Genomic DNA, 72,089 nt, shown 5'->3' with positions numbered 1-72,089 from the left:
TATGACTACACTAGTGCCGAAATAATTATTTAGGTGATAAAAGTAGATGGACAACCAATGCATTGAATGTATGTATTATTGATTGTTAATTTTGAAATTTATTTGAAAAATATAGTAAAGTATTTCATTTATGTTTATTTTTTTAAATATGTTTGAAACTATGAACTAAATCATTTAGTTTATTTCAATAAATACTTTAAATTGTTTAAAATTATAGTTTACATTTTTAATTGTTTAAAATTATAGTTAGACTTCAGGAATAAATATTTTAAATTATTTCATTAGACAAGTAATTAATAGAGAGTTAATCATGAAGTTCGAGATGTTCTTAAAATATTTTAATTGTTTATAAGATTTGATCTCATATTCCAAAAATGATATATTACAATGTACACAACAACAATGGATAACATATCTTCTTTAGCATACTCAACTTAGGTTTTAGTTTTAGTTTTTTTTTTCAAATACAACTATTTAATTATTATAATTATGTTTCTTAACTATTTATCTTTGCAAGACTGCTATTTGAGTTGGTTTCAAAATAAATTTAGCATTTAAACAAAATTCTACATTATTCCTAATTATTGTCATAACCAAAAGAGAATGTACAACTTTTACCGTCAATTTCATTCTATTCAACGTAAACAAAAAAATAATTACATCAGTTTTACAACTGACACAAAATACTCCTATTTTTACATCGTTCTATTTATACAACATAACTTATATATTATTTGGTCAAAATAATCAACATCAAAAATACTATTTTCCACTAGTATCTCTATTAATAGAAACTAAAAAAATATTAATACATCAATGTTTAAAAACTTAACCAGTTGAAAATTTGTTTGGAGACTTAAACAAATAGAAATATCAAAAAGTTTAAATACTAAAAGTAAATTTTGTCCACATATTAATATCTTATCATATTTTTTCCCACACATGGTGTTAGTTATTCATAGGTTAAGGCAGCATAGTTGGTTCTATTGTTGAGGCTGCTATTTTCTCCCTTTGAAATGTGATTCGCAAATTGCATGTTTACTTTTATTCATAATCCTTCTCTTTAAGGAAAACCTGTGTGCCAACCACTTCACTAAAACCTGGTGCCACTGCCAAAACTCCACCATTATAGAACCTAGTTTCGGAGACTTCAACTGTTTAAATTAAAAATTCTTTCTAAATGTTTGGTTCAATTCAAGTAACCAAAGCTTTAAACATAGTACCATTTTTTTTTTTTTTTGGTAAATGAAGGCTAATTTAGGGCATCTATAGTTCATAGAAGTATTACTTATATAATTATTCATTTTGAATATCATTTTCCCAACATTTTTTTTATAATTATATGAAAAATATTTAAGAGTTTCTTAATCGTATTTTTCATTCTAAATATTTGAATTTAAAACCTTATTTGAAAGAATTTATCGCTATCACTTGTTGAGAATTTTATAACATTTCCATGTTATCTATGCGAGCAATCACTATCTTATTTATTAAAAAATATATTAAGTACGGCTATTAAGATAATCTCAGTTCCGATTAAAAAAAAAACCTCTGTTAATATTTTTTTTTATGCATAGAAATTAAACTGTTAAAGTTTGATATTTTATATGTATACGAATTTTTTTTTATCAGAATAAAATAAATTAGATAGAGCACTTGAGAGGTACTCTAATCCTTATATAAAAAAGCATAATCTGGACAGATAGATGCAATAGCTTAGCATCATGGCTCCATCAAAACAAAAGACCATTCAAAACTAGATGATTACAATTTGGAACAATTTTGTGATCCACAAAACAAAGGGGACAAAGAGTATGCATACCTAAAACACAGATCCCTACCAAATTTTCAAACAATATAATAATAGTATACATTAATCAGACCACATTCTTCCTAATGCCAATACTTCAAACGTTTGAACATGTCCTCCACCTCATAGAAGGAGGATAAATACATCCAAATGGCCCTCTAAGAGAACAAGAAATATTAAAGTACGCTTAATACATTTCATTCTCATTGCATTTGTTAAATTGGGCAATTTCACTTCTGTCCCAAAGGAGATTGATCAACAAGTACTATTGTATTTATGATTTGTCTTGGTCCCTTCATCAATAGTGACCTGTATAAGCTTCCCTGGCACACTTAAACACACAACAGTTAATCATATCACAAAGATTTTAAGCATACATAAGGAGAAAGAAATCAATCACTATAAGAGAACATAACATAAGGACTTTTATGTTTCATCCAAATCCAAGTTGTTACCTGAGCAAGAGCAAATATCTCTACAAGATCAACTTTCCTATGTTTAAAAATTACCCATTTCCTATGTTTTCATATTTCCCCTACTATTGCTAACCACATTCCTTGCCAAAACTTATTTTGTCTACTATTAAGGACCCTAATAGTTGTGCCTTCGGGGCCACTCTAACACTCCATAATGTTTTAAACTCTTTATTCCCTTCCTCATCAAAGGAACCTTGTAATTTATTATAAGCAGACTTAACCGAAAAAACACCATTGTCATTATCCTTCCACTTCCAAGTATTAGAGCTCCCCATTCTAAGACTATGTCCGTTTAATAATAGGATAAGTTGTTCCTCCATAGCTACCTCCTAGACAAGTCTAAGCCTCCTCCATGTCCCAAACCCAAACATTCTCTCCCAATGTCCTACCTCCTCGATAACTATTTCTTTACAATATGATATTAAGTACAACCTAGAAAACTTACAACAGAGTGGTTCTTCCCCGATCCAATTATCTTCCCAAAATTTAACTTTTTTTCCCTCCTCCAACCACCCACTCTATGCAGTTGTCAAACCAGACACCTTGTGTTACACTCCCACAAACCTTTTGGATGTCTAACCACCACCTCGAAGCTGACCTAGATATAGTGGAGTCGTTAAGACTCCGCCAAGACCCATACTTTGAGTCCAGAACCTGTTTCCACAGACCATAATCCTCCACTCCCAATCTCCATTTCCATTTAGCTAAAAGCGCTGTATTGAATTTCCCAATATCTCTTATCCCCAAACCCCCAACCTCCTTTGGTTTGCAGATGTTTTCCCACCTAACCCACACTATTTTCCTATCTTCAGAGCCCTACCTCCAAAGGAAGTTTCTTGGTATTTTTATATGTTCCCTACACACGCTTTTTGGCGCTTTAAAGAATGAAAGATAGTATAGTGGTAGAGCAGATAAAACAGATTTTATAAGACAAAATCGACCAGCCATAGATAGAAGTTTGCCTTTCCAACTAGATAACCTGTTTCTAACTTTATCAATCATAGGTTGCCAGAATTTGTTATTCTTAGGGTTCCCTCCAATTGGAATTCCAAGATACACAAATGAAATTTTCATATGTTGACAATTTATAATGTTAGAGAAGTCTTTTAACAGTATTGCATCCAAGCCCAACCCCCAACTCTAGTTTTGGAGAAATTTACTCTAAGCCCAGACGCCAGTTCAAAACTTCTTAGAATAGTTTTTATAGCCCATGCATTTTGAACTTTTGCGTCACATATGAATAAAGTATCATTTGCAAACTATAGTAGCTTTACATTGGTTCCGTTAGTGCCGACTTCTATTTCACTATATAGATTTTTTCTAACAGCTTGTCTAACCAAACCTGCTAGGCCCTCCGCTACAATAAGGAATAAGAAGGGTGCCATAGGATCCCCCTACCTGAGTCCCCTTGTTGGTACAAACTCCTTAATAGGACTCTCATTGACTAGTATCGATATAGTTTATGATTCCAAACACTCTTTAATCCACCAAATCCACCTCGCACAAAACCCCAATCTACCCATCATGTAGTATAAGAAAACCCAACTTACTGAATCATAAGCCTTTTCATAATCTACCTTCACTATTGCTAGCATCTTCTTTTTAAGCTTACATTCTTCCACTACCTCGTTGGCCACCAAGATACTATCCAAAAGTCATCTTCCTTTGATAAATGCTTACGAATGAAACAATGTGATAACTTTATACATATTTCTTCTTTTTGTTGATTTGGATATATAGTTTGACTAGTAATATTAAGCATGGTCAACGTACTACTCAAAGAATTATATATATTTAAAAATAAAGTAAATTAGTTTATTTTAAAAACAACAATAAACAAGTTGTTTAACTCTTAAAAATTTACATGACATTTATTTGTTTTTAAAAATTAATATATCGAATAAATTTTAAACATTTAATTTATGATTTTTAATAGAATAAAATTAAAGCCATGCAAAATCTTCACTGAACTATATGTGAGTTATCTAATTAATATTTCTATTTTGTTTTTCATAATAATATTAAAGGAATTATAGTTAATGGTAAAGATTAACAAAATACTATTAAAATGTCATGAATTTTAAAATAATATTTTTTAGTAAGGACTAGAACAATAAAAAAGTATTTTATAAGGGCAGGTATATGTTTAAATAAATCATGTTTTTATTTTTAAAAGAAAATAATATTATTATAATAATTTATATTGTTAGAAAGAAACACAATGAGAGACGTTTTTTATGAAATTTTATACTTATAATAATATGTACTACTTTTACTATTGACTATTATTATAGTACAATATTAATCTATTTTTTTAAAAGTTAAAAGTAAGTGAACAAAACATGAGATATTACATAATATTAACGAATATTAAGGGTGAGGTAATTGTATTTTGAAAATCTAATCAATGAAGAGTGAGTTAGTTGTGAAGAAATATGGAATGCGAATAAAAACTTGCATCATAAACATACATTCCAATGGTTCTCGAGCTAACCAAGGCAAAAGCCCAGTCCCAGAAATAAAAAACAAAAAGTAATACAGTGTAATGGTGCTTCTTCTTGCACCTCCCTATTTTGCTTCCTGCACTCCCCAAACTACTTTTCATTAAAAATATAATAAAAATCTCCTCACCTTTTTACTTTAAATGTTTTTCAAATTAAATGTTTATTTCAGAAAATATTTTTGGATTCGAAAACAATTTCCAAAATGCTTATTTTGAAAAATTTTTATATTTCGAAACACTAATTAGAATATGGAAACAAATTTCGGAATAAATATTCTTAAAAGACATTTTCGAAAATACAGAACACTCATTTCGATTTTTTTTTTTTAATTTCTGAATGATTATTTCGAAAAGAATTTTCGAATCTTCTGCAATCATCATTTTGGAATATAAAAAGAAAAATCTCGGAACAAGGGTTTCGGAAACGTGTATTTGGATCCGAGAATAACTTTTGAAACACCTGTTGTAGAAACATTTTTCGGATTCCAGAATATGTTTCTGAGTTCTGAATATATTTTTTTATTTGAAAATATCTTTTTGAAACAATAACTTTAGAATAAAAAAAATTCCGAATGTTATTTTTGAATCTGGAAATGTATAAAACATAAATCTTTCTTGTAATATCGTAATCGTGAATACAAAATGCTTGCACCTCTCATTATACATCTCTATTATTATAAAATTTAGAATTAAATATATTTTTATCGAAATTAAAAATATTTTTCTTTTAAATTTTAGACTAATTTAATATTTTAATTTAGTAAAATAGTATTTAAATTGTTTACATAATTAAATTTATTTTCGATTTAATTTTATTTAAAAATATGTTTAAAAATTAAATAAATTAAAAAATTTGGTTAAAATAATTAAATTTACCTCTTTATGAAAGATAAGAAATTAAATTAATCCAAAATTTTGAAGAAAAATAATTTTAATCTTTACAAAAACATATTTAATCCTACAATTTGTAATGATTTTCAAATGATGTCAACGAGAATCTGAGCAGAAAAAATGTGATGCAGAGCACGAAGAAAGAGATAAATAAGAGGAGCGTCAATGAGATGGAGAAATGTGCAGGATTTATGTATTGGGATATGGAAGAAAAGAAAGGAAAATGGTGATTCGAAGACGAAGGATGTGAAGAGGATTTTGGAGATGTGAGGTGTGTGTGGCATGACTTGGCTAGATGCTCATGGAAGAAAAAATAAAATGGAAGAAGAAAAAGAATAAAAGTTAGGTTTTTTAATATTATTTAATTGAAGGGTAGAATAGAGATTAAACAAAATGGGTTGCAGGAAAAACAAAATGGGATGCAGGAAGTAGAAGCCCGTAAAATGATAAGCTAGTTGGACATATGTTATGGAAAGAGTTAAATGATCTAATGCACTAGAATAAGTTCAAGTAATTTGTATAAGAAAGTAAGTTTTACATTCATTTAATTTGTATAATATATGATTTTAAAACCTCTTTAAACTAATTTAATTATAATATATTAATAATATATATATCATTTACAACGACGTCTACTTATAATCTATTACGTACAAAAAGATGTTGACTTTTGTAATATTTCTTTAAAAATTATATTTAGTGATTTTATATAACATTAATGATATGTAAAACATATATACGTTTTTATTTATCTTCGTATGTTGTCAACTTTGTAATATATTTTTATGTAATAAAAAAATTCTAAATATAAACTTATCTTTTCTACATGTATATTCTTTATTTTATTAATTTTATTTCTTTAAAATTTAGTTTTTCTGAACACTATAAGTTTGGAGTTAGAGTAAATATTTTTGTAAATAAGTAATGAAATTAGTAAATTTAGATGTTAAAAGTAAAATATGTGTGACTACGAAACTAATGACTAATGAGTAAACCAATATAAAAGATTATAATGACTAATGAGTAAACCAATATAAAAGATTATGACAATATCTTTTACCTAAAACCATAAGGCAATAGGTGCCACAATTGGATTATTAAAAGTCTCTCCCTCAAGTGTAGTCTCTTCCAATTGATACATCCATCCTCGAGTAGAAACAATTCAAAGCATAGGTATTACTGCTGATCTTTACTTGTATAGTCATTTTATCACAAAGGGGGATATTCTCTCTTGAAATCATGTCTAAAAGACTTCTGACAATTTACTTTGTAACCTAGGATTCTTCATCCACATACTCGAGTCTGTCATTGAGATAAACCATAAACTTTTATACTACTATTGAGACTTTTGAAAGGGGATTCATGGAGATTTAGCACCAATGAGCCATGAGTCAACCCACATAAGAGACTATGACATCATCTCTAACCCAAAAATTTTCTCATTTATACTCAATGTAAAATTCAAATGTACATTCGAATTTTTGACATATATGTATCACTCGTTATTGCTTGAGTAGAGATGATGCTCAAACAACATCATGGTACTCAAATGTTGAGTCTTGACAATGGGGCATGGGTTCATAAACACATGATAGACCATGAAATTACGTGTTAATGTTCAAGTGATGATAAGGTCACTTAAGTACTATAAAAGATCTTAGATTTCTGAAACTTATTACAGGTGACACAACATATGTGTCACTTATAAGTTTTTTGCACATATATGATTCACTCAAACGTAGAATAAGTGTTTGAGTGAGGAAGAGATATAATCAATTTTGCTTTATGGACTTGTCTCGCTCAAACGATTTGAAATTGCTCACGTTAGAATATTTTTTCAATTGTAGAAAGAACAGTTGTTCAAGAAAAAAATGTACCTAAGTAATACTTAATTAATAATGATAGTGATCATGACTTATATGTTAGATTAATTATATATTTTTATAAATGTATGAGCTCCCTATTTGATAATGTATTAATGATTAAATATACGCATTGATATGACATATATACGGTGGTATATATTATAATGTTTTTATAACATGTTATCTTTCATGGGTGTGTTTTCCTTTGTGGAAATGTTGTCCTAAAGGAGTTTTTATTTATTTATTTATTTTTATGGTTAACTGATTATTTAATCATTTAATCACATACATATAGGAATTCAGATGGTGAGAAAATGAAAGAGATTATTGTATCATATTTTTTTATATTAGAGACAAATGACCATCATGAGATAAGAAAGGTTGGCTTTTATCACTATGTTTCTCATAAATCATATGTTAATTATCGATGAGATATGCTTAATAAATCTTTCGGAATATGTCGTGTTAAACAAATTACCACGTCACATTAAACATCTCAATTGCAAGTGATTTAGCTATAATTTTTTTATGTATGATGTATAATCATAATATGATATAATTGATATATGAAAATGTTATTTATATACATTCTCTAAGATGATTCTTCTTAAATTAACTTACCATTTACTATAGTGACACTTGGTATAGAAACAAATATCATAGCAAGTGACAGTAGATAAACTATCTAATAATAATATGATTTAATTTTACTATAATTAATATTTCTATATATATAATATTTATGAAGTATCTATATTTATAATATTTATGAAGTCTCTACGAGTGCTATTAGTGTATGTCTATTTTGCTCTTTTTAGTAAGAAAAACAGAGAAAATGAAATGTACGATTGAAGACTTTTTCTTAAACAATTTTAGAGGAAGAACGTGTACATATTCTTTTGAAAAACAAAAAGTTAACAAGGCAAATATGTAATAATGGAGAAAATGGGAGGATAACGTAATTACAAGAATAGAAGAACGGTACATAATTGAAATGAAGGTGTGTCACGGCAATCGTCAGCATCGTTGTAGTTTTGTTCACCACATACTAGGTGAGATATTGTGTTGGAAAACCATTTGAAGAATTAATGTTATGGTCCCATATTATAGAGGAGTGTCGATTTTCTCATAATGTTGGTGTGGCTGGCTAAGGATGTTAGAGGACTACTATGTAGCTAATGGGTTACGTATTCTCATAATTGATGGTTAAGGGTGAAGCATTTACTTTGATTTGATGCAAAAAAAGTTAATTTTTTTATTAAGATTTGACATGCTAGAAAATTCTATTGGTGAAAGAGAAGGATCTTCTCTACTTTCATGCATCAGGAGTTATTGTTTTACTCCCGTTATTATTGACTTTATTATTTTCAATAATAGTATGAATCTCATTACCCTCCACACTTTTACAATCTCTTCTAAACGAGGGAAATATGAAAAATGAAATTGATTTTTATGAATTTCAAATAATGTATACATAAACTTGAAAATAAAATTTTAAATTATTTTATAAAAGTTGTGGAAGAAAATTTTCACAAATTTACTCTAAGTTTTATTACAAGTTCATTGAAATAACATTATATATGTTGTATTATCTATTAAAAAAAACTTTACCATAATTATTTTTAAAAGATGTTTTCGAAGGTTGAAGAGGAAATTATATTTACATTTTTCTTGATCTTGATTTCGAGATAATGTAAGACTATTGGATTTATCACAACAAATTCGTAGTCGAGGTATAATGGAAATGAGAGTTCATCTTAAAAATTACTTTTCAATTTTTTCTAGTTGAAGACTAAGGGAATGAGGTTTCAATTTCCTTGGAGAACTAGGATTTGTGTTTGGAATCTCATTTTCATTCTCACAAACGACATTGTTAGGTTCAATGATTATATTCAATATATTTTTCCCTTTGGAGTTCAAAACTCTGTTACGATTTTGTACGTCTTAAAAGATTAAAGGAGAAAGATATATTTAAATTGTTTTTTATCTTGACTCTTATGTTATGTTTAGATGAGGTAATTTAGAAGGGTAGTTCATTTATTTGAATAATTTAAAATTCTTTAACTAAAATGACTTATTTGGATAAAGTAATTAGAAAGAAATTAGAATTTAACAAAATTTGGAAGGTATTTCAAATGAGTAAAATAGAAGAAATCCAAATACTCTAAAAAAAAGAATTTTGAAATTCCACTCCTTTTCACTCTTTTCACTTCACTCACGAAGTTTGAGCCTAGACAACTTAAACTGAAGCCATAGTCGAGACACTTTAAGCAAAAGGCACAATCGAATCGATTTAGACTGGAGGTCGAGCCGAATCGTCTCAGGTTGAAAGACATCTTAGATTGGCCTATGTAGAAGTTAAAGACAAATCGATCCAGATTGAAGTTCGAGTTGCCTCGACTAGGTCTAAAGGTCGTCTAAAGGTCCATATTAGATGTTAGTATACGTACAATGAAAATGTTGGATTATATTTTACTAAACGTAACTTTCTTGGATTAGATTCTAATGGAAATATATCTAAGTAAGAAGAAGACAACATATTTGCTTTCAAAAGAAGATGGGAGATGGATTTAGCACAAAAAGTTAGTGATGTCAATGTAAATCAAATTTAAAAAATTACTAGAAAAACTAACTATAAGGACTGCTAAACATTTCTTGAAAAACTCATTCTCTGTGAAACATGGATGAAAGAGATACAAATCAAAAGTTTTTTTAATCTTCCAAAAGTATTCTAAACCGTAGTAACTCTTGCACATGAATATGTTTGGACCAATTAAGACGTTAAATCATAGAGTGAAAAAAATATGAACTTGTCAAATAGATGACTATAACGAACTTATATAAATTTACTTCCTCCAACAAAATAAGTATTTCAAGATGTTTGAGATATTCTATAAAAGATTAAAGGCATAAATATTATTTTGAATCTCATGCATGAGAAGTGACTATGACACTGAATTTGAAATTGGAGAGCGTAAAAAAAATGAAATTTTTCACAAATTTATTTACTGAAAATACTTTAACAAATTGAGATGAAAGCAATAGCATAACTCCACATAAGAGATGAGTATAGACTTAGAATATTATTTTTTATGTGCAAAACATGGTATTGATTAGATCAATTTGTTGGGTTTATATATTTCATCATATGAGTTATGGTTATAGACATTGAGAGATTGTGGTTCGATATGATCCATCGGCTCTGAACCACTGATGGGTTATATTTTTTCATATATATGATTTATAGATATAGTCATCGAGAGATTGTTGTTATATATATATATATATATATATATATATATATATATATATATATATATATATATATATATATATATATATATATATATATATATATATATAAGTCTTGCACATAGAAGACATTTGACATCACTTTAACCCAAAATCTTAAGACAATGGTGTTATGGGTCTTTATTTTTATATAATGTTTAACTTTGTCTATTCTATCCCATATGGGACTTTTACTCACACTTATACTATTCCCAACACAATTTTAGATAAAAGTCCTTATGCAATTTGGAAAGAAAAAGAAATCAACACTTCTTATTTCTCTATTTTTTTTAGATGAATATTTTGTCTTTTGAAAAACTATATAATTAACATGACAAATTTTATTTCAAAGTTTACAATAATATATTATTGAAATAATATAAAAATTAAATATTATCAGATTGAAAACGATAATCTATATATATATATATATATATATATATATATATATATATATATATATATATATATATATATATATATATATATATATGTTTGCAAGCAAAGTGCATATATGGCTATAGAGCTACGTAAACCACTAAAACTGCATTCGTATGTTCGAAGACAGCGATTTAAAACCATAATACCGGCATTGGCTTCATTGTTAGTATTATTAATTACGATTTCATAAGTTAGCTAGTTTTTATTTTGTGATTGTTAGGATCATTAATTAAGATTTAGTTAGAGTTACTTAGTTTTATTTATTTTATGAATGTTTTCAATTTTTTTAACCGTATTTTATAAATGACTATTTTAAATAGTTTGCTTATATATATGCGCTAATTTGATTAGAAATATTTTAGAATATTGTATCATATTAATGATAGAAAAATGAAATTTAAACGTATCTAGTTAAAATTAAATAATAAAATAAGAACACTTCATTTTAAATAAAACTGAAAGAGTTTAAAATTAATTAAAAATAAAATTATAATGACTTCAATATATTTTTCATCATTTAAACTAAATTAATTTAGGAAGTATATCTAAATGTATCCATCTTTATTATTTTACATTCAACAACTTCTTTTATCAATCATTTACTATAGAATATATATAGCTATAATCTATCCATTTATAAAGGGATCAATTTTGATAATTACTCGATAATGTACACATTTCAATACTAATTTGACCTTTATTGATGTAAATTATTTTATCTTTTAAATTTTGTATCTATTTTTTTATAATTATTTTTTAAAAATATAGTTTGTATAAATTTAATACCATTTTTATTTTAATAATAATTAGAATATTTTTATTTTTTCAACCATAAGTTAAAAGAGGATGCATATGTTTTCATTGAGGTGGTTTAATCTTTTTAACTACAGTTTTTCTATCAAATTTATGTAAATAAAGGATTACGTAGTTTGATTGATGAAGTCGATGGAGACTAGTTTTCGTATTGGTAGAAGTAAATTATGAAATGATTTCACAATTTAAGCCATATTGTTGTCCATTTTGGCATCACAAATAGATGACAGCACTTCACAACCAACTAAACATTTATGTCAATCATTATATTTGATACGTGTGATACATTTTGGCCTATAATTTTAATTAATTACCATTGAAATGGTCTACGAACTCATCTAAAAGCACTAATTAGTGTTCAATTAACATTTCCTATTATTCTCTCTCTTTCTATATTCACATAATTTATTACACCAAAAATGTGGTATCTTATGCATATATAGGGTCTTCATTGATTTTCTTTTCCTTTGAACACTGCTCATGCAATAAAAGATCAAGCAAATTACAAATTTTTTTTACCATTTTACCATCGTTGCGTTTTATGGAGTACAAGAATAATAATTTTAAAACTGAAAAAGATATAAAAAAAAGACAGTGTAATGCTTTGTATAAGACAAGTATAAGGTAATATTATACTGTCTGTGTATATTAGATTGTATCAAAAACGTATACATCCATATATGTATATGTGTCCTATAGTTTATGTGAGTAAAAGTTGCGAGTCCTAGCATGTAGAACGCAAGCCAAGAAGGTGCCAAAGAAACAAAGGGAACCCCATACGATGAAAGTGTTCCTGTAGCATTCCATGCCCATGCATTTTCCATTTTCGTTCCCTCCTTTATGGTAAACAATAGCAGCCAAGTATCCAAACAAAAGGGACCCCACAGGAATGTTGGCCACCACCACATTATGGTTCACTGAGAAATTCTTGGTTCCAAAGAGTTCAGTGGTCATCGACACCGCAATTGAAGTGATTGCACCAGTACACACTCCAATTATGGCAGTGCTAACATACAGTGCAAGGTGAGTCTTGTTCAGCAGTAAGAAAAACGCCCCAGCAATTGGACCCATTAATGCCATCATAGAACCTGGTTTTGATATTGCACACTTTTTATCCCTGCATATACCCCATACCATCAAAAACAAAAATGTCAATAAAAGTAGAGGGTGATTTAATACCAGGTTCATCTTCATTGATGTAGATCAACTAACACATTTATATCTCTTATTTCAATTATGTTACAGAGTAAATGCAGTAGGCACTGGTTGGTGTTAGATGGGAATAGCTAGGAAGGTAGAAAATGAGTTATTTACCTGTAAAAGTAATCTACTATAGATGGCATGAGACGTCCAAAGAACCCAAAAGAAGAAGACAAAGACACCAACGATGAGGTTCCTGAGTAACCCCGGGATTCAGCGATTTGCCCCAAGTTATTCAGAAACACCAAACCCAGTGTTGCACCGAACAAATACACCAAGAAGTATAACCAGAAATCTAGTCTTCTCAGCATTAATTTTGCTCCTATTTCTTCTCTTACACCTACATCATGAATTTCTTCGCTTTCTTCACCCTCCTTCACCTCATTCACCTCATCCTCAGTAGCAAAATTGTAGACTCTTTGTTTTTCTGTATTTTTGTGCCATGACCCCACGATCATCATGGAAAGTGGAAGTAACAGAGGCATGAGAAGGGACAGTAGAATACCAATAAGGCTCCCCAGTGGAGATATTTTGTTTGAGACAAACTCCAAACTGCTCATCACAGCGTAGATTCCAGTGGCGATTGTTATAGCAAAGATAACATCAAATCCAACCCTACTTTGTTTAGGACTTAAGACTTCAATTTCTCTAACCACAGGAGTTGCTATTAGGCTAACTAGCAGAGGTAAAACTGAGTTTAGAAAGAGAAAGGTTATGGCCCTTTTTTTGTGTCCAGCAACATCAACAATGGTGGTGTAAACCTTAGCACTTAACCCTTGGTAACTAGTTGTTATCCCCACAGCAACTTGGCGATCAGATGGGAAGTTCCTTATGGTGATGACATAGCAGACAGTGTTAATCCAACAAATGCTGTTTCCTGCTAAAACAGTAAGAAAGAAGACATGCCAGTAGGAGAGAGAGGAGATATGGTTTGTGATGAAGAGAAATTGTACACCATAGCCAATCAACCCAAGAGTTGAACCAATCATGAGAACAAGCCAAAGGGGTAAGTAAACAGCAGCAAGGCCAGACAAAAAACCAAACAGTTTGCCAGCATCAGAGGCAAAAGCAAGGTTATTGAGCTGAAACTGGGAAATGGAAAGAAGCTGTTTCAGCTGTGATGAGTAAGCAGGGAAATTGGTGTTTGTTCCAGTTATGGATTGGAGCCAAATGATGCCCACAAGACTCAGCCATTGAAAAGCTGTTGAAGGCATGGTGAAGAAGCTGGTGAGAAAATTTGAACTGCACACTTCTTAACTCACAGTAACTAATGCTGTTGTGTTCGTCTTATATATGCTGAAAACAAAATCAAAAGAATATATGCTTAGTCATCACCTAATTAATCTCTCCAACACATTTTTTTAATCTGTCTAAAGTAATTATAAATTATATCACATAAAGAAAAACAAATATTTAATCACTTCCGATTAATAAATGTAGTTAAAGTAGTAAATTTTAATTAACGAAGTCATAAATGAAAAAATAGTAATTAGTGTGATTTTATGTTATTTAATAATTTTTAATGCAAATACACACAAAAAAAATGTTAGATAAAATTCGTAGCAACACTACTAAGGAATTAAATGGAATAATGTGGCTGTACAAGTAAAATGTGGTTTTAAATCAACCACGACCTATGCTAGAAAATATTTTGCTGGAGGAATGGGATCTGTCTTACATTAATATGAATTTAAGAGCATTTATTAATAGTTAAGATATTCTCAAGAGATTTTTAAACTAGAAAGAGTTGAAATAACAAAATATTTAAGTATTTAATTTCATACAATTTTGCAACACAAAAGTTTAATATTAAACTCAAAACTTTAGTTTTTTTATATAAATTGAAAAACTTTATAAAATAGTTATAAACTATTTTCACAGGTCCTGTATTTCAAACACCGCATGATTTTTCATGGTGCAAAAGAGAAATTTTATCATATATAATAATTTATATACCAAGTTATATAATTAACATTAATTTTTATGTTTTCTTTTTTTGAGCTCTATAGGGATTACATGTTGTATACGGTAATGTGTATATTAGAACAGAAGAGACTCAAGAAAGATTCTTTTTTTTTTCTTCTTCTTCGCTAACTTTATGATAGATAATAAATGCTGAGGGAAAAATATTGTTACAGATTTTGATTTTTGTTATTAAATTAAAAAAAATTAACCATTAATATATATTTAGTTATTTGGGCTTCTACCACGATATGATTTCATATCACAATAGAGGAGTCAGCTTCATGCTATATACACCCCCTTACTACACACTTTTTTTTTTCTTGTTCTCATTATCAAAACACACTTATTTCCTCTGCAGTCATGCTTTACTACTTACTATACACACTATTTTATGCTTTTACCCTCGCCACCTCTCGATAATATTTGTGGTATAATAAATATTAATATGTTTCAAATTAAATTAAAATAGCTTTCTCTTTCTCAATATTATCTCTTCCTTTTCTATAGAAACTTTGGTTGAAAATGTCTTCGAAAAAAATATTCTCAAAAATACTTTTTTGTTTTGTTTTGTTAATAGTATGAAAAATTAATTATTTTAGAATATTACTTATTTTCAAAAATTATAAATTAATCTCTCTGAAATAGTAATGAAAAAATGTATTAAAAACATTCAAGGAAGTATTTTTTTTTTCAAAATGCTCTATTTGCAATCTAAAATATACTTTTGTGAACATATTTTTATTTTAAAAATATCGTGACAAATCATTTTTAGAACACTCTTTCCATTTTTATATTCGGGAATTAAGAAAATAAAAGGATTCTAAAATGCAAACAGACAATGTTCTAGAAATAAATTTCAAAAAACGTTCATTAAATTCCGAAACATTAAAAGGAATAAAAAAATATTGTTTTTAGAAATACTTTCCAAAACATCCAGGGCAATTCAAGGGTTTGAAAGGAAAAACAAACTAAAAAAATTAAGACGTTTTATTTAAAATTTATTTTTTGAAATTATTTTATCCAAAATTATTTATTAAATAGTTGAGATTAATTTCCTTTTATATTTTTTTAATAGATAATTAACCTATTTCATTTAAGATTTCTCTATTCTCAACCCCTTTGGCTAGTTTACTTCTACAAGAAACATTATTAAATAATTTGAAACAAAAACAAAAGATTATTTAAATCTCTAGAATGAATTAACTATTTTCGTATTTCTCTTAGACAATATTTAAATATAATTTGATAAAAAAAAGTGTTTAGAATGTATATCATTTGAGAAATCAATATATGTGATCTTAATATGACTCTTTTCTAATCAAATTTGTACAATATTCTTTCATTGACTTAGATCATATATAGTTTTATTAAGAATAGAATCCTCTCAATTTCCCTCTCGTTATCATGACTTTGAGAATTAACTACTCTTTCTCTATTATTATTTTCATCTATATCTATATTGTTATTATGTTGTTCATTCAAAGATTACTTACTTGTATTTTCTAATTCATTTTTCTTATATATTTTTATAAATGTATTCATAGTTCCTTTTTGTGATGCAATTAAATATCAACTTTTCTCTTCTTTAAGATTTTTTAATACTCTAATTCAAATTTTCTAGTTGAAATATATATTTTGATATGAAATAAAAAATTATAATATATAAAACACTACTAATATATATATATATATATATATATATATATATATATATATATATATAATGAGTTAAAACAATAAAATCTAACCTCGTGATGGTTGTTAAGAAAATTGATCGTAGACTCATAGTATCTTAAAGTCTCAATTCTCTTTTTCTTTCTCAAGTCTCAACTTTCGTAAACCTGTAAAGTTTATTTTGAGATTCATCATTAATATAAACAATTAAAAAAGTTATTGTTCATGTCAACTAGAATCCTAAACCCCAATTCCTAAACAAAATCGGACAAAAAAAACACATCTATAATCCTAATACAAATTCAAAAACTAGAGTAAAAACAATATCAACACAAATAGAAAAAAAATATTAATCGTAAATGAGAATAAAAAGATTGGTACACAAGGGAAGTATGAGATTCAAAGAATTAAATTTGTCAAAACTCTAAAAAAGAATAACTCTAGAATAAAAGAAAAGAAGGACAAACAAGTAGTGGAACCAACAAAGCAGACGAGAAGTCATACAAAGATAAAAGACTAAAATAAAATTAAAGTTGAAATCAGAGATAAAAGAAGAAAATATGATTAAAATCCAGGTCACACAGAGATAAAAGAACAAAATTGAAGTCACATAAAGATAAAAAAAGAAAATAGAATCAAAATTGAAATCATATAAAGATAAAATAAGAAAATATGATTAAAATCCAAGTCACATAGAGATAAAAGAAAAAAATTTGAAGTCACATGGAGATGAAAAAAGAAAATAAAATCAACATTGAAATCACATAGAGATAAAAATAAAAAAATAGAATCAAAATTAAAATCACATAAAGATAAAATAAGAAAATAGAATCAAAACTAAAATCACACAGATAAAAAAAGCAAATAAAATCAATCAAAATTCAAATCATATAGAGATAAAAGAATAAGATAGAATCAAAATTGAAATCATCTATGTAAGACATAAAAACTTCTTTTTTAAAATGAAAAATCTTATAAATCAAAATGAAAACTAAACGAAATGAGAAATATTATATAATTCTAAATGAAGCAAAATCTACTAATTTTTTATAATACAAAGAAGAATTAGATGAATTTTATCAATATCCAAATTTATTGTATATAAAAGAATACAAAAAAGTAGGTTAATTTCTTGATTTCTTCCGTAGAGATCGAACTCTTCCAATTTTTTATTTCTAAAAAAGATAAAGATAAAATAAGAAAATAGAATCAAAATTAAAATGACACATAGATAAAAAAAAGCAAATAAAATCAATCAAAATTAAAATCACATAGAGATAAAAGAATAAATATAATCAAAATTGAAATCACCTCTGTAACGTGACATAAAAAACTCCTTTTTTAAAATGAAAAATCTTATATATCAAAATGAAAACTTAACAAAATGAGAAATATTATATAATTCTAAATGAAGCGAAATATACTAATTTTTTATAATACAAAGAAGAATCAGATGAATTTTATCAATATCCGAATTTATTGTATATAAAAGAATACAAAAAAGTAGGTTAATTTCTTGATTTCTTCCGCAGAAATCAAACTCTCCCAATTTTTTATTTCTAAAAAAGATAGAGATAAAATAAGAAAATATAATCAAAATTAAAATGACATATAGATAAAAAAAAGCAAATAAAGTCAATTAAAATTGAAACCACTTAGAGATAAGAGAATAAAATAAAATCAAAATTAAAATCACATCTGAATAAAAGAAGCAAATAAAATCAAAATTGATTATAAGAGAATAAAGATAATTAATTATTATATTTTTTCTGACCAAAATTATAATTTATTGAAGAAAATTAAATATTTTTAATACCAATAAAAATTAGTAAACACTAATAATTTTTTAATTGAATTTTATTTTCAAACATAAATTTATAATTAATTTGATATAAGTATATTAGTATATTTTTTTAAACGTAATTTTATAATTAATTTAATAAATATATTAGTACTAAAAGAATATTTTGAGACATTTTTCTCCAACTTAATTTTATAATTAATTTAATAAAGAAATATTAATATTAAAAAAAATTGAGATTTTTTTAAATCTAAAACAAATGTTTTACCTGTTTATACTTAAACTGGCCCTACCAAAGATTAAAATAAATCCAGAAAGAATTTCCAATATACAACGAGAATGATCCAAAAAGTATTTTTCCATAAGACTATTTTTATTTTTCATTATGGAATGCACCAGTTGAACTACTTTTTTTATTTTGACATTTAAAAAGAAAAACTCTCTAGAGCATATTTTAGTCTAAAATCTTTGGAAAGTATTTCGAAAACAAGAAAACGAATGAAAAAAAGAAAAAAAAAAAGAGAGGATAGAGGTAGGCAAATACATCATTTTTAATAGAAGAAATAAGTGTATTTAGAAAAAACAAAATTAAAAAGTAAAGTCTAAACAGAACATTTTTCATCAGAACCCAGATTTTCACCTTTAAGCAGAAAAACATATTATCTAATTAAGAGTTTGGAAATTTACCGTTAGAAAACGTGCTTTTTGAAATCTAGGAGTCTTCTCTTGCTCACCAAACATGCCTTTACGAAGTTTTGATCGATAATGGGTAATCACTCTCTCAATTCTTACAATGGTTGTACAACCATATCACATCAACATTCTTATTTATAACTTCTCACACCTCTTTATGAATTTAAAAAATAATAATATCATATTTTATGTGAGAAGTTAAATTTAATTAGATATGGTGATAATTAATAAAATTATATTTTATTGTTTATCTTATCTAACACGTTCAATTTAATCAGATATAGAGATATTATATCATATTCACACCTCCTAAAATGGATTTAAGAACAAGTGATTTCTTATTTAATCAATTTCAATTTAATAAGATAGAGTGGGATAACTAATTAAATTATCCCGCATCCTTTTAATAAATATAAAAACAAATTTAATCATATTATCTTATATAATAAAATTCGATATAATAAATATAGCAAAGATTAATCAAATAATATTTTAGTCAATTATTTCAATCATCCAACAAATTCAATTTAATTATTTGAAAAGAAATTAAATCATATTTTATGTAATTAAATTCAAATATAATAAGAGATAGTGATACTTAATTAAATAATATTTAATCAATTATCTTATTTAAAAAATTCAATTGGTTTAGATATTGGTAATAAATTTAATCATCTCTAATGGATCATTTCATCTAATCAAATTCAATTTAATCATATCTAGTGATAGTTAGTTAAATTTAGTAAATTATATACTTTAATAAAATACAATCATAATTGATTAAATTATATATAATCGATTATCTTATAATTAAATCAAGTAATATATATCTACTCTCTTGCTCTATTAAAAAAATGTTTTTAGTTTTTAAATTTTGATGCAACTAATTTGTCTTTATCTATACTTAGATATAATTTGATTCTCAAACTTAAAAAAAATAGATATAGTCCTTATAATTTATTTGCGTTAAATTTTTTTGACGTATCAAACAACATTTAAGCTGATGGATTTGATACGTCCTAACTCAAATATCAAATCTAAAACAAAAATTAACATGTGAACAAATCAATATCCTTGAATTAAAAGAGTTTATATTTATTTATTTTTAAGTTTAAAGATGAAAATGTATCAAAATTTTAAATTTAAAATAGGAGCAAATTCCAATTCTATCCTCAAATTTACAAATTATAACATTTAAAAGAGAAAAAGTATGTGATCTCCGTCTAGAAAAGGACAACAGGTTGAGACGGTCACGAATAACGCCTACCCGTTACCTGACTTGCAAAAAAAATATAAAATTCATTCATACATATCTATTTACTCGTTGGATACCAGTTTAAAAAACTACTCATGAGGTTTCAAAAAAATCTACGAATATCCATGAATATCCCATATCTACAAATATTTAAAAAAGATATAATTTTTTAAATAAAATTATAAAAGACATAAAATATAATATAAATTAAAATTTAATTTTAATTTTAATTAAATTTAACCTAATAAAATTTTAATTTAATTTAATTTAATAAAATATAAATTAAATTTTATTTTTTATAGGATGAACAATGAATACCCAACAAACACGATTAGTATAATACCTCCATATCACCTCCTCCATCCATTCAATAATCTTGTAAAAGTACATGCACTATATCATTGGCAGATAAGAGTCACTTTTTAGTTTCAAACTAATCTCAATGTGACCTCTATCTCACTTCACTCTGCAATTGCATAGTGGCATGTCAACTCTGAACAAGAAAAACATTGCAGGCAAAGTAGCCGATCTTCATCAACTTAGACAGCTCCATGCACAACTCGTCCTCCACTCCCACCACCACCGCAACCACTGGGTGGCGCTTCTCCTTACCGAATGCACGCGCCTCCTTGCACCCTCAAACTACACCTACCACATTTTTCATTTAGCAACATATCCCAATGCTCATGTCTTCACCTGCATGCTCAGATATTACTCCCAAATCTCTGCTACCACAGAAGTTACTTCTTTCTTCAAACACATACGATACTACGACATTAAGCCCGATGCATCGTTTTATCTGGTTTTGATCAAATCTGCAGGAAAGGCCAGCGCGCTACTTCACGCTCATTTACTCAAACTAGGACATTGTCGCGATCATCATGTCCGAAATGCAATTATGGTTACGTATGCTAAGTCTGGACATATTGAGGTTGCCAGGAAACTGTTCGATGAAATGCTCGACAGAACTGTTGCAGATTGGAACGTCATGATCTCTGGATATTGGAATTGCGGGAATGGAGATGAGGCCAGTAGACTTTTTCGCACGATGGGCGAGTCGGAAAGGAATGTTATTACTTGGACCGCCATGGTAACTGGACACGCAAAGATGGGGAATTTAAAGGTTGCAAGGAGATATTTTGAAAAGATGCCAGAAAGAAGTGTGGTATCATGGAATGCAATGCTATCAGGATACACTCGGAGTGGAGCAGCACAAGAGACTGTAAGATTGTTTAATGAGATGCTTAGCTCTGGTAATGAACCAGATGAAACAACTTGGGTGATTGTCCTGTCATCTTGCTCATTACTTGGTGATCCTTGTCTTGCTGAGTCAATTGTCGAAAAGTTAGGCAAAATGAAGTTTCGTTCAAATTATTTTGTCAAGACAGCTCTTCTTGATATGCATGCGAAGTGTGGTAACCTTGAGGAAGCTCAGAAGATTTTTGACCAATTGGGTCTGTGTAAGAATTCTGTCACATGGAATGTCATGATTTGCGCTTATGCAAGAGTGGGTAATTTATCTATGGCAAGAGAACTTTTTAATAAGATGCCAGAAAGGAACACTGTATCATGGAATTCGATGATTGGTGGTTATGCTCAAAATGGCGAGTCACTAAAGGCAATCGAGCTGTTCAAGGAAATGATATGGAGTAAAGATTCAAAACCAGATGAGGTGACTATGGTGATTGTTTTTTCTGCCTGTGGACACCTTGGAAGACTGGGCTTAGGGAATTGGGCTGTCAGTATCCTCAATGAAAATCATATCAAGCTTAGTATCTCTGGATATAATTCTTTGATTTTCATGTACTTAAGATGTGGAGATTTGGAAGATGCAAGAATAGTATTTCAAAAAATGGAAAACAGAGATCTAGTTTCCTATAACACGTTGATTTCCGGGCTAGCAGCACATGGGCATGGAACGGAAAGCATCAAGCTAATGTCAAAAATGAAAGAAGATGGTATTGAACCAGACCGCATAACATATATTGGGGTATTGACTGCATGCAGTCATGCAGGATTATTGGAGGAGGGTTGGGAAGTTTTTGAATCAATCAAAGTTCCTGATGTAGACCACTATGCATGTATGATTGATATGCTAGGTCGAGTAGGTAAATTAGAAGAGGCTATGAAGTTGATTCAAAGAATGCCAATGGAGCCCCATGCTGGCATTTATGGTTCTCTTTTAAATGCTACCAGCATTCACAAGCAAGTTGAACTCGGGGAACTTGCTGCAGATAAATTGTTCAAGGTTGAACCACATAATTCTGGAAATTACGTGTTGCTTTCCAACATATATGCTTTGGCTGGTAGGTGGAAAGATGTTGACAAAGTTAGGGATAACATGAGAAAACAGGGAGTGAAGAAAACAACAGCTAGGAGCTGGGTGGAGCATAGCTCGTAAGTTCATCGTTAGAAAACATACCACATGAATATCATATATTTATAATGTCTAAGAAATCTCAAGGTTAAGTTGAGGAAGGCAGGATATATATGTTGAAGTATAAAGGGAAAGTAGGGAAATTTTAATAATTATTGAAGAATTGAAGAAAATTAGAAAAGTACAAAAACGTTTTATTTATTGTTGTATTAAGTAATATCAGACAGCAATATGTGTTGCATCTATAATTCAAAAAACATTTGATAATGTAAATAGTTTTTATTTTATTGTAATAACTACAAATCTTCTATCAAAATAAATGGTTTTGATTTTGTCATTTAGACTTTCTCTCCTAGTTGTGCTCTTTGAACCTCCCCACTCTTCTGCAACTATCGTGTCTTATGAGCTGAAGATTTATCTTATTGATCAACTCAAATGAATAGTATATAGTGAGTGATGGATCCTATATTTATTGATCTTTTATTAAGTCTTAATGGCAGGGTTTAGTGAATGTACCTTGTGGTAAATGACAAAGTAAAGGTCAGTATTGAGTTATTCATGGTTAAGAAATGTTTTTGTTAAGAGGAAGTATACCAATAAAAGAGACATGTAGTAGGAAAAAAAAATTACTGTTGTATGCAATAGGAGTAAATAGGTAGCATTTGGCATCTTGTCCGGCCTGATAGGATCAATTTTCTCCTCTTGGTTAATCATGTTTACTTCACTAATCTTTATATTACCAATGTATTTACTAAAATCTTGTTTTGATCTTGCAATTAATCTTTGATTGCTTGGTCAACAGAAAAGTCTGAACACTAGCTCAACAATGTGAACATTTAAGTTATACGTGGTCAATTAAGAATTATAAGTAATGCCTTAGTAATGTGAATTAATGAATGAAGCACCATATAAGTTATACATTTGTAGATGAATTAATGAGTGAATAAAGTACAATAGAGTTGTATCACTGCAAGGAAATATCTTATTAACAACCCATTTTTTTAGTCGCTAAAAGTTGTTATTATAGTGAACAATTTAGATACCAATTATAAAATAAAAAATTATTGGTTACTAAAATAATCACTGTTATAAGTAAAAAATTATAATTGGTCTTTAAATTAGTTTATAAATTTAGCTACCAAAGTTTTAATTACCAAAGGAAATGGACCAATAAACATTAGCTACTAAGGTATTTTCTACTAAATGAATTAGTTTATAAATTAGTCTTTAATTAATGATAGTGACTATTTTAGTGATTAATTATAATTTTTTATTAATGATAGTGACTATTTTAGTAACTAACAATTTTTTATTTTGTATGTTGATATCTAAATTGGTCGCTATAGTGACTAACGACTCTTAGCTACTAAAATAGATTGTTAATGAAACATTTTTTTGTGGTGTAAATTTATGTGTAGTGGTTAAATTAACGTATGTGAGTTTTCAAAGGAGGTTATTTCCTTGACCTTGGGATTTTTAGAAGGTAATATTTTGTCAATGATTGGGATGAGGAACCATGACTAAATTTAAGAAAAAAGTTAAATCGTCTTTCATTACAACATATGTATGTGGTGTAGTTAATGGGATGCGCTTCTTGAATGTTCCAATTACAAGTTAAGCTTCAAGAATTCAGGTTTTTTACAATTATAGTGTAATTTCATTATAAAATTACCAAAATGGAATAACTTTTTAAAAAATTTGAACTTGGGCAAGTCATGCCAAGTTGGCTTGATTTCAAAAAGAAGTTGTGTCATGTTGATGCGATTTGCTAAGTCAAGATAACTTTCATGAAAAAATTGAAGTCGTCATAGCTTAAGATGACTTTTTGTGTTTTATTGAATTTGTGTGATATTGTGACGACTTTAGTTTCTTTATGAAATTTTACAAAATGCACCGAAGTCATATGATGTTGTAATGACATCATTACACTCAGTCATATGATGTCATTACACTATAGTTCCTCACACTTGTTACATTACACTCAAATATTTTGGAGCACTCATACAGACATGTTCATACTCGTCTCATTACACTTAGATGTTGAAGGCCACTCATCATGCTCACACTTGTATAATCTTAAAGATAATATCCATGTGCACTCTATAATCTTTTAAAAATTATTTCCGTTACTTATTTATATTATATATCAATATTTACCTTATTTCCTCTATAATCTTTCTTGAACGGTAAAATCTTTACTATAATAAAAATTTCCATAATATATTTCTAATATCCTCCTTGATAATTATCTGAAAGATAATCTTTTAAATAAAATAAATAATAATAAACAATTATATCTCATATAATAAATTTTTAAATAAATATTTTTAAAATAATTACTTATCACTATTTAATATCTAACAATCTCTAAAACTATCTCATAGTATCTAACAATGCTTAAGGGCATCCCATAATACCTAACAATATCTATCCTATTTTAATTATTATAATTTTCTAGGGTCTTACAACTACTTTTTTTTTCTTTGCGTAGTTATGATCAAATGGTACATTATCAATTTGAGCAAATCAAATAGATTTTAGGTTTCAAATTTGATTATTTTTGCCTCTTTTTAATATTTTTATCTTTTTTATGTTTTTTCACATTATAATATTTGATTCTAAATCGAGTGTTTAACTGCATAAATCATTTATTTACTAGGTAATATAAAAATTTATCCTCTTGATTATCTTTAATAATTAATTTTGTTTTATTTGAAAAACTTTTGTTTTCATTAAACGATGTTCATTATCTCTTAATAGTTTGACTCAAGGGCGGCGGAGCTTCTATGAAGCTGGGAGGGGCCTTGCCCCCCCCCAAATATTTTTGATTTTTTTAAAAATTATATATATGTTTTTGAAATTTTTAAGAATTTTGAATTTTTTTTAAATTATAGATAGTGTATTTTAAAAAATGAAGAAAATTAAATTATATTTTTTTTATTTCTTTTATAAAATAAAATATTTAATACTAATAAATAATAAAACATAAAATCAAATATAACAAAGAATACAAATATTTATGTTTAATTATTTTTTTATCTATATTTTTATCTAAAAATATCAAATTGTGACTAAATAATTGAGATTAAATTGAGACTAAAAATAGGGAAAGATCTTGATATTTTTGGAAATAGTAACCAAAAGACTAATTAAACAAAATATTTAATAAGATATTTTTTATTTTCTTTCTCATTGTCTTTTTAGTTTTTCACTCTTATATATTTTTTTTTGAAGAAAAAATAAAGTTATATATATATATATATATATATATATATTCATTATTTTTGCTCTTATTTCTTATTTGTTTCTTTTCTTCTCGAATAACAAGATATAACTCTCTTGTCGTACTTGATAATGAAATATTAGTTTAATAGTTATTAAAATTATTTTTTTAATCTCATGAGTATCTTGTATATTCATTTTTTATTATTATAAAAGTAAAAAATAATGTATTATGTGACTTGACTACCATATATTTCTCTTTTAATAATTATGTCTCTCAATTTTTTATTAGATTATAACAAATTATTTTTTAATATATTTTAAAAAAAAGTATATTGATGAAGAATAAAATAATAAATGTTTTTTTAAAAGTGATACAAGAAAAACTACGTGAAGATGAAAAACAACATAGATTCTACTTCTTCACATATTTTGAAACATTATACTAATGATTCAATTGTTCAGTTACATAAATTATTTTTTGAAAACATTATACTAATGATTCAATCAAAATCAAATAACCATATTACTTTGGCCCCTCCAACATTCTTGATCAAGATCCGCCACAAGTTTGACTGTATATAAAAAGTTTTTTCATATCTCTAAAGTATTTTTCATCTCATCATACTTTTAATTAATTATTTTTTTGTTACGATTTTATTCAATGATGTATTAAATCGTTTATAGGACGCATATTCGGTCATTTTATTTCTTTTTAAGTTTAATTATGCCTTTAGTCCCCATTTTCGACTCCAAATCTCAAATTGGTACATGTATTTTTCGAAATCTCAAAATGGTCCCCTTTTTAGTTTAAAAGTCTCACTTTTGCCCTTTCCGTTAAGTCTAGGCAAACGGCGTTTGTGGTTGTTGAGGTGGATTTCTGTTACTGAAACGTGTCAATTACAGGTAGAATGGTGTGGAAATCTTTATTTATTTAAGCCACCAGCATTAGAAAATGTAGAATCCCTAATTTTGTTGTCATCTTCTCCCTTCTTTTGTGATGAATCCAGCCAGTTGTGTGTCTTGTGGGTCCTGTTCAAGTTCAGATCTTAGAGAAAAGCAGAAGAGCAACGTCAATTTTTGCAATGCACGGTTGTGATTGAAGTGTTGTGGGTATGTGAAGAATGAAGCAAAGGTTGGTGGCAATGTGAAGATTGAAGCAATGGGAATATGTATTAATTCTCAAAAACATGTTCGAAAAAAAGCAATGGGAAACCAACCTCAGTAACTGGAAACTCCACGGTAGGCTTTGATGCCTGCCTCACTGTGATTTCTGTGACAACATCGGTATTTGTGAACTCCCCATCTTTGCTTAATCCATCGTACTTCACCGGAAGCTGCTCCGGATCTATGTATCTGAAAGTGCAAAGAGATAGACACATCAAAACCATAAACCAAACCAAAAAATAACAAAGATAAAGCAAAATTTGAAACTTTATGTCCTCACCTCAAAAGGATTTCCGTTGATTTAGAAGGCCCGGCAAAGACAAACTTACTCTTAGTCCTTACAGTAAGAAAATGGCTTATCATCCTATTCACTGCCAGGTACCACCATGGTATATTAATGAAAACCTGAACCAAAACAAAAACGAGGATTTAAAACAACACACGTTTGAATTTTATTAGCATGTGTATTGTATGCACGCAATCCCAATCTTTGCATTTAATCATTCAAATTCACACTGATATCAAGTCAATAACCTCAGATTGCACGCGTGATGATGATGGAGAACGAGACAGATTGCACTCCACAGCTTCCACCACAGTTTCCCCAAATTCTCCCGAGCTTTCTTTTTTAAAAACCCTAAACCTAATTTCACAATTCTGATTTTTTTGAAAAATAATTATCCCACCTTAAATTATAAAAACCCTAAACCCTAATTTAACATTTTAAATTACCCTAAACCTAATTTAATTACACCTGCCCATTCCGCGTTACTGTTTTCTTGCCAAGTCACTGTTCAATAACTGATCAACCTTGCCATGTCACTGTTCACCAAACGCCGTCAACCCAGACTTAACGGAAAGGGCAAAAGTGAGACTTTTAAACTAAAAAGGGGACCATTTTGAGATTTCAAAAAATACAGGTATCAATTTGAGATTTGGAGTTGAAAATGGGGACCAAAGGCATAATTAAACCTTCTTTTTAATATTTTTATTTGTTGCTTACCAGTGGCAGATTTTGACCAATAATTTTGGGGGAGTCAAAACAATATACTCAAAATTTATTTATTTAATTATTGTCACTAACAAAATGAAAATGAATCCATAATTTAGTATAATTGTAACTACAAAAGAAATCACACATATATAAAGGATTAATATGAACACGTTGAATTGTAACTAAAATTTTCAACTATTTATTTTTCAATGGAAATATGAACATGTTTCAAAAGAATTAATATGAAACCCCTCACCTATAATTCGTTGAACCTTAAGAAACGGTTCCTCTAATTAAACGATAGGATCATTTATATCATGATTCTTGATATATAAAGATATTGAATTTATCTTGTTTTCACGTCACGGATAGTTCTTTTTTTATCACTTTTAAAAAATAAATCTATTCTTTTATTCTTCATTAATATACCTATTTCTTTTTTAAGTTTAAGATTAAAAAATAATTTATCATAATTTAATCAAAAAATAAAAAATTAATAGTTACCAAAAGAGAAATCAATGACAACCAAGTCTCTTAAAGAACGGTTATGAAAAAACACATTATACAATCATTTTTCTCCTATATTCATAGAAGATGAATATAAGGCTCATGTGATTAAAAATAATGTTAACTATTAAACAAATATTTCAATATAAAGTGATACGAGATAATTACATTTTTTTCACGAATGAAAAAGAACAAATATGATAAATGAAAGCAAAAATAATGAATTTGTATCTAACTTTTCTTTTTTCGAAACAAAAAGAAAACATGTGAGAATATGAGATTAGTACAATTTATGGAAAAATCTAAAACTCAATGGGAAAGAAAATAAGAAATATCTTAATAAATATTTTTATTCTTTACATTTGATTTTATTTTTTATTTTTTATTAATATTAAATGTTATGCTTTATAAAAGAATAAAAAGATAACTAATTTAATTTCTATCAATTTCCAATATATGTTACATATAATTTAAAAAGTAAAAAAAATGAAAATACTTATATATATATATATATATAATATAATATAATATAACAAAAATTAAAATTTGTGGGGGACCATGGCCATCCCTACCCCCAATGAAACTATACCGTTGTTTACTTTTGTGATAAAGAATATTGCTTTTGATGTTTTTTATATAATTATTTTTATTTTTTAAGTTATTGATATAATATTATAATCGCAATTATTTGAAGATGTTTCGTTTAATATAATATAATAATTTAATATTATTGTCATCAACTTTATTTACACTATCCAAATTCAAATTCAAAAGATAAAAGATATATGTCAAAATTTGAATTATTATTAGTTTAACTAGTGAGAAACATACTTTACGCATATATGTTTTCACTCTTTTTGTGATAACAAAAGATAATAAAATTGTAATCATAAAAATGTTCCTGTGGAAAACAAATAAGATATGTCAAACACAAGTATTACCTTACCTCAATCCGTAATCTTCTTAGTAGGCTTCCTTTCGACTGCTATACGTCACTTGTGGGTATCTCGGCGTGGACCGATTTGGACCCGAAAGAGGTTACCTACGGAAAAGACTCTTACGCTTAAGTCAACCAAGAACTCTCAAAAAGTTAAATCTTATAATTAAGGGAGTAATGAATGCGTACCTTTAATTGCTGGGGTCCATATGTATTTATAGATTATTAATTATGTCTGACCACGTTATGGGTGGGCCTTAGGCCAGGTCCCTTAGTTCGATTATCGTGGGCCCTTAGGAGCCTTGCTGGTAGTGCTCTGATTTTGTCATCCCGCCTAGTTATCTTAAGTTAGCGGCTTTTTAGGCCGGTTACCCTTCAGTGGCTTAGGTCGGGTACTGTTACTCGTTCATACATGGTGATTACTTATTTGCGTCTTTAGGGGCTATGTAGACGGGTTTTGGGACTATAATCAGGTTAAGCTGGCTAGGTGTGGTACACAAGTCCCCCAGTCTTTGCCGGTATAACTATAGCGGCAAAGAAAAAGAAGTGTGTTTGGCTAGGCCGGCTAGGTGTGGTACAAAAAATAAATATAAATATTTCTTAAAATTTAATTGTGGATAATTTTTATTTATTTAATTTTAAAACATGGTTAACTTAAAAAAAGGTTAAATAAAAAATATTCATTTAAAAGGTAAAATTGAAAATATGGAGATAAAAAAAAGGAAATTTATATAAGAGTATAAATATATATATATATATATATATATATATATATATATATATATATTTTATGTAAATTTTATTAAGTGGTATATTGTAAGTTTTATTGGTATATAAGAAAAGAGATTTGATTAGAATTATAAAGAAAGTAATAAGATATTTCAAATATTTTTAATCTACTTTTTTGAAAAATTTTAACAATATTTTTTTTACTTTATCAATTTTGTTTTATTAATTTTTGCAAAATTAATAAATATTGTGATTATCATGAAATTTATTTATGTTATAATATTTTATATAATTCTTTCATTTTTATATATTCTGATTTAAAATTTATCCAATTATAATTTTTTTAAATATTTGAAATCAAAAAAATGAGAATATATATTTTTTATATTAAATATTTAATAATATTTTTTTATTGTGATTTTTACCTTTTTATAAAAATTAAATTATTGATATTAACACAATAAGAAAATTACTTTATCTCATTGTGACATTAAAATTTTATATTCGTTCAAGATGATAATAAGAATAGAGATGAAATATATATAGTCCATCCATTATAACTTTTGGATGAGCTAGTAATTTTAATTGAAGTTTTTTTTCTGTACTATTTTTTTATAGGCAAATAAATTATATTAAATAGAATATTTGAAATGCTCCAACACATAAAAAAGAAAACAAAGATAGTGAGGCTTTTTGAATGTAAACATCCTAAAGCCTCCATTTTTACGTCTGAACACCTTCCACAGCAGTTAAAAAATATTTATAGTCCATCCATTATCATAACAAAATTCTAATACGTACAAAACAAAGATTTCCCACAAAAGTGAAATTAGTTTTTGGGTTTTTATTGGTAATCCAAACTAGTGACTTCATTGGTGCTAAGGTAAATATATTCTTACATTATTACTCGCAAAACGTCCCTTTAGGTTTTGATATTGTGAAAAATAAGAACGTCTCTTCAATTTTTGATATTGTGAAAAGTAAAAGAATCTATATGCGAGTGCTCATGGTAGTGCTCATGGATTAGATCCAAATAATTGTATCAGATTTTTGATTCAAATCTATTCTTTCAATAAAATTAGTTTTGATTTTTTTAAAATCCAGATCAAAATATTTGAATTAAGATTTAAATTCAATTTAAATATTTGGATCAAGTTGAAAATTCAGAATCCATTTTTTTATAAAAGAAATTTAAATTGAATTTTCTAAAATTTGTGTCCTTAAGGACGTCACGACTCAATCTGTCCAGGTCGTCGCGCCCGCTCGACCCATCAGGGTCGTACAAGTTGTCGGGCATAATTCGTCTAAGTCGTCAAACCGGCCCAGCCCAGCCCATTCGAGTCTTCGAGCACGCTTGGCTCGTTCAAGTCATTGGGCCCGCCCAGTCCGTACGAGTCATCTGGCACAGCCCATCCGAGTCGTCGGGCCAACTCAGCTTGTCCGAGTTGTCGGGCTAACTCAGCCTGTCCAGGTAATCGGGCCCACTCGGCCTACCAAGGTTGTCGGGCCTACCTAGTGCATACAGGTCGTCGAGCACGAATTGTCTGAGTTGTCAGATCAATCTAGCATAGCCCATCCGAGTCTTCGGGCCCGCTTGGCTCGTTTGGGTCATCAGGATCACCCGACTTTTTTAGGTCGTCGACCCCGACTGACTCGTCCGGTTCGTCCGACCCACCTAATTTGTTCGTGTCTTTAGGCTCGCCCAAATTGTTTTGGTTGTGGGTCCGCTCGGCCCTTTAGGGCCATTGGTCTGCCCGATTCGTACAGGTCGTCGAGTAAGGTCCATCCGAGTGTAAATTTAGCCTAGTCTATCTTAACCTTTAGCCTAACCCAACTAAAATTTTAAATTGAAAATTTGGATTTGATATTTTGGATGATCCATATTTTAAAATCTTGATTTAGAGAATGAATATCCAATTCATAAAATATATAAGATGTATATTAGATTGAAATCCAGATCCATTCAAATAAATTCTAAATGGATTGAATTTTTAATTAAATGAATTTTAAATGGGTTGAATCAGAATAAAAATGGATCGGATAAGAAAAATTAGAGTTTTTGTCCGCCCTATATATGTAACATGTTTTAAGCGTATGTCCATTGTTTTTAACACGTCCATCCTCCTATTTCTATTATATTTTTGATGTGTTGTTTCAAATATGAGTGGCAAAAAGAGCTAGCAATGATGCCATTTTGTCTTTTGCCGTGTTTTAATACCACTTTCCAAATATAATAAAATTTCAAATCTAGATAATAAGTTTAGTTGAACTTGAAGTAAATAAATGGGTTAAATATGTTTTTGTCCTTCAAGTTTAAGTAAAATTTAGAATTAGTCATTCTTTAAAATTTTTTACCAATTTAGTCCTTCATCTTAAAAGATGTGTGAATTTAGTCTTTTTAACCAAATTTTGTTAAGTTTACACCATTTAACACATTTTTATTTCAATGTTAATTCAAATATTATCATAAAATGTGTTTCAAATGTCAAATAAAGTTAACAAATTTTGTAAGAAGGATTAAATCCACGCATTTCTAAAAATGAATGACTAAATTGGTATAAATTTCGAAGAGGAACTAATTCCAAAATTCACTAAAACTTAAGGGACCAAACACATATTTAACCCTAAATAATTTTAAAGAATTACTTATTTAATAAATGTACACGTGTTTTTTTAAAAAAGTATAGAGTAACATAGCTTTTGAAATTAATATATTTGAAAAACATGTGAAGCATTAAAAATTTGTTTATTTTTATTTTAAAATACAAATAGTGACTAAAATATAAATACTGACAATCTGACTGATTCATTTATTGTTACATACCTAAACATTCAAGAAACAGAACATTTATAGCCTAATATTGTAGATACGAAAGAGAGAGAGATGGCCACCTATTGTTCAGTAACTATGGGTAGATCTGAATGAGAGACCTTGAGCCCAAAACGGGAGTTATGTCGTAGTTTTTGAAACCAGCAGAAGAAAACAACTTAACCCATTCCTTCTGGTTTCTCTCCTTTCCCTTGACCAACACCATCATCAACATGTCAAAGAAGAATTGTGTTTTAACTGATTCTTCATCTTTCATTTCATTATCCATCACCATGTCTATGATTATCACCTTCCCTTCTTTCCCTTTCTTCCATATAGCTTCCTTGCATTTCTTCAATATCTTCACACACTCCTCGTCGCTCCAGTCATGTAATATCCACTGTTTTCTCATTCAAACTAACACTCATCAGAACAATAGTCAAAAAGAATTAAGCTGCTTACAATTATCGCCTCATGTAATATAATTAATCTCAATATATAACAATTAATCCCCAAAAAGGCAAATTTAATAGATCTAAAACCGGTTTTACCAGCATGAACATGTTACACGTAAATTAGTCATATGCTACTGCTTAGGTCCTTAATAACTGCGGAAACTAGCTACTAGGGGCCACTTGTTCAAAAACAGATGACCAAGTTGAATCTACACACCTAACATTAACTTAATGAGCTGCATTTATTAATTGGAACAAAAAGTCTCCCGATCATGACTGTACCAATCTACATCCAAAGAGAGAATTCAGCCAAAAAAGTGTTACTATTTATAATTTCATATATTATGTCAATATCCATAGTGATCTTAAACCCTTTGGTCTGCTTTGATATTAATAGTTAGAATACACTACTAGTGCTAGCTTAGTTCCGATAATCATTATTGATTATTTCATTTTCTTTGACGATGATGATATTGTTCTTTCTTTTCCATTTGATCAATTCGGTGTTTTAATTCTCCGAGGTTTAACATCATGTCAGGTATATGAAAAAAAAAGCTAATAAATGTAAGATTCTACCTTCAACAAAATGGCATCAGTTGGAGGAATTTCCTCAAACATGTCCCCTCCAACATATTTAAGGTTTTCACTTTCTTGCAAGCCAGAAACAACATGTGGAAGATCAAATACAATGCATTCCAACTGAGGGAAGGATTCAGCAATGGCCTTTCCCATGGTTCCTGTACCTCCCCCAACATCAACCAATGATTCCAATCCCATGAACACCTCTTTGCATTTCTCAATCACCACCCTAGTGATTAGTTGAGCATCACTTGCCATGCCATCATTGAATAAGATGTTAATTCTGGGATCACTTCCAGCATACTCCCAAAGCAACTTCCCATGTGCCAGTTCAAAGGGTGTAAGATTACCATTTTTGAACCAATTAGAAAAGTGATGCCATGGAGTTGTTAAAACTGGATCAAGCATGGCCTGCAAGAAAGGTGTCACACTCATTGGATTGCTCTTAAGCAGAAGTAAAGAGGCATCAGTGAGTGCATAGGTGACTTCTTGCTCATTCTCAGTGTGATTGTGTTGAGAGAAGAAGCCAGAATGAACCATGATTCGCATCAAGCGAGGGATGAAGTGAGTTTTGGAAGAGTGAATTGGGAGTGAAGAAATGAGGGTTGAGAGTGAAATGGGTTGGGCATGGCTGTGTATGATGTCTGCTATGCCTAACTCAACAACACACTTAAGGGACATGGAATTTATGAAGCTAAAAATATGATTCCATACGTGTGCATGAGCTCGCAGTAGTTTCGCAGCATCAAGGGATTCCATAATGTGCTGCCTAAACTACTCTTTCGATTTGGAGTATGGAACTTAACACTGTTTGGATTTATTTATAAGCAACGGAATATGGAAACAAGAAGACACTTTATTATAGTATATACCCTAAATTATCATGTTAAAGCTTTTGAATTAATACATTGGCATTGGTGCAAAGTTAGCCACGACGACAGTTACGAAAAAGAGTTGGTTAAAAAGACATATGACACAGACGTTGTATGTGTGTTATGACAACGGTTTTAAAGTCAACTGTGTTTATTGCTCTTTGGAATGTGGTTGGTGGTCACTTTCATATGAGGTAGACAGGATTGTTAGGTAGCAAACTACTGCACATAATTAGGAGAAATGCAGGGTACTTTATTAATATGGAGGGCTTATATATAAGTCTTTTATAACTGAATGTAAATAAATATTCACATCTATCAAGTCTAAGAACATGGAGGAACTAACTAAGTCAAGTCCCTGAAATGGACTTTTGACCATCCTATTAGTCACCCGATCATAATCTGAGTTAGTGACAGTGAAATGGACTTTCTCTTATTCAAAATAATCTCACTTTTCACTCACTTTCCCTTCTTTTTCACCCCTCAAATCTATCGTTTATATTGTGTTCTTTTTGAGAAGATGAATTTGAAAAGAATATGTTAATGGATTCGGATAAATTTGGAGGATGAATTTATGTTATTTCTTCCAAAAGATTTAGAAGTGAATGTAAATAAATTTGAGTGTGACTGGATTTGGAGATGAAATTTATATTTTGAGAGATTTAACTAATATGACACATTAAATTTTTTTTTAATAGATGAAAATGAAAAATTACTACATTGCCTTTACCGTTAAAATTAATATAAAATGATTTTTAGATTGGTTAAAATTAAATTTGGGACAAGATAATCATAAAAGTGTTGAAAAAAATTATAATTGAAATATCTAGCTTTTTCTCCACATGGAATTAACATTTCATGCATAGAGAATATGATAAAAATTCGAAAAATACCCTTAAATCCTCACTCATCATCAGCGGGATGCAAATGGACGGATAATTTCGCAAATTCGCTATAAAAAAACACATAAACAAATGATGATTACATAACACACATGCATGGAGATTGAATTAATTTAGTATATCAAAGTGTTGGGTAGAGAGAGGAATAAAAAAATTATACAATTTGCACAATAAAATAACAATAATAAGGTTGATAGAGTAAAGTTTGGCTATCCTTACAATAATTGTTTGGACCATGTGTGGATGAAAACATTTGTCAATGACGACGGTATCAATATCCCTTGAAAAAACCTTAGTGAAAAGATCCTTTTCTATATTGTGCATTTAGTGTTGATACAATTATTGTGAATTATATTTCCTTTGAATTCATAAGAAAAAAAGATAAGGTTATTAATACCTCTTTATTACTGTGTTATATATATATTATTATGAATGAATTTGTGTTACATATAATGAGAAATTCGAGTAATACATAAGAAAAATACCTACAAATATTTTATCTTAATATTTTGAGTAAATATTTTTATCTTAATGTCTTGAGTAAATATTTTATTTTAATGTTTTGGGTTGGAGGTGGAATAATAATCACTTATATTTTTTATGGCTTGTTATTATTGAATCTTCTCTTTTAAAAGTCTCGTTAGTGATTTCAAAGGCCGTGTCCTATAAGACAACGCTATGTTGCTATGTTGATTGACAAATAGAATTTGTGAAAAAAAAATGTAGTTGAATCCTCAAAAACTTTGAGAAAATTCACGCCTTACATAGTACTAAATAGGAAAATTATTTTTTGACTATTTAATTTTGACAACTTTTTTTTAATAATATGATGTATATTTTTTAAGTGATTTTTCATTTTTTTCATTTTCTGATTTTCAATATTTCAAAATCACTTAAAATATGACACCTCATGTTGTAAGAGAAAGTTGTTAAAATTTAGTAGTCAAAATATCATGTGATTGTAGATGCACACATTAGACTTCTATTTTTTAGTTTCTTTTAGTTTATATTTTTACTTTATTTTATATTTGTATTTAATTTGTAAAATAATTTTAGGGTAACGAACTTTTAATATTCTCACCAATTTTTGTTAAACAAATATTACTTCCTAAAAATAATTATTACACAAATTTTGAAGATGATTTAATCACTATAAGGAAATATTTTGTTAACAACCAATTTTACTGACAAAAAATTTAGTCACTATAGTCAATTTAGATATCAACTTACAAAATAAAAATTTATTGATTATTAAAATAATCACTATTATGAATAAAAAATTATAATTAGTTATTAAATTGGTCAGTAATTAATTAGATATCGTAATTTAAAAACTAATTCTTTTGATAGCGAAAACCTTTGTAAATAATGTTTAGTGACCAACTCCCTTTGGTAGCTAAAACTTTGATAGCTAAATTTTACCAATTTAGAGACCAATTATAATTTTTTATTCATAATAGTAATTATTTTAGTAATCAGTATTTTTTTTTATTTTTGTAAATTGATATATAAATTGGTCACTATTTTTGTCACTAAAATTGGTGTTTAATGAAACATTTTCTTTTAGCGAATTAATATTTTTTTTTTGTAAGTCATCACTTAAGCACCATTAAATATATGTTTAAGTGGTTAATTTCCACTTAAGCAAAAGTATATATCAATTTAAATGTGATAAGTTGAATCATTTGTTTCACAATATATTATTGTTTCAAATATTTTCTCTCTTGGTCATGCTAAAGCAAAATGACGATAATTGAACAAATTTCTATGACGAGGCACTCAAAGTTTTTTACTTACGCAAAATCTTACATTCATTTAGACAATGATAAATTCATAATTTTTTTTACAAAGTATTCTTGATTCAAACACAGGTATTTTCACTTAAGCAAATATTGTAACACTGATGCCACTTATAATGACAATAATATCACCTTAAGCAAACAAGAATTTCTTAATGACTTAAAGCAAAGATTTCTATGTTTAAGGGACTTTTTTTTTTTATGACTTTAGCAATGCACTAAAAGTAACACAAATCATCACTCATTCTTGTTGCATATTCTTTTCACATATATTGTGATAACATTTTTTGACTTTGATAAGTGTAATAATTTGTTTCTCATGCCTGTGTGGAAACCCTTTATTTACATTTGTGTCATGCATTTTGTGTCTATTTCATAAAAAAATTAGGTTTAATCATTTTATTTTGGAAATAGAACTGATTATGTTTTTTTTTTGTAGAAAAGTGAAAGTTTGAGGAAGATTGAAGGAAGTTTTCACGAACCCTCTCGCTTAACTAGAAGAAGTTCTCTTCCATCTAAAATAATCGCCAACTCGTCTGACAAGTCTCCTATTCGCCCAATGACACATCAACTCACTCTTCTAGTGAGAGAAATATTCACTCAACAAATATATAAAGTTTATTCTGACATGAAAATAATCTCTCACCCAATGAGAGGTTAGACTCACCCAACGATAAGCTACTCTTTAATAAATGTTTAAAAGTCGAGTTTTAGATAAAAAGAGAGAGCTTTTGGAGAGGAGAATGAGAACCAGAAACCAATGGCAAGCAGAAGTGCAAGGAGAGCTCTAAAACCACTTCCATCTTCATTCTCACCATTCTTTTTTGTCATTTTTTATGCTCCTCCTTTGTAGACATAACTAAGTTCTCTATTAATTGGGGTTAGATGTAATGTATATCAGCTTGATGTAGTTTTCTCTTTGCAATATAAATTTCTTTCACGACTCTTGTGTGTTTTTTTCTTATTGTTCATGTGCTCGATTAATTATCTATTCTATTATTATGATGTATTTAAACATTGGAAAATGCTCTTAGATAATGATCGAACAACTTAAAGGTTTGATTCTAGATAAAGATTTAAAATTTTGTCATTCTAAACACTTATTCTTAATACAAATCTTGAGTAAAAATAATTAAATGATTAATATTTTTACATTGAAGTTTAGAACTTATCTTTAGAAAATTAGAACTAATGAAGTTATGTGTGAATGTTTGGATTATGTTAGAATATATATAACAATATATAAAGGGAATTCCCCATTTTGTGTTCACATTTCAAAATATCAATTTTACCCTTTAAATATAATAATTTATTAAATTTTTAAAAATTAACCGTTACTTTTACAAGCTTTTTGTAAAATATGTTATCTTTGCTTCTCCTCTTTTTCTTTATTCATCAATGATTATTTTTTATCTGTTTTGATATATTATTCACTTTATTTTTAATAAATATAATTTTAGTTTATATATTAACTTAATAACATTACAATATTATCACATACTAATATAATATCACGCATATTAATATCGTGCATGTGTTTATGCTATTATATATATATATATATATATATATATATATATATATATATATCGCTTAAAGTCATTACATTTAATTGAGTTCATGATCCAACTCCGGTAAACCTTTGTCTCGATCAATTAACAAAAGTTTAATTTAATAGTTTTCATTGCTACATTTAGATGAAACAATATTTATATTTGTAGTCTGGATTAGTAAACATACGCTTTTATTAAATTCATGCAAATCTTTTAAGAAATGATATCTGAACTTTTCAAATTATTATTTAAAATAAAAAAAGTCTAAATAGTAACCAATTTAAAAAAAATAATGAATCACTATTGTAACTAATTTAAATAATAATATATAAACTATAAATTATAGATATCTAAAATAATCTCTATTATGAATAAAAATTATAATTTTATTCTGAATTGGTCTTTTTAAGTTAAATATACAAATTTTGGTTATCAAAGAAATTAAAATCTAAAATGATACTAATTAATTAGAAATAGAATTTAAAAACTAATTTATTTATTGGGTAAAACTTTTATAGTTAATATTATAAACCAATTCTCAAATAAATTATAATATTTTATTTATAATAGATTATAATTTTTAATTTATAAATTAATATTTAAATTAATAAATCGGTAATTATTTTTTTATCTCTTGATATTTAAAGATTTTCTTGGTAAACTTACCAATAAATCAGCACACTTCTGTGTTTAAACTTACTAATTAATTATAAAACAAATGTTGAAATTTGGTTGGGATATGAAAGCTAAATTCGATCTCATTGAAGTTCATAACTGTTTGTGGAGTAAAGGTCAACAAGATGGTTAAGTTTTTGTTTTCCTATTTATATTTGATCCACAAAGTAGTTGGTAAGTCTGTTCTCATATTTATATTTCACAATTTGCGAACAGTATCAGTAAACTTTTCCTCCCAGCTGGAATCATAAAAGTGCTGAACCTTTCGATCATTTTTCATCTTTTAGGTACGGGGTGATGGGTCCATTTATATTTATTATATATACAAAGAGATTGTATCCCGAAAACGAAAGTAAATGTTTATCCGTAAATTATATTAATATATTTATTATATTTTTATTTTGTGAATTAATATATATATATATATATATATTCAAGGAAGTATTTAAATATTTTTATATGCAACAAAGTTGTCAAGTGTTCTAATAAATGTTACACTGATATTTTTTATTAAAAATAATTTTTTAATATATTATATTATTATATATTATTGATCAATATTTTTTTAATCATAACTTTAATTATCACTAAATTTTAATATAAGTATTAGTATAACAATTATATAATAATAAATTTGGTCATAATTAAAAAATATCAAATTTATTATTTGAATAAATGATATTAATTAATTTATTCTTATATGAAAAAATAGAATAATGATATATTATTTTTAAATACTTTTTTATTTGTAAAAGTATTTATATTAACTAGTTTTAACGTTAAAAAAATCATGGATTAACAAAAAATATATATATATATATATATATATATATATATATATTAATGTTATATATTAAAAGATTATTTTATAATAAAAATATCAGTATAACATATGTACAAATGATATATTGAATCAATATTGTTCTATGATGAGAAATAATAAAAACTAAATTAAATAAAAAAAATATATAAATATTAAATAGAGATTAAGACAATGACATTTGATACTAATGTCATGTCACGTGATACTAAAAGTTACATGCGTCAACCCATAAACTTAACACATAGCAACACAAAATTTTTCAAAAGAAAAATTAAGAATCGAAAAAATTAATAAATAAAGAAATCACATATTCTGACATGTAGTTAATGCAATTAATAATTTTGTTTAAAAAGAATTAATTAAAATACTTTTTTAAAATTAGGACGTAATTAACTTTTTTTTTAAAAGATGAATCAAATTTTAAACTTTCAATCAAAATAGATATCAAGCTAGTAATTAAGCCTCACAATTTTTCATAAAGTGTATAATAGATTTAAATGTTTTTTTATGCAAAAAAGTTATAAAAAACCATACAAAGACTTAAATAAAATATTATTACTGAAGGTTAAAAATCATATATTCATAACATGGACAACAGAAATATTGGATCGATTTTGATTAAAATTATGCATTCTAAATACCAAGGAAACAGAAATTAAGAAAAAAAATAATATCTTATGAGTTTTGAGAAATTTTCTCCTCAAAAGAAGGTCCTACACGTGTATCTACAGCGAGACCAAACCTTTTTGTTCTATTAACTCTTGACCCGTGAAAAGCTTAAATCTCAGTCATGACAAAGATTAATTCTTAAAATTACTCCTTTTTCTTTCTCAAAAATAGAGTCAACGTGTATATCCTCTTGTATGTTTTTAGGAGTCTTATAGTGAGTTTTAATCTAATCACAAGAAAATAAAAAAGCTCACCCACGTAATATTTTTTTTTCTTTTTCTTTTAAAACCTCTTTCTAAGTTTGTTGCTTTTAGTAACAAATCAAATATTTTTATTAATCATATTAATAAAGGCTTAATAATTTTATTCAAATTTTTAAAATAAAAAACTAAGGATCTTTTTAAAAAATTAAATAAAATTAAAGGACAAAATTAAATATTAAGCCTATTAATAAAAATATTTATTTGCCGACTAATCTACTAACCAAGTCTTACCAATCAATTTATAGATTTCCAGATTTCATATTAATTATACTTTTGGTGTTAACAAAAAGTATAATAATATTTCACTTAAGAAAAATATTAATTAATTAAAATTAAATTCTTTAATTTAATCAATGATATTTTTTCATCTAACATATAAGAACATTCGTTAGTGTGATCCTGTATGTTTATTACTAAATCAGTAATAAATTAACTAGTTAATTTATTAATCATTTAGCAACATTCTTTATCAATCGCATAATATGAAATATATTTATACTTTAGAGCTATTAGAAGATTAATATAATATTTCCCTTCATCTTTACTACTTTGTATTAGCTATAGAATATGGTATAACTCTTAAATTCCAATAAGTTAACTCCTTTCTTCTTTTATTCATAATATCCTGGCTAAGATCATTATTTATATAAAGCTCAAAATCATTACGAAGAGTTAATGAATTATTTCTTGATTAATCATTAATCTCACGAGAATTTAATCATACCTAAGAATCATTTAATTAACATCACAAAGTGTTAGCGTTATATGTATGATATATCAAAGTATAATAAATAACTTGGTAATTTCTATGATAATATCTCAAGTATAAGGAAAATATATATTTCTTCAAAAGAATTTTCCAATTGACAATTCAAAGGTAATATTAACTAATAGAAATTATTCTCAATTCAATGGTCATATCTCTATATGTACCATTTATATGTGTAATTTCAAAAAATGAAATCTTTTAAGCTTTATCTTATAAGGATCACTACACATATTATTGATATATCCATATTAATGATGTTCTATCCTCAATACGATCAAGAACAATTTAAATTAAAATTATATAAAACTTATTAGTATAATTATTGATTTGGTCCTCTATTTTTTTTTTGAGTTTGTTTAATTTGGTCCCCGAGTTTTTTAAAGATTCAATTTGGTACTCTTATTCTTATTTTTTTTAAGTGGATCAGTTTAGTACCTATCTGTTATCTTCCAGTTAACGTTATTTGTATATTGGTGAGCTGTCATTATGCAATAAATTTTACAACTAATCTTAATATCATATTAAATACACTTGATCAAGAAAACATTAATAGAGAGACTAAAATGATGTTGACTACACCCAACAAACAAACAAACCTAATTAACAACTTAACCTAGCCCAGGTTTCTATTGCACAGTGACAAGTCACCCTGAAATATAACAGGAAGTACTAAATTAAACCACTCTTAAAAAATAAAGGTACCAAATTGAACCTTCCAAAAATTTGGGAACCAAATTGAATCAACTCAAAAAATTGAGGACAAAATCAATAATTATACCAAACTTATTTCTCACTATTATAATTTCTATTATAATAATAAATCTTTAATTTTAATCAAAGATATTATCATAGAAATTCAATAAATATGACAATGAAATAATCATAAACACAATTTTATTATTACTAAAATAACCTATTTGATCTAAGCATACCCAAATCCAACAATTACATTCTCTAGATTTGATCTACATTATTCATATATATTTATTTTCATTTTTAAGTCTTTCAATTTTTCTCTCTATTAAATCATATAATAATTTTACTCAAATTATATTACACGATTTCATGCTTAATAAATTCAAATCCTAATAGAGAAATTAGCTATTTTATTCGAGAAATTTGAACTCCATATAATCAAAATAATTTTATGAACAAACTTAAGGATATCAGTATTAATTAACTATCAATCTGGATTAAATATTTATTGTTATCAAAACTGCATTTTATTTCTTGATTTATGCAACATCATTGTATCTTATTATTCTAAAGTTCTAAATTATTTTCGTTTTCTTAAGACTACAAAACAATTTTATTCTCTTATTTGTCATTTACAATGTAATATAAAATCGTAAAAAGATCATCTACAGCTATCAAAATAATAACCAATATTACAAAGATACGACAAAATCCCATATAATCTCCACAAAGTTCGTTTGACGCAAATCTCATCTCTGGGCTAACTTCTTGCTATCCCATATATTCCTTGGGGGCTTCACCATACACTCCAAACAGTTTTTCTGTATTTCGATTTTTTTTTTTAATTTTCACTTTGCTTTTTACTTAAAAGTTTTTTTTTTCTTTCTCTAACTGACACATCCTCTAATTTTTTTTAACAGAAATCGTCATCCGGTGATATGTTATTTTATTTTATAAATATCTTCATCTGATATGTTATTTTGTTTTAAGTTTTCACTCTAAAAATTTGTTTAAATTTGTATTTATTTAAGTTCACATTTTATCTAAATTTGCATTTTGAAAAGGAAAAATTTTCTAATAAATAATTCTGTAACTTTATTTTTAAAAGTTTACATAACACATCTTATTATATATATATATATATAATATCAAAATATGTTATAAAAAAGTTTAATCGAAGGATAAAGTAAAAATTAAAAACAAAAATTTAAGATGCAAAAAAAGTGTTTGAAGGTGCGGGCTCCCTTTTTCCTTTATAGTTTGGCCCAAATCCTAATTCTTCTTTTCCATGATTAAACATTGGGGCTTCTCCCTGCACTACCGACCTTTCTTATATCCTTCCAATAATTACATTTTTGTCCTTCATTAATTTGACTTACCAACCTTGATGGTTGAAAGCAATGAAATTAAATTTACTCCATTGCTACCGATTCTTTTCTTTTTATTTTTGTGAGTGCTGCACACCCAACTTTTCTCCCGTTATGTTTTCTTCGGTCTTTGTTTCCTCCCAATATTTGTGGTGCTCTGTACTCCTTGTGGTCCTTGTGTCTTTGTGCTTCAAGCTCCCACCAGTGGTTCTAGTGATCCCTCATTCAAGCTACTTCTTCCATCCGTGCTTCAAGCTCTATAACTAGTGGTCCTATTTCATCAAAGTTCTTCAAAGCTCTTCTCTTCCAAGTTAGTATTTATATTCCCATTGTAATCAGATTCATATTGTAATCTTGTTTCTTGTCATTATAATCACTGGAGTGTTGTTTGTTATCACTAATATACATTAAAATTTATTTTTGTTACCATTGCGGATGTCGACATTTGCTTCGAAAAATTGTGTTGTGGATGTCGACATCTGTTTCTTATATTTATTTGTTTTTTTGGTATTACGGATGTCAACATCCGCTTTAGAAAATTGTGCTGCGGATGTCGACATCCGTTTTGTAATCTTTTTTTGTTTTTTTTTTGTATTACGAATGTCAATATCTGCTTCAAAAAATTGTGTTGTGGATGTCGACATCCGTTTCGTAATTTTTTTTGTTTTTTTTTGTATTACGGATGTTGACATCCGCTTTAGAAAATTGTGTTGCAGATGTCGACATTTGTTTCGTAATTTTTTTTGTTTTTTTTATTACGAATGTCGACATCTGTTTCGTAACTTTTATTTTTTTTTATACAAATATTCAACATAAATTACAGTGTTGAAATTCAAGATTATGCAGAATTTGGTTCTCTTTCTTTTATATGATATTCAAAAGAATCGTGATAATTGAAATATTATAAAATATTTATATCAGTAACATCTTTATAATATTATTTTTATAAAAAAAATATTACTAAAAAAATTTAGTAATAATTTGAAAATGTTTCTCTATTTCAAAATATTACTAAAAATTTGTAATTACATTATAAAAAATATTCTAAAAATAAAATTATTAAAAGGATTTATTAACATTTCTTAAAATGTTATATTTTCATTAACTAAATATTACTAAAAGTATATAATATTTTTATAAATATATGTCGATTAATATGGAAAGATGTCTGTCACTAAAAGACATTAATAACACACAAGTATAAAGAATATATGATATAGTGTTATTAAAGCGTAATAGGAACATATTTTATAATTTTGTGATATATTTTATTATTACTAATAAAGATATATGTAGCGGTGACATTTGTCAATTCTTTTAAAAACTGTACATCTTTTTCACCTGTTACATGTGGTCTACAGTCTATTTGAAATTAGAGAAACATGATTATCTTAAAGAATGGAAAATTTGTGCTGAGAATGACATAACTGAGGGTTTGTACCCGGATAATAAATAAAGAGAAAAAAAAAAAACTCCTAAAGAGGTTAGATAGACCTTTTCTCACAATCGAAATATAGCGATGAATAGCGAATCAAGAGTAAAATTTGAAACCAAAAGAATTCGGACTCCTAGTCATAATTTATTTTGAAAAATTACAAAAAAATTGAAAAAAATAAGATAAGATCTACAAAATCATATTTTTGGTCCGGAAATCTATTACGCCAAGGAATGTGTTAACACTTTACGATGTCGGTCCTAAGACGGTATCTTAAATTAGATATGTAAAAATTATGTGGTTTTCAAAATATTTAATTTTTTCAAAGAATGATAAAACATGGATAAAACATAAAAAAAATATTTTTTATTTTTGGGTCTGCATACAAGGATGAATGTATCTCGTTCCATATATTTTCATCCATAATGGAAAATTAGAGAGATCACATAGTTCTAAATGAATCTTTATAAATGAATCTTTATTGAGAAATTATTTAATTTTTATTTGGTGAATCCGACAAGGAATGACCTACCATGCTCCTACGTATTTCCATTATTCTAGTTAGCCGTAATAGAAAACTAGGGATCACGTAGCTCGTAAATAACCTTTTATACATGATTGCTTTGATATTTTTATAATTTTGAAAAACTTTTTTATGTTTATTTATTTATTTATTTTGTGTTATTGAAAATGAGTGTCACGTGACATGAATAGTGAGACAGACACAAAACAATAAACAAAGAAAACTATTTTATGTTTTATTGTTAGTTCTTTATATTTTTTTTTTAAAAAAAAATAATGAAAAAACGAGTGTCATACGACATGAGTAGCTGGACATACATTAAACAAATGAGAAAAAACTACTTTTTTATAAATTTTAAATTAGGGTATCGTGAATAGTAAAACTAATGTCTCTGAAGAGAAGGCCAATATTAGGTGTAAAAGAAAACTTGTATAATAGTAAAACAAAATATAATGAAAAATTGTGAATGCATAAATCAGAAGAAAAAATACTAACAATGACATACTTTCTAAATCTTTCAATTCCTCTTATTCTCTATCAATCTCACCTTTTCATTCCTTACATTATAACTACCTTTATTCATCTCCTTTTTTATTTTGCCTCCTATAATTTTTGTTTTTCTTCCAATCAAAAGAGATAGGAGGGAGGTGTGTTAGTGTGAGTGGTAATGAAAAAGAAAGAGAGAAGTCTAGAGAATATTTTCTTCTTTTTCTTTTCTTCATCACATGACTCTTTGTGTATTCACACATTGCAATATCAATGCAATCCTAATCTTAGTTTTTATAAACAATATAAGGAAGGAATGAGTAATGATAGCAGTATCAAATCACAACAAATCAGAGAACATATCAATCATCATCATCATCAATCATTAAAAGATATATTACTTACTTCTAATTATTAGAATCATACCACTCTTTATTAGGAACATAGGATAGAAGAGCATAGAGCAACTGTGAATATATGTTGGATAGTTGGACTCAAGAGAAATAATATGATAATTAAAAACAAATTGAGTTCACCTTTATATTTTTTTTTATTTACTTTTTTTGTTTTGTTTAATTTTATTTTTCTATTTTGAAAATCTCCATAAAATTACTCCACTTATATTTTATATATTATTAAAAACATATTTTTCTTATCTTTTTGAAAATAAATTTATTACAGGTGTTTAGACCTTTAAAAACTATTAAAAATGATCAAATGAATCAAACAAAGGGAAAGTTAATATTGTTTGAGGGAAAGTATTATATTCAAGGGAAGGTGAGTTTAGAGATTTTAAATGGCATTCTTTTGAGACATTTTTTATTGGCAGGAAAATTACATTAACTATTATCTTCTTCAACAATTATTGGCAGGAAAAGTATTTTAGTTTTTTTTTTTTTATAATTGTATAATTTTTCGTTTTTCCTTTGTTTATCGTCTTCAATTATCTTTCTTTTTCTTTACAATCTGTTATCTTAAAAGCAATAATATGAAACTGTTTCTATTTGAAAAAACCTTCGAAAACAAAGGTACCAAGGCTTAAGTTGGCAAATGTCTGTCCTAGAGCATGTGTTGTCGGTTGCTGTGACGCATTGTTATAATGATAATCTTCTAGATTTTCATCGCATGCAGCACCATTTTTGAAAAGGTTTCTAAGAAAAAGAAAATAAAACTTGATCATGTGCCCTCATAGCTTTGTCTGATCATTATCAACGGAACTTGAATCAAATTAATATAAGTAATTAATATCTTATTTAATTCAAAACTTTAAAATAAAAAAATTCTACATCACTTTTATATTATAATTAACTTTTTATATTTAATAAGTGTGAGTAGTATCGGATCTTGATAAAAATTTTTGAAGAGATCAAAATAATATACTCAAATTTCATATATTTAATTATTGTTATTAATATAACAAAAGTATATATGATTTAATATTGAGATCTCTTTGTACGTTTTTTCTTACAAAAACGATAGTTTTAAAATTGTATTTGATATAAAATCTATTTTAAATAAGATTTTATAATTTCTTCTCTTTCCCTTTATATTTTCATATTTGAGAAATTTTTTTTATAATAAGTTCCAAAGAATTAATATGAAATTTTCCGCTTATAATTCAAAATAATTAATATGAAACTTCTCATTTATAATTCTTTGAATATTAAGTAATCGTTATCTAACTCAACAATTGAATTCTTAGTATCATGCTTGAAGATAAGTGAAGAAATAAATTTGTATTATTTTCATTTCAAGAGTATCTTCCTTTTATCACTTTTAAAAAATGTATCTGTTATTTTATCCTTTATCAATATACTTATTTTAAAATAAATTAAGACTAAAAAATAATTTATCAAAATCTAACCAAAGATTGAAAGACGTAATTACTAACAAATTTATGATAATCAAGTCACATATAAGAAATGGTTATAAAAAACATATAGTAAATAATTTTTTTTATATTCATAAAAAATAAATATACAAAAAACTCATAAGATGATAAAAAAAAAACTAATTATCAAACTAATATTTTCCTATCAAGAGAAAAAGAAGAATTATCTTCTTTATCTTAAAAAAGAGAACGGATGAAAATCAAGAACGAAAAAAATGAATTTATGTCTAACTTTCTTTTTTTTTTAAATAAAAAACAAATAAAGAAGAAGATGCAAGAGTATAACAATAAGTAAAAAACTTAAGAGGAGAACAAAAGAAATCTCAAAAAATTTATTATTTTATTATATTTAATTTATTAATTTATTATTTATTAATATTTATATTTTTTAAAATTAATAAAATTAATATAACAAATTTAAAAAAAATATTTAAAAAAATATTTAAAAAATTTTTGGGAGGCCATGACCCGTCCGCCATTGAGTGTGAGTTAGATTAAAATATAAATTCATAAATTCTTAACGTATAAATACACATTTGGTACCCAAACTTTTTTGAAAAGTTCAATTTGGTACCCGAACTTTAGGAATGTTCAATTTGGTACCCGAACTTTAGATTAGAAGGACTATATTCATTCATTTTTAAAGTTTAGGAATCAAAATTTATCATAGTTTCGACCAGGGACGAATTCAAATTTTTGGCTAAAGTTCAGAGACTAAAAACATACTTAACCCATTAGTTTATTATAAAACTCAAACAACAAATTTACCCAATTACCCATATCTCAAATTGTGACATATGTCCCATTTATTGTTTATTATGCCATTTCACATCAAAATTACTATCAAATTGACCTAAATGCCCCTATTAGATTCTTGATTCACGAAAATGTCGCCCATTAAATATTCTTACTACCTTTCTTGATTTAAAACATATCACTCATTAAATACATCTACTAATATAATAATTTAATTAATTATTATTATTATTATTATTATTATTATTTTCACTATTAGAATTTCTCAAATGAGATTTTTTTTATTTTTCTAAACATTTTAATTGTCAACTAATTTATTTTTTATAATTATTTTTTATAAAATTATAAAATTCGTAAATATTTTTTACAAAAACTTTTGAAAAAAGTGTTTTATAAATATTATTTTAAAAAATTAATTGGTAGCAATTTCTTATGAAAATTTTTTCATGACAAAATTTATAATTATTTCCTCAAAATATTTAAAATAAATTTGACAGAAAATATAAGTTTTTTAATAATGTTTATTTTTATTTTTATTATTACTAATATTATTATTATTAGTGAAAAGACATGCACTACCCGCATGTGTGTTATTTTTTTTAATTTTAAAATTGAATATTAATATTTTTTAAAATTTGATTATAAATATTTTTTATTGATTTTATCACTACAAGAAATTTGATAATTTGCGAGGGAAACTTTTGCTCGCTAATTTGTCACTAATTAGCGAAGCATTAGCAACAAATTAATACGGTAGCAAAGTTGTAGTTAATTAGTGAGAGACTAGACACAACATAACATGGTAGCTAAGTTGTAGCAAATTAGTTAGGGATTAAACACAACATAAATATAGTAGCTAAGTTGCACTAATTAGTTAGGGATTATACACAACATAAATATGGTAACTAAATTGTAGCTAATTAGTTAGAGATTAAACACAACATAAATATGGTAGTTAAGTTGTAGCTAATTAGGTAGGGATTATACACAACATAATATGATAGCTAAGTTGTAGCTAATTAGTTAGAGATTAAACACAGCTTAATATGGTAGCTAAGTTGTAGCTAATTGGTTAAAGATTAGACACAACATAGTATGATAGCTAAGTTGAAGCTAATTAGTTAGGAATTAGACACAACATAATATGATAGCTAAGTTGAAGCTAATTAGTTAGGAATTAGACACAACATAATATGGTAGGAAAATTGTATATAGTTAGTTAGAGATTAGATAAAACTAGGGGTGTCAAAATGGTTCAGGCCCGACGGGCCGGCCCATTGGCCCGCTAAAAAAAGTGGGCTGGGTTAGAAAACAGAACCCGTCAACCGTACCAACCCGGTCTGTCTAGCCCGTCAACCCGATGGGTCGACCCGCGGGCCAAAACGGGCCAACCTACGGGCCTTCTAAGTTAAAAAAAAACGTGCACATGCAACATGTGGTTCAAACTGAAAAAGAACACCTTTTGCTAAAGTGCAAAAGATGTCATAGATATTCATTTATGCTAATTAAATTTAGGAAACACGTTTCATTTGGAGTTATATATGTACACAACTACAACATTCAGATCAAGTATAAGTTTTTGAGTATTTTATCTACACTAACCAACAATCATAATAAAAGTTTTGTTTTGTTTTGCTTTTTGTTTTTTGTTTTTTGTTTTTGCAGGTATGAATCTTCTTAAGTTTTACATATTTATTAAATGATTGTAATATTTTTCCTACACTAAATATTGGGTAGAACTATTTTCAAGTTTTTTTTTTTGTTTTTGCGGTAAACATTTCCACATGTAAAAGCATGTAAGTTTATCTTTATTACTATATCCGATTTTGTCATTACATTAATTAAAATCAACATTGTTAACACAATTAATTAATGAAAATAATGATTTAATAAAAAATAAGACAGATTTTTAGACCTCTAATTTAAAAAAAAGTCAAAGATGACCCACGAGCCAACCCGCCAACTCGTCAGCCTGCCAACCCGCGGCCCAGGTTGAATAAATGAACCCGTTTTCCACTTACGGGGGCCAGTCCGGCCCGATCCGTTTATAATGGGCCAAAAATGGACCGGGTCAAAGCTTGGGATAATTTTGCTAGGGATTAGCTAGGGAATAACTACAACCAGTTTGCTAAAGATTAGCTAGGTATTAGCTACAATCTATTTGCTATGGATTAGCTACAACCAGTTTACTAGGGATTAGCTACAACCAGTTTTCTAGGGATTAGCTACAACCTTTTTGTTAGGGATTAATTAGGAATTAGCTACACATACTTTGCTAGGGATTATCTAAGGATTAGCTAGAACCAGTTTGTTAGGGATTAACTAGGGATTAGCTACAACCCATTTGCTAGGGATTAACTATGATTAGCTACAATTAGTTTGTTAGGGATTAATTAGGGATTAGCTACAAGTAGTTTTCTAGGGATTAGCAACAACGTGGTTCTCTAACTATTTATCTACCTATATTTTAGTTACGGCGTAATGTCTTTGTTATTTCTTTGCTAATCCCTCGCTGAATCATTTTGCTAGAGATTGGCGAGGGATTAACTAGAGATTATTCCTTCACTAATATGTAACTTTCTTGTAGTGTATATAATTTTTTGTATTAAAGATACTTATTTAGGTTAAAAATTACTAATTTAAAAAAAAATACATAATGAAAAGTTAAATCTAACACAATTATATAAAATATAAAAATAATAAAATAAATATTTTAATTTAAAAGAATGTATTATAAAGGGTTTCGGAAATAATGTAGTATCCCTTATTATTATTAATAATAAAAATAATAATAATAATAATAATAATTATTATTATTATTATTATTGAAAAACACATGCTTTCTTATTTATTTTGTTTAATTTTGAAAATAATATAAATATCTTTTAGTATTTTAGTATAAATAATATTTTTTTTATTAAAGATACTTATTAGGTTTTACATGATTAAAAAAAGTAATTGGATGAAACAGATAAATCTAACACAGCTGTATAAAAAGGGAAAGATTATAAAATAATTATTTTAATTGAAAAAAAAAACGGTTTATTAAAAGATAAAATTGAAAATAGAAATATGGACACTAAAATTCGTAATAGATTATATATATATATATATATATAAAATATAGATTGTTTAATATTTCTATTATTATTATTTCTATTTTTAATATTTTATTATAATATGATTGTGATTATTATTGTAATTATTAGTGTTATTTTTATTTTTAATAATATTATTATTTTCTTATTGTTATTTTTGTTATCAAATTTTTATTATAATAAAAAATATTATTATAATAATTATAATAATAATAATTATTTTTATTATTATTTAAATTATTATTATTATTATTATTTTATTTTTATAATTATTTTTAATATTACAAATAATTTTTTTATTCTAATAAAAATTACGTATTACTAGTAATAATCAAAATATTTTTATGATAGTCCTGTCGTTATTCTATAATAAATATGTTTATAATAGTACTTGGGTTATTCTAATATTTTGTTATTATAATTTTTTTATTGTTATTTTTATTTTTACTATTATTATTATATTATTTTTTTTATTAATATTCTTTTTCTTATTAAAATTACTATTATTATTGTTATTATTATCATTATTTTTATTAGTCATATTATAATTACTAATATTTTTATTAATGTTATTATTATTATTATTATTAGTTTAAAAGTCTCTATTTTCATATGTATCAATTAACTGTTAATTTTTTTTTAATCAGATTTCAATTTTCGTTAATTTTATTCAATTTGATTCTTTTTTGTTAACGTTGTCTAAGTAATTAATAGTAATGAATCATGACAGTCACTTCGTATCAATTTTTGAAAAAATATTCATGTGCCAATCCATCGTGCCACATGTCAAAGATAATGTTTTATATTCATTTTTATTCTTATATTTATTATTTTATTATTTTTGTTTAATTTAATCCTAATTTTTTTTAAAATAGAGCAATTGTCGCTCTCTGCAAATTGTGAGACTAAATTTAATTTTTATACAAAATTTGTAATAATGTTTTTATTAAAATTCAAGTTTTTATTAAATATTTTTGGTTTATAATTAATTTAAAATTAGAACGAAAGATTTAAAGATAATGATTACTATAATTTGATATAAAATTTTAAGAAGTTAAAAAGTATATATAAAAGTGTTATTTTATTTTATATCAATTTACAAAAAAGGTAAGTTTAATTTAATTACTTTTCAATTTAAAATTTCAAAATAATGAATTTACAGATTTTTTATTTATAAGACGGTTAAATTTTTATTTTGAACAAAAGCTAGTATTTGAATCATATATATATATATATATATATATATATATATATATACTAAGAAATTTCATATTTCTTGTTAATTTTGTTTTGAAATTTTTTTATAAGAAATATTTATAAAAAAATTACAGAAAATTGCTGCCAATTTTTTTACAAAATATTTTATATACAAACACTTTTCGCAACAAATTTTGTAAGAAATAATTACGCACAAAAGAATTACTTACCAATTAAAATTTTTAGAAAAAGTAGTAGAAAACTTTCTTTTCTTGCAAATTTTTTTAATAAATTTCAAGAAAATTCTCATGTAATATGAAATTTGTAGTAGTAGTAGTAATATATATATATATATATATACATATATATATATATATATACATATATATATATATATATATATATATATATATATATATATATATATATATATATATATATATATATATATATATATATATATATGAGAATTTTTATTTACATAGTGCAAAATTTATCCTCTACCTTCTCATTGTAATCTTCACAAAAGAAAGAATCATGAATGATTAGTCATGTTTGGTTGTTATGCTACATCAGCTTTTTTCTTTAACTCGTAATAGAAATTTGCCATGATTACATAAATAACTTGTTAGAAATTCACGGAGAGTTAAAACATTTATATTAATACAAATGAGAAAGAAAATATATAAGTAGAAATATAAAAACTATTTTAAATTTGAAAATGATATTTTGACATCATGACTCATTTTTTGACACCACATATGATTTCATTTTAAAACAGTTTTGATATATATTGTTTTTTCATTTTCTATCATTTTTTATGTTATTCTCTTCGATCGTCGAAACAACAAACACAACAGAAAAAAAAAAAAAGGTATACTTCATTCGCACAAAAGAAACATAGCATCGTCACGACATGTACTTTTACAGAACAAAAGAAATATGAACTAAAACCCGCGATGGGCATCAAAGGATGACACTAAACTGTTGTCCAATGAGCATATGTTTTTTTTCCTTTTATTAAAATATTTGTTCATAAGATTTAACGGATAACCACTGGATTTCGCAAGAAAAAAAATAGTAGAGTGCATAACCAATGGAACACGATAAATAGGTTTGATTTGATGGTTAATTGTCTAAAGTAACAATTTCAAACCTATTACCTATTAGCTAATATGATTATATATATGGTCATTTTCAATCTTTACTGCTTAACTACCTAACTACCATGGAAATGCATATGATATACATGGGTCACTTGCATCTTTTCAATGGACTTCCAAATACACACCTTGAGCAACACGTAAACAAGTAAACATTTTCAAAGAAAAAACTTGGAACATTTTCTTCCGTATGTATTTAAAAGGATATAGAAAATAAATTTGTGTTTTAAGTATAAATCTTAATCAACAATATATAATTTTTTCTTAGACCGATCATCATATTTTTTAGGGTTATTATACTACAGTATTATCAAGACTATTCAACCGACAACCATCTAAACATAATCATCTTGTTTGAGGTCATCTCAATCTTATTGATCTATATTTGGCTCATTATCAACCAAACTATTATTTAGACAATTTCTCAATGACAAATCAAGTCGTTTGTGTCGATATAATTTGAATTGTACCTATTTTGATAAGAAATTATATGTATTAACAGAATACTTATACAAATATAGTAATATATATATATATATATATATATATATATATATATATATATATAATATGTATTTCTATTCTCGTCTTGTCCTTGTTTAAATTATTGAAGTACAAGTAGTTTATTAAGTAACATATTATATATATAATTTTCTTAGTCTGTACTTTTATGATCTCTTTTTCACTAATATTTTTTCTTTCCCCTCTTCTGATGGGTTGGCTTGGTCAATATCTCTTTATTCACTAATATTTTTTCTTCTTCCTCTACCGATGGGTTGGCTTGTTCGATATCCATAAAATTCAATCGTATCTCTAAGTTATTTTTTTTTTATGAGAACTTTTGTGTTGTTATATTCAAACTGTATATTATTAATTATATTAAATCAAATTGGTTTTATATCTCATATTTGAATTTGCTACTCTTTTTTAATATTTTTATTTGTTGTTTATTTTTTCACACATGAATAGCTTACTCCAAAATATCAAGTGTTCAATCGCATAAATCATTCCCTCATTAGGTAATATAAACAACTTATCTTATTTATTCTATTTGATCCTTGATTTTTGTTTTAATTGAAGAACTTTTCTTTTACTAAAACAAATTTCATTATCTTTCAATCGTTCAACTAGTTTGATATACATTTGTTTTCATTTGTACGATTTTATTCAATAATGTATCAAATTGTTTATAATACATATTTGATAACTTTTACTTATTTTTAATATTGTTTTATTATTTATTTTTATAATGTAGAATACTGATTTGATGTTTTTTTATATAATTATTTTTATTTTCTAATTCATTATTATAAATGTAATTTTATCACAGCAATTGTTTAATGACAATTACCTTACTAATATATAATTTAATGCCATTATCGTGACTCTGTTATTATTCAACATAGAAGTTTAAAAAATAATAGATTTGTACTAAATCTTTTGTCATGATTTTTAATTTTTTATAAAATGTATTTAATCAAGAATATAGTAAGAAAGTAAGAAGAACATTAATAAAAATATACTTGTTATTCGATGGAGATGAAACATTTTATACTTGTTAGATATAATATGAAGATGATATAATTTATTTTAGGAATGAATACCAAATAATGAAATTCATCCTACCTGCTATTGTCCTCCCTAATTCATATATAGGTAAATGTTTAAAAAGAATAATAAAGTAAACATCCCAAAGTATAAGATTAGGTTATTTTAAACCAAATCATATTTCAAGATCTCCCTTCGCAAACACTAATTTGAACGGTGAAATATCTTTACTATTATGTCTCCAACATCGAAGACCAAAAATAAGAAAAACCGAATTCGCTTTACAACAATATTTATTATTTAAAAAGTAATTTTTTAGTATATTTGTGAAGATTATTGCAAAAAGTACAAATTTTTTAATGATCTTACAATCATGATATATCATTAATAGTTTACTATCAAGAACGTGAATATATGGTGGAACTGAAATTATATTTTAGTTCAAAGTCTATTTAATTTTAAATGACGATATTTCATTGTATGGATAATTACGTACGATGAACTGTGTTTAATTTATAGAATGAAAGACTCTCAAAATACTTAACGGATCACTACAAAATAATTTCTTATATTTTCTACAACTACTTCGAAACATTTCTTATAACGTGATCAATAGAAAATGGTTTATTCCATTATTGTTTGAGAAAAATTGATTATTAAAGGATTAGGATGTAACAAAGTCAAATTTATATTAATAGGTCTAAATCAAACATGGCCTTAAAGAAGCACATTTAACTTTAAGTGACTTTTCCATATTCATAAGGGGACATTAGGATATTATATTTAAATTCTCTCTTCTAATAAATATAATGTAATTGTTAGTGGACACTAGGAAGATTTTATGACTTTAATATTTTATTTCATGTATGCTACTAAGATTTTATTGCCGAAAGCTTCTTTATCCAAAAAGAAGTGTTTTACTTTATGTCTACTTATCCAATAATTTTCTTAAATTTGCAAGTATTGATGAGTGCATATAATCTTAGGATTTCTTTGGTGTTCCTCGTAGCGTCTCCTATAATAATTCTATGTAGTGGGTATAACTAATACCCTGTCGTAAAATAAGGATTTTATGACTTCGTTTTAGGTTGATTATACAGTAAAAAACCTTGTAATTATATAATAATTTTCTAAATCAATATTTTAATATTCAATGTAAAATGCTACTTTTTTATATTATAGTTTTAGTCTATTAATTAGTATTTTCTTAAGTGGTTAATATATATATATATATATATTACTAAAATTCTTATAACATTACATTATTTAATAAAAATAATTAGTTTTTAATGATTTTTTTTATTTTAACTCAAGAAAAATATAAATTCCCACTTTCCTTTGATAAAAATGCTTTGCGAGAAACTATATTTCAGAAAAAAATAATTATTGCAAAATATAGCCTATTGAGAATTTTATATTTAAAATAAAAGACTTAATACCTTCTTAGGCCATTATTTATAACGATTGTTCAATATCTTTTTTCAATTTTAGTTTTACTTAATATGGTCCCATTATTTACAATTTCTCAACATTTCACGTTGAAATTTTCGGTGAGACAAAAATCTAGAATTAATTGGTTAGCTTTAGGAAATTTAAACAACCCAGGTTTTTTCATCTAATTGGAAGGACAAAAAACGTGATTAAAAGACTGAAAATACAGAGAAAATTGTTTAAGGCATTTTTTATGATAGAGCTGGAAACTATAGAGTTTAATTTAATATTATTAGAAGATAATAGAGTTGAATATGCTTTTTATCTTTGACTTGCAGTGAATTTTGAAATTAGTTTATTTAGAAATTTTGGACCAATTTAGTCTTTTATCTTTCGAAATACGTGAATTTAGTCATTTTAATCAAATTTTGTTAAGTTTATTTGACATTTCAAGCGCGTTTCATAATAATATTTGACTTAACATTAAAGCAAAAATGTGTCAAACCGTATAAACAACTCAAATATAATACTGAAATACGTACGAAACATTAAATAAATCTAACAAAATTTGATTAAAATGATTAAATTCACGTATTTCGAAAGATATAGGACTAAATTGGTCTAACGTTTTGAGATAGACTAATTTCAAAAGTTATTGAAAATTAAAGAATACAAATATATTCAACCCGCACCAGTGCAGAAAGGGCCTTTGGCAGCGGTTGTTTTCAATATTCTGCACCGGTTCGGGAACCGAAGCATATTGGGACAAGGCCAAAATATTATAGCTTTTTGCCTCGGTTAAGAGCCGAAGCCATAGAGTCCCCTTCTGCCTCGGTTTTACGTTCCACCCGAGGCCATATGGGCTTCTTTTTTTTTTTTTTTTAATTTGATACACCTTTGGCCTCGGTTTTGGGTACACCCGAGGCCATATGGGCTTTTTTGATACCCTTTTGGCCTCGGTTTTGGATGCACCCGAGGCCATATGGGCTTCTTTTTTTAAAAAAAAAAAATCGATAACCTTTTGGCCTCGGTTTTGGATGCACCCGAGGCCAAAGGTACACTTTTTGCTTCGGTTCTGGTATGAACCGAGGCCTAATACGCTGTTTTTTTTTTAATGTTGTTTCTGATTTGTTGTTATTCCCACATTTAAACCTGCAAATTTTATTCAGCACCCAGCACAGACCAGAATAGACCAGAACAAAATATTTTAAAACACATCCACAATTCAAATTCATTTAAAAGACAATTACAAATCATTTACAATCAAGATACATGTTCTAATCAATAGTATTGTACATTTCAATTATATATTTCGCACATGCTATCCTACCAAACTTGATGGACTTTGCGGGAATTGCTGCAGGACTCTTGAATGTCTACAAAATAATAGATTAAGTTAAGTTAGTATATAAAAAGGAAATATTGCAAAGTATTCATTTTAATTCAAATATATATTACCGTTTCCCAATTTGTTGTAATACGAGCACGCACAGTGGTTGTCATCCATTGTATTATATAGTAACCGCACTCATATGAGCCGGTTTGTCTATTACACTGCATTATATTAACAACGTTACAATTAATTAAGGAAGAAAATCAAGCAATTCTGTGAAGCTTTTATCTGTCCAACCATTGGTCGCTTTCAAATTCATAAGTCTTAAAACCGCTGATAATCGCGTGAACTTAGTTGAACCAACATACAACGGAGTTTCCGCATCAGCAGACATCGTCTCATACACATGCGCTTGTGCAAAAGCTTCTGCGCCAACATCCCGTATCATGTCCTCTATATTGTCTTCTTCTACTCGCTCTTCACATCGCTCTTCCCGTCGCTCTTCTCGTCGCTCTTTCATGGAGGAATTGGCAAGATATTCAGATCGAGAAACAGTTGGAATGTGTATTAATTCGCCGTGTCATGTCCATATTGTATAACTTTTAAGGAAACCATCACAAATAAGATGTTCCCTAACTTGAGTTGCATTCAATTTTCTTCCATTCAAATAGTTGACACAAGGACATCTGAACTTCACCTCATCATCACTTCTCCCCTCATAACGTTGCGCAAATTTTATAAATTCTTCTACTCCATTCTCATACTCAGCGCTGATACGTGGTAAATTAATCCAATCTCGATCTATACTGAAATCGCGTGAACAATTTCAGTAATCTTTGAATCAATGCTCACGTCGTAATCAAGGTGTGACCCTATCCCATTTAAGAAGATTCACTTTCTTTATTTTATTGGTACATATTACTTTTAAAATACATATATTAAATTTCACGAAATTTTGCCAGCATTTCGCATTGGCCTTCAGGATACACGAAATGAAAGTGATTATAAAGCACAATCAAATATGCACCTGAAGATCAATACAAAACACAATTGACAAATATTCATGAATTTTAAGATATGTATTTTAAAATATATATGCACTAATAAACTACTAAAAAGTGATTTATCTTCTTAAACTGTCCAATTGGACAATTCAAGATTCAATACATTTAAATTATTAGTATTGTATCCCCTTTTATCTAATTAAAAAATAAGTAGTTTCGTCAAAATGAAAATTTAGGGACAATACATAATTTTCGTATTGAATCTCAAACGGGAAACTAAGGCTAACTCATAGTATATACAAACAATTCAAACAATTTCAATTCCAATGAAAATCAATATTTGCAATAATCGAAATTCAAAAATAATATATACAAAATGAAAAATGAAACAAAAACGAGTTAGAAATTTACCTTGGAGGAATGGCAGTACTACAATTGCCGGAAAAAAATTGAGAAGTGGTCGCAGGTGGCCGGAGGTGGTCGACGGTGGCAGTGGGAGCAGCGGAGGGAGAGCGCGCTTGCGAGAGAGACCGCGCGACAGAGAGAGAGCGACAGAGAGACGCGAAATGGAGGGGGCTCGCGCGTGGTGGTTGCACTGGCCAGAGGTGGTCGCAGGTGGCCGGAGATGGTCAACAGTGGTCGGAGGGTGTGGTGGCAGTGGGTGCAACGGAGAGAGAGAGAGAGTACGCGAGAGAGAGAGCGCGCGAGAGAGAGAGAGAGAGCACGCGAGAGAGAGCGCGCGAGAGAGAGAGCGCGCGAGAGAGAGACACAAAATGGTGGCCGGAGGAGGAGGTCGTGTGGTGGTTGCACTGGCCGGAAGGTGTGGTGCAGCGGAGAGAGGCAGCAGAGAGAGAGAGAGAGAGTTGCAGAGGCTGGCACGGGGAGGAAGAAGAGGGTTCGCGATTTTCGAACCCTAAATAAACCCTATGGCTTCGGTTGTAAGAAGAACCGAAGCCATTGACCCCTTTTGGCACCGGTTCTCCTATGACCGAGGCCTATACCCTGACTTCCAGCCACTTTTTGGCTTCGGGTCCTGATGGACCGAGGCCTAAACACCTCTTTGGCATCGATTTTGAGCGAACCGCAGCCTATACCCCTCTTTGGCTTCAGGTCTTTGGAGAATCGAGGCCTAAAACTTGGCTGTAATTGCAAAAATGCCACCGCGCCATTATATGCTTCGGTTCCTTGCCAACCGAAATATATAAGGCGAGGTAAAATGGGAATTCTGCACTAGTGCCGAGATAATATGATGTTAACAAGTGCATTTTCTGAATATAAAATTTTAGGGAGGTAGTGTTTTGAGAGTTGCAAAAGTCTAGGTCTGCATGGTTTAATTTCAGTTTTATTAACAAGTGCTGGGCAGCTCTTAAATGGGACGTAGTACAAGCAATAAATAATTTGCCTATAGTAAGTGTCCAAATGGAAGCAATATAGGGTTTATATTTATAGTGAGTCCTTTCACTTTCACAATTTGCTGAACACTATCATTAAACTTTTCCTCCTACTCCAATAATAAAAGTGCTGAACCTTTCAATCATTTTCATCTTTTAGGTATGGGGTGATGGTGGGTACATTTATATTATTATATATGCAAAGAGATTGTATCTTGACGACGAAAATAAATGTTTATCCGTAAATTATATTAATATTTTTATTTTCTGGTTTAAAATATTAATATATATTACTATATTATATTACTAAAGGGAAATTGTTTAAGGAGGTTTTTTTTTGACAAACTTTTGATAATGTCGATGCACATTTTTTAATGAAAGAAAGGTTCGGTGTTATTTGAAAAAGGAAGAGAAAGATTTGGTATAGATTGACAATAAAACTTTGTTAAAAGTCCAGTATTTAAATATTTCAATATACAAAATGGTTGTTTTCTGACGATTATACAAGATGTATTATTTTTGTTACTATTTTCTTTTATCGATAGTATTTTATTCGTATTTTGTTGATAAAAGATGTTGAACCCAAAACATCTTTTACCATTGTTTTCTAGATCTTTGAAATCAATCCTATATAGTTATTATACTTTTTCTTCATAAAATACAATAAGTTTAAATGCTTTTATGAAAAAAATACAAAAAAAATATATTATTAAGTTCTCTACGTCCTCTACAATTGTTTGCTCCATGAGAAATTGCTGTTGATACTACATTATTCATATACATCTCTTTTCATTTTCTTACTCTTTCAATTTTTGTTCTACATTCAAACCGTATAATAATTTTATTCAAAATATATTACACGATTTCATACATAATAAATTCAAATCCTAATAGAGAAATTAGCATATTTTATTCCAGAAATTTATACTCCATACAATAAAAAAAGAAACTTAAGAATTATCACTGTTAATTAACTATCAATCTTGATTACTAAATATTTATATTTATCAAAACTGCATTTTATTTTTTATTTATTCAATATGATTATATTTTATTTTTTCTATAGTTCTAAATTATTTTCGTTTTCTTCATACTGCAAATACTTTAATCCGAAAATTCTTCCTGCTATAATTTTGCTTGTATTCAAAATGTAAGCACATACCACATGCGTCAAAATACCTATTTCCATTAAAAAGTATACCAAATTTGTTTTCTCTAATTCTAACCATAATTATGACCATAAAATAATAATAATGATAATAATAATTTTTTTGTTATATATTTTTTAACCTAAAAATATATTAAGATGACAAATAAATTTATTTCTATAAATATTGTTACATAGAACAATACCACAATGATTGAATATGAGTAAATATGATGTTTTAAATTAGGTTATGAAGATGAGAATTGATGATGTACATATATCTCTGGTATGCATCATCGTCCTTATACTTTATTCTCATTTTAAATTACGAAAAGAATTTGTACTAAACTTCTATTTAATTTTTAATTTCATAACTTATTTATTAGACACACATTTAATCATTATATGAAAGAATATATATATATATATATATATATATATATATATATATATATATATATATATATATATATATATATATATATATATATATATATATATATATATATATATATATATCGGTGGAAATAAACAGAGAATACAAATTTTATATGTATTAATATGACGATAAAGATGACTTTTTAGTTTAGAATGGGACATTAAGACCAAAGTACCCCCATTATTCTCCCAAATCAGATACTCTTAAAATGTTTTTCTTCTTTTTAAGAATTCTCAAGTTTTTCTCTAACAATAGAATATATAACATAAGTAATAAAAGTAATAATTTACATTAAACTTTCCTTACAGTTATAATGAAATGATAAAATAGCGTGTATAATTGTAAAAAATAATAAACTATTAACTTAATTATGTTTTAAGTCTTTATGAGAATTTTTAATTGAGTATCTCATAATATTTTATGAGATATTAAGTATTTAATAAATTTAATTTTTTCAATTGAGTTTTTATGGTTAACTTTTTCTCTAAGACAACTTACGTGATCATTATTTTCTTATGTAACATTTTTTCATCTTTGTCATAAGTTATTTTATTATTTTTAAATTTTATAATTTTATAATTTAATATTTTTATAATTGTTATAGTTTAATTCAAAATTGTTTAATTATAAATATGATTTTAAATATAAAATTATGGTATATTTTCATTGTTTATTCAAATTATAAAATCATAATTTTATAATTATACAATTTTGAATTGAAATAATGAAATTATAAAAATATTAATTATATAATTATAAATTATAAATTTATAAAAATTATAAATTATAAATTTTAAAATTTTAAATTAATAAAATTAATAAAATAACATGTAGTGATAATTCGACAAGGTAACATGGTGAGAGAATAAACACGCTAGCCTTTTAAGAGACACATTACCTAATTAACAAAAAAGATTAAAAATGGAAACTCAATTAAAAAAAGAACTAAATTTATTGAGTACTTCATAAATCACAAAATTTTATGAAGGACTCAATTGGAAGCTTTCAAATTTATTATAGACTAAAAACATAATTAAACATAAATTATATTAAAAACTTTTCTGATAATTATAATAAAATAATAAACAACATAAAAGACTTTCTTAATAAAATAAACTATATAAAAAATTAGTTATTTTTTTATTTTCCTTCAATTTTTTTCTTTAATTATCACACGAAATTTTATAAGAATAACATTCAAGAATGCAACTCTAAAGAAGAGCCTTATAAATATGGGTAAGTACTTTGTTTTTCAAAATTACATATTACTTTATATCATCTTGAATATTGTTTCTTGAATTTCATTACTAAAATTTTATTGTACTTTAATATACCCTTTCCCAATGTAGCTCCATCTAGATCTAGCAGCAGCACACCAGAGCTACCAAAATAACAAATCTCCACTATTTTACTATGCATTATGTTTATGTTTAGACTATTAGCTAATCGTTTGTTTGATTGGACAGGGTGTAAATTATAAACAAATATATCTCTTTTTAGAAAACTCCACTTTTTGACGATAGTTAAGGTCAAAATTATCTTTCTTTTTTTCATTCTTTTACTAAAATTAAAAAATAATAATAACACATATGACGACGGTTCATTGTAAATAATCGTCATCGTTGCTCCTCATTTCTTTAAATAACATTGTAAATGATGACAAAAATCGTCATTATTTTTTAAGAGAAAAATGTAATTAAGTGATATTTATAGATAAGAGAAAAAAACTTATTAAGAACCAATTATAATTAATCTGATTTAAAAAATAATAATTTCTAACACCACACTTTTCTTCTTCATCCATACAGGGTACATCAAGCATCAGAAACTATTCTTATCATCGTCCTTGTTCTATTTTCTTTTTCTTTATTTGAGAGATTTTGAACATCACAAATATGATAATAAGATTCCAATCTATATATTGTTATTGTCAACACACAACATTCCATGAAATAGAAAATTATAGCCCTTTTACTTAGGAACGAGAAAAGGGTGGTCACATCTTGTTCACCCACTATGGGTATATCTGAATGAGAGACCTTGTGCCCAAAACAGGAGTTATGTTGTAGTTACTGAAACCAGCAGAGGAAAACAATTTAACCCATTCCTTCTCGTTTCTCTCCTTTCCCTTAACCAACACCATCATCAACATGTCAAAGAAGAGTTGTGTTTCAACTGATTCTTCATCTTTGGTTTCATTATCCATCACCATGTCTATGATTATCACCTTCCCTTCTTTCCCTTTTCTCGATATAGCTTCCTTGCATTTCTTCAGTATCTTCACACACTCCTCATCGTTCCAGTCATGTAATATCCACTGTTTTTTCATTCAAACTAACACTTCTCAGAAGAATAGTCAAAAGGAATTAAGCTGGTTACAATTATCACCTCATGTAATATAATTAATCTCAATATATAATAAAACGAGGAGAAATATTACTATATATAATTTGCTATATTGTGTCGATGTCCATATAAGATTCTGAAACATTTGGTCTTTCATATTTCAGTTCCAGAAGTAGTCAATGCTAGCTTAGAATGTAAATTGAAAGAAAAGTTAAGAATGTAATTTGTAACGATATTTTACCTTCAACAAAATGGCATCAGTTGGAGGAATTGCCTCAAACATGTCCCCTTCAACATATTTAAGGTTTTCACTTCCTTGCAAGCCAGAAACAACATGCGGAAGATCAAATACGATGCATTCCAACTGAGGGAAGGATTCAGCAATGGCCTTTGCCATGGTTCCTGTCCCTCCCCCAACATCAACCAGAGACTCCAATCCCATGAACACCCCTTTGCATTTCTCAATCACCACACTGGTCACTAGTTCAGCATCACTTGCCATGCCATCATTGAACAAAACGTTAATTCTGGGATCACTGCCAGCATACTCCCAAAGCAACTTCCCATGTGCCAGTTCAAAGGGTGTAGTATTACCATTTTTGAACCAATTAGAAAAGTGATGCCATGTATTTGTTAAAACTGGATCAAGCATGGCCTGCAAGAAAGGTGTCACACTCATTGGGTTGCTCTTAAGCAGAAGTAAAGAGGCATCAGTGAGTGCATAGGTGACATCTTGCTCATTCTGGGTGGGATTGTGCTGAGAGAAGAAGCCAGAATGAACCATGATTCGCATCAAGCGAGGGATGAAGTGAGTTTTGGAAGAGTGAATTGGGAGTGAAGCAATGAGGGTTGAGAGTGAAATGGGTTGGCCATGGTTATGTATGATGTCTGGTATGCCTAACTCAACAACACACTTAAGGGACATGGAATTTATGAAGTTAAAAATATGATTCCATACGTGTGTTTGAGCTCTCAGTAGTTTCGCGTCATGGGATTCCATGATTTGTTGCATAAACTACTTCTTCAATTTGGAGTATGGAACATCACAGCATTTGGGTCTATTTATAAACAACCTAGTATGGCGAAAGATTATCATGCCAGAGTTTTTGAATTAATATTGATAAACATATAACAAATAAGAATGATAAACACACATATTAATATTTTATTGATGGTATTAAAATCGATTATATATATACATTGAGATCAAGTGGTGGTTGTGTTGATGGTGTCAACTTGTTTACTTTTGGAACGCTTTCCTTCTTAAAATAATATAAAATATCTTATAGAGTTCCTTGATGATGATTCTTGGGGAGAGTGGCACATGTATATGTTTTATTCTCCGAATTGTGTATTGTTATAACTCGATAAATAAAAATCTCAGTTGTAGTACATAGTGCAAAATTTATCCTCTACCTTCTCATTGTAATCTTCGCAAGAGACACAATCATGAACGATAAGTCATGTTTTGTTGTTATGCTTCAGCAACATTTACGTTTCACTCATAAAAGAAATTTGTGAAATTACAAGAATAATTTGTTAGAAATTCATGGAGAGTTTTGTTTCAAGTGTAAAGGTCAAACGTTTACATAAACAATTTTCAAGCTCTTTAAGTCTTCACTCCTACGTCGTATACCGTTTACCGATCGATACCTCTTAAAAGAGATTTGATATTAAAGTCAATGAATGATCATTCAGTCAATGCAATAAATGGTGTAATTAATGCGAGATAAAAGTTTCAATAACCATACTTTTAACCTGTATTTATAATTTCTTTCATGGATCTGTGATCAGAGTTTGCCTAATTAGGTATGAATCGCTTTTAATCCTGATTATTGAGTTGTTTACGCTAATTAGATATTTAGATGATTAACACGAATGTAGTTCGGTGTAGTGAACCGAATGACTCAACGCATAATCTGTATAAAGGACAAGGATGGAATCATGTGTGGATAGTCCAACTGATAATACTGAGAGGGACCGCTCGACACGGTTGAGCGACGTTTAATCAGATCTCTAGAAATATTCTTCGAAATAATCTCACAAGTGTGGTGACTAAGTGTTTGATCACATCTCTAGAAATCTTATACGAAGTAATCTTACGTGATCGGTGGTTGAATGTTCTACCATATCTTTGGAGATCTTCAAAATGATTTCACACAACCGATCGATTAAATGAGAAAAAAAAAACTATAAATCTTAATTTTATTTTAAAGTTTTGGATTGTATACTCAATATTTATATTTTAAATATATTAATATAGGCCTAATTAGTGATTTAATTATCTAATTTGTTGATTTGGTTCATTTTTGTCCTCTTATTATTATTTTTTATTCAATTTGATCTTTTCTATTAGATAGACGTTAATACTTTGACCGTAGATGCAACATGTCATTTTGTGCAATTTTCAATTTTTTTATTATTATTTTTTAAATCATTAACTGTCACGCGCCAGGCCTTAATCTTACCACAGGTCAATTCATAAATTATCAATTTTTTTAATTGGTTTTTATTTTTCTTAAAAAGAAAAACTGCCATATATTATATCATGCGTCATATGTTAGAATAGTAGTGGTTGTTTCAATTTAGATTTTTATTTACAATTTTAACATGTGGTACAACTATGATCTACCATATAACAATTTATATTTAAAAAAAAAAACTCCACTAAAATGACGTGACATATGTACGATTACATTACGGAGAAATGATCAAATTAAATTTTTTTAAAAAATTAAAAAACCAAATTAAACATAAAAATAATAAAAAGATCAAAATAAATTAAATTAAAAAATTACAGGAATAAAACATTAATTAAGCCTGTTAATATATTTTAAATTATATATAGTGTCTAAACACAATCTTTGTGTGTGATCGTTATCAGACTTAGGAATGCGTCACACTGAAAAGATGTTTTCAAAGCTTCATGTTAAAAGGTGATGTCTCCTATATTTTTCTTTAAATAACACAAAAGTGGTAATAAAGAGTGATGGGCATGGACATAATTCCTGCTAAGAAATGAAGAGCTGCATATTTTTTTCGTGGTTGGAATACTTTCTCTGTAACAACACTCACAAACTGATGAACTTTTTATAAGTGGAGGATATATAATATATATAATATAATATTTCTTAGATTGATTATAACTTTTTCTTCTCAAATTCCCACAAGTGGAGGACATATTAAAGTGACACCAATGAGCACATTTTTCTTTTCTTTTTCCTTTTATTAAAAAATTTGTTCATTAGATATGGAACAGGACAAATGGCTATGATTTTATGGTTAATTGACTATAATAATGATTTCAAACGACCTATTAACTGAAATGATTGATATGGTCATTTTCAATTTTGGACAACCATGGAAATGTAATTATGTATATGATCACTTACATCTTTTCAATGGACTTCCAAATACACACATTTTGAGCAACATGTAAAACACGAAGTATAAATTTTCAAAGACAAAACTTGGAAGTTTTATTTTCCTAGGGTATCTAAAAGGATATATAGAAACGAAATTTGTGTTTTAAGTTGAAATCTTAATCAACAACACCTGAACTTTTCTTAAACTCGTGGTAATCACATATGTTTGACAGTTAGCGTACTACAGTGTCATCAAGATTGTTCAACCAGCAAAAATCTAAACATAATTATCTTGTTCGAGGTCATCTCAATCTTCTTGATGTACATTTAGTCCACAATCAAACTATTTTTGGACAAGTTCAAATCGATTCAATCTATGAATGGTTATTACTTAAACATCAAAACATTGTTATTCCGGTAAAGATATGACACCTTAATTCGGAGACAAATGTAAATAAATATCTCAACTTTAATAAACAATACTTATATCAAAATAGTTTTGTCTCTCGGTCATGTGAGAGCAACATTTTTATTTATAAGTCAATCTGTTACAATTTAAATAGATATACATAATCATATATTCTCTTATGCAGGTTCTTTAGGAGAAAGAGACCAAGTTAAATTAAACATGAGAAAGAACTCTCGCCTTATTCTTACTTGTTCATTTGTTATTTTGGAAAAGTCTTTCGTATACAGTGAAGAAAATCCTTTAGGCATCTTGGAGGAGCATGATTTTTAATTCAATATAAGCATTTTTTTTGTTGATCGTTATTCAAGGAGTGGTGCGATATCTAGTGTGCCCACTCAACTATACTCCCTTATCAAGTGGATCACATATATGCATTTGGAGTTTCTTGTAATATTGCATCTATGATGCCCAGATTATGATCATTTGCTTTGTTGGTTTTTATCTTATGAGGCTACGAGGCCAAGCTCTTATATTTACATGAATAGGTAATGTATCTTGTAAAAGGATTAGAGTACCCTATAAATACTCTATTTAATCATTATACATTCTAAAAGATAAAGAATAACAAATAGTGATAATATCTTCCAATTTGGTTTATATTATAATATCTTCCTAGTTGGTTTATATTATAATATCTCCTTATTTGGTTTATATTTACCAATATGAGAGAGATATTGTTTTTTAAGATTCACCTATATTTTCTCGAATATTCATCATATCCCACTGTCCTGGAATATTCTTTGACTTTTTGGAGATATTTTTCTATATCTTGGACTATCATGTGTCTTCTTGCTATGATCTCGGTCGCGTGAAGACATCTTTTTTTGTCTTGATTCATCACTTGTCTTTTTACATATATTGTGACTTTATGGAGACATCCTTTTTCTATATCTTGTATTATCATGTGACTTCTTACCACGACATCGGTCAAGTGGTGACGTGATGTCCTTGATTCGGGAGGGTACAATTACATACAATGGCAGATCTTCTTCACCAAAATTTTTAGGGGAGCTAAAATAATATACTCAAAATTTATATATTTAACATTATTGTGACTAATTCAATAAAAATGAATACATAATCTAGTATATTTATAGTTATCAAAGAAATTACACATATGTAAATGAATGTCTATTGTTTTTTCATCTTTTTGAACTCATGTAATTGAATTATAATTAAATTTTTCAGTTAACCTTTTTCGATGTAAATAACCATATTATTTGCAAAATATGCATCTTCCATTTTATTAATGTGTATTTGATTCCAAAAATATTCACAAGCTTTCATTTCATTGTTATGCGATAAACAACCATATTATCATGTTTTCATCTTCACCCGTAGTTTCTATCAATTTTAAAAAATAAATTTATTCTTTTATTTTTCGTTAATATACCTATTTAAAAAATAGTTTAAGACTAAAAAATAATTTATCATAATCTAATAAAAAGTTGAGAGACATAATTACTAAAAAAAACTATAATAATCAAGTTACAATTAAAAATCGACTATGAAAAATCACATAGTACATTGTTTCTTCTTCTATATTAATAAAAAATTAATATACAAAAAGATCATGAGATAAAAAATAATGCTAAATGTTAAACGAATAATTCACTATCAAGTGAGACGAGAGAAAGTTACCTTATTTATTTATTTAATAATGAAAGAGAAAATATGAAAAAATGAGAATAGAAATACCGAGTTTATGTCTAACTTTTTTTAATAACAAAAGAAAATAAATAAACATGAGAGAAAAATACAACATATGAAAAACTCAAAAGACAATGGGTGAGAAAATAAAAAATATCTCAATAATTTTGTTTCTTTATATATTTGATTTTATATTTTTATTTATTATTGTACTTTATAAAAAAATTATTTAATTTTTATTAATTTTGAATATAATATTATTTAATTTTAAAAATACAAATAATTTATATAATTTAAAAAAAATAATAAATAAATAAATTGGGGGTACCCTGCCAACCTCCGCCACTGATTACATATAAAACAAAATCAAAATTATGATTAGAAGATATCTAAGTCTTCTCTAATCATCTTAAAAAGTAAAGTCGATAAGAGTAATATAAATAGGCAAACATCCCAAAGTAGCAAAGGTTAGATTTTTTAAACTAAATCACACATCTAATAGATTTTTCATTTTAGATACTAGCTTAAGTGTTACACTATCTTCGGATATACCTTTATAACCAAGACCATAAAAA

The 72,089-nt window shown here is 27.2% G+C and overlaps 4 protein-coding genes across 4 annotated transcripts; 1 reads left to right on the top strand and 3 right to left on the bottom strand.

The window, feature by feature from the left end:
• Window positions 1-12,628: 12,628 nt before the first annotated feature.
• Window positions 12,629-14,575, bottom strand: LOC114195500 (protein NUCLEAR FUSION DEFECTIVE 4). Its single transcript, XM_028085991.1, has 2 exons — window positions 13,405-14,575; window positions 12,629-13,207 (listed from the first exon to the last, which is right to left on the bottom strand). Exons 1-2 carry the CDS (start codon window positions 14,502-14,504, stop codon window positions 12,784-12,786), a joined length of 1,524 nt encoding a protein of 507 aa, XP_027941792.1. The 5' UTR covers window positions 14,505-14,575; the 3' UTR covers window positions 12,629-12,783.
• A 6,497-nt stretch (window positions 14,576-21,072) lies between these two features.
• Window positions 21,073-23,371, top strand: LOC114193794 (pentatricopeptide repeat-containing protein At1g14470). The gene has a single exon (XM_028083734.1). The coding sequence runs from the start codon at window positions 21,163-21,165 to the stop codon at window positions 23,077-23,079; it is 1,917 nt and encodes a 638-aa protein (XP_027939535.1). The 5' UTR covers window positions 21,073-21,162; the 3' UTR covers window positions 23,080-23,371.
• Window positions 23,372-33,338: 9,967 nt separating this feature from the next.
• LOC114195402 (probable O-methyltransferase 3) lies at window positions 33,339-35,238 on the bottom strand. The gene is made up of 2 exons (XM_028085860.1): window positions 34,452-35,238; window positions 33,339-33,820 (listed from the first exon to the last, which is right to left on the bottom strand). The coding sequence occupies exons 1-2, from the start codon at window positions 35,211-35,213 to the stop codon at window positions 33,518-33,520; spliced, it is 1,065 nt and encodes a 354-aa protein (XP_027941661.1). The 5' UTR covers window positions 35,214-35,238; the 3' UTR covers window positions 33,339-33,517.
• Window positions 35,239-65,530: 30,292 nt separating this feature from the next.
• Window positions 65,531-67,082, bottom strand: LOC114193659 (probable O-methyltransferase 3). Its single transcript, XM_028083542.1, has 2 exons — window positions 66,272-67,082; window positions 65,531-66,001 (listed from the first exon to the last, which is right to left on the bottom strand). Exons 1-2 carry the CDS (start codon window positions 67,040-67,042, stop codon window positions 65,699-65,701), a joined length of 1,074 nt encoding a protein of 357 aa, XP_027939343.1. The 5' UTR covers window positions 67,043-67,082; the 3' UTR covers window positions 65,531-65,698.
• Window positions 67,083-72,089: the final 5,007 nt, after the last annotated feature.

The sequence above is a fragment of the Vigna unguiculata genome, chromosome 8 (assembly GCF_004118075.2).
Source record: "Vigna unguiculata cultivar IT97K-499-35 chromosome 8, ASM411807v1, whole genome shotgun sequence".
Lineage (NCBI taxonomy): Eukaryota > Viridiplantae > Streptophyta > Magnoliopsida > Fabales > Fabaceae > Vigna > Vigna unguiculata.
The sequence above is the reverse complement of the archived record's forward strand: the minus strand, read 5'-3'. Positions and strand labels throughout refer to the sequence as shown.

Excerpts from the sequence above, each read along its gene's own strand:
- LOC114195500 (XM_028085991.1), bottom strand. The coding sequence starts at position 14,504 with ATGCCTTCAACAGCTTTTCAATGGCTGAGTCTTGTGGGCATCATTTGG. Across the intron at positions 13,208-13,404 it reads ATAGTAGATTACTTTTACAG|GGATAAAAAGTGTGCAATAT; the intron begins GTAAATAACTCA and ends GGGTATATGCAG.
- LOC114193794 (XM_028083734.1), top strand. The coding sequence starts at position 21,163 with ATGTCAACTCTGAACAAGAAAAACATTGCAGGCAAAGTAGCCGATCTT.
- LOC114195402 (XM_028085860.1), bottom strand. The coding sequence starts at position 35,213 with ATGGAATCCCTTGATGCTGCGAAACTACTGCGAGCTCATGCACACGTA. Across the intron at positions 33,821-34,451 it reads CTGATGCCATTTTGTTGAAG|TGGATATTACATGACTGGAG; the intron begins GTAGAATCTTAC and ends ATGAGAAAACAG.
- LOC114193659 (XM_028083542.1), bottom strand. The coding sequence starts at position 67,042 with ATGCAACAAATCATGGAATCCCATGACGCGAAACTACTGAGAGCTCAA. Across the intron at positions 66,002-66,271 it reads CTGATGCCATTTTGTTGAAG|TGGATATTACATGACTGGAA; the intron begins GTAAAATATCGT and ends ATGAAAAAACAG.